Source organism: Hemitrygon akajei, unplaced genomic scaffold (genome assembly GCF_048418815.1).
Source record: "Hemitrygon akajei unplaced genomic scaffold, sHemAka1.3 Scf000138, whole genome shotgun sequence".
Classification (NCBI taxonomy): domain Eukaryota; kingdom Metazoa; phylum Chordata; class Chondrichthyes; order Myliobatiformes; family Dasyatidae; genus Hemitrygon; species Hemitrygon akajei.
In genome coordinates, this window is record NW_027332024.1 from 909,666 (window position 1) to 981,754 (window position 72,089).

A 72,089-nucleotide genomic window follows, 5' to 3' on the forward strand; every position below is an offset into this window, starting at 1 on the left:
CCTGCACTTGTTGCGACTGGAGTCACTGGTAAGATACTGGAGATGGTCACCCTGTGTATGGTGCAGGCGTCTTGCTTCTGTTCCGCTGCACTCTTCGTACTTTTACAAGCACAAATGCTACCGTCGCCTGCATCTTTTCTTCCCCGATGGAGGGTTCAAGCATGTGATTGTTTAGGTTTTTTTCCATATTTTTTTTCGATGTAATGCTTTTTTTTCATGTCATCTATGTTGCCGCCGACATTGCCACAGTTTAATAGTTTCACACTGCTCGGATTTCTGAAGCGATACTGGTCTATGCTTTTCTCGGTTGCAGTTTCTGTCAGTACCTTCGACCTTCCAAACACAACACAGCAGCTTTTGCAAATGACCGGCCAGTCGATAGACACGCAGGTCTGTTCTCCCATATGTCAGGTAAACAGAACTTGTGCTTTATATCTCATTGATTAAACTTTGTTCCCACAACATATAATCCCTTCAGCTATTTTAGCTCCCATAAATGAAATGCTGTTGTTTACTGGAGCAAACGACAGCTCACCAGTACGTGAGTTACGGAAATCGAAAGCCCAAATCTAAACTGTCAGAAGGTCGCCAACCCACTGCTGCTCCAGTCCATTATTCTCCACCAGCAAGTGTGCATGGACCGAGTCTTCGCACAGTGGAGTTCTGCTTTTCATCTTAAAAAAAACATGCTCTGCATGGGAAGAATGACATTTGCAGCTAACGATGATTCTGTTTACATTTTCTCCGCTCATTTCTTGTAGTTAATTTAACGGCCATTGTGATCCTATCTCGGGGAAAGTGCGGACTCTCCAAATGCATCACCCGTTACCTGGTTGGAATGGCAACAGCGGATCTGATGGTGGTTATCGTTGTTGCTTTAGTGGAACAGACCAACTATATCTATATTTATTCCAAATCCCTGCTCATCACTCCTGTATGCGCACTGACACTTATATTTGTGTTGGTAACGATCGACTGCTCTGTTTGGTTTACGGTCAGTTTTACCTTCGATCGTTTCATCGCAATATGTTGTCGAAAGCTGCGGGAACGATACTGCACTGAGAGAACAGCAACGGTGGTTATGGTGACCGTGGTTATTGTGAGCTGCGGGAGATGTGCCCCGGTTTACTTTGCCGTTGAACCTTACGCCATTATTGACAACATACCGTGGCGTTGCGCCTTCACAAATGAATATGCTACTTCACCCGTGTGGAGAGGATACGAATTACTGGACAGCATTTTAACACCGTTGCTACCAATCGGCTTAATTCTGGTGTTCAATGGGTTAACGGTAAGATATATCATTGCGGCAAATAGAGTCCGCAGAGGACTAAGGACGAGCAGTGATAATCAGAAGGACACCGAGGTTGAAAACCGCAGGAAATCGATGATTTTGTTGTTTGCTATATCAGCTAATTTCATATTGTTGTGGTTACCAAATGTAGCTCGTTCCCTGAAATGGCAACCGCAAAACTATTTTTATCAGGACAGATATTTGAGTTCACCGGTATATATACTACAGCAATTTGGGTTCATGTTGCAAATGCTCAGTACGTGCACCAATACTTGTATCTATACACTGACACAGAGAAAATTCAGAAAAGAGCTGAAGAGTGGAATGAAGTATGTGTGTACATTAAATGGCAATCTGTGTAGATAACGCCCACTGCATTTGCAATTCAGCGCAGTTTTCGAGTACAACAGTGTAAAAATTATTTGATTTGTCATGAATTCAAACATTCATTCATCTGTTCATCCAGAAATTACAAAATCCACTGAGGATTGCACACGTTATACAGTTAAGTAGGGAACTGGGCAAACTTTGAATGAGCTGGCGTGAATGTTACATTAGTTGAAGTACACTCCAAAGTATTGCAGAGACTTGACAAGCACAGGGTCAGGAATGGCATTTGGACATTCCGGGGTTCAGATGTTTCAAAATGGACAGAATCGATTAAAAGAGAGTAAAGTGGGTGCCATTGAAACACAGGGAGTGTAGCATAGTAACACAGCTGAAGAAAGCGAAAATACAGTGAAAAGAATGACTACTGATAAATTGAGAGTAGAACTGAGAAGCAGACAGGCAGCCATCAGTTTTTTGGGGATATTCTGCACACCACATAACCTATCACCAAAAAAAAAAACATAGAATCAGTGAATAATTGTTCTAGAGATATATTTTAGACAGATGCTATATCAGCACGGTTGTCGACACAGGCAACTTAATCTTCATTAAAATTCATTGTCACTTCCTCGCGTTAAAAGGTTTAGGAATGACGGAATTTCTCAGTTGCGTCCAGAAAGGAGATCTGGACCAATAAACAGTCAGGCGACCTGGAGAACAGTCCATCCTGGATATAATCCCAGAAATGTAAACGGATCAGGTGTCAGATCTCTTCACGGGTCAAGGATTCGATATTTATCGTAACGTTACACCGGGATAGAGACAGCCAGTATAGAATGTGTTTGATTGGCGCTGTTAGCTGGGAACTTGGAAGCCAAATTTGTGAAATAGCGTGCGCCTTAAAATGAGCAACGAGCGATTCTTGATGGAGCACTTGAGTATAGACTTGACTCAATGAGACGGGGAAAGGAAGGTAGTGTAGAGTAAACCTAGTTGACAAGAGATATGGAAAACCTCGTCACGAAGAAGAAAGAAAGATATTTAAGGTTCAGGAAGAAAGGATCAGTCAGGTCTTTTGAATGTCACAAGGTAGCCAGGAAGGAAATTAACAATTAATTTAGAAGGGGACATGAGAAGGCCTTGGAGAAGAACAGAACAGTGAAGGGGGAGAAGGAGAGTGGGCCGATCAGAATTAAAATAGTAAGAATGGGTCTGCAGTGCAAGGGGGCTGTGAAGGCCCTTAATTATACTTTGCTTCGGTCTTCACCGCAGAGTGGGACCTTGATGAATGTGGATTAAGTGTAAAGAAAAGATGCTCTGACGATAATAATTATGCGCTGGAAACGTGTAAAACATTAAAATAATCATTCCTTGGTGCTAGAAAGGATATACTTTGGATAAAGCGGGTGAAGATATTGCTGCTATTTTGGATATGATATGATATTTGCGTTATCACTGGCCACAGAAGTAGTACCAGAGGATTGGAGGATGGCAAATGTATTTTTCTTTGTTCAAATAATTCAGTGAGGATAGTCCAGAGATTTACAGGCCAGTGTATCTTCCGTCAGTTATTGGCATGCTATTGGAGAGTATTCTTAGGGAGGGAACTTCTGAGTATCAGGAGAAACGTATTCTGGTTGGTGATAGCCGGCATGGTTTTGAGAGGGTAGGTCATCCCTTATGACCCTGACTGATTTCATTGAAAAGTGGAAAAAATATATACCGATGAAGTCAGAGCATTAATTGTGTAAGGTGTTTGACCGGGCAATGCATGGTAGGCTCATTCAAAAAGTCAGAGAGCATTGCATGTAGGGAAACCTGGTTGCGTGGACTCCGAATTGGTTTATTAACAGAAGAAAGACGAGCAGATGAGGCAGTAGATGAAGGAAAGTCTGCCTGGAGGACAGTGGCCAGCGATGCTCCGCACGGAAAGAATAACCTTTAGTTGTATTTACGATTATATCTCGACTCTGTTGTTGCAATGTTCTGAGAGGAAGACTTTGATCGGACCATCTAGCAGCACTTAGATAATTCATTGAATGAGGGCTGACGATGTAAACAACATGCTGAATTTCAGAATGGAAATGCAGGCTACATAATCTGAACTCCCGTTTGTATATCACAGAGCAGATTCTACAATGGAATTGTTCCAATGGAATTCTCAAAGGCAACATTTCAAAGCCTTCAGCAGCATCTTTTCGTGCTTTACAAATGAACTAGCCTTCCACAATTCAAGTTCAAATTAATTTGTCCTAATGCCAACTTACCTTTGACCAGTGGATTTATCGTACCTAGAATAGATACATACATATCTCGATCCCGTTTACCATGATTCCAGCTGGCTGGTGTGAAATCATCGTCTCTCTCTCACGTATTTACAAAAGCAGACAAATAACACGATCTAAATTTGCACGTAAGGCAGAACAAACATCCAAGTTTGCAATGTTCTACCTTCAAATCCGTTGGCAGCAAGAATACACAGTTAATTGCCAAAGTGAAATCCCTTATCAAATATTCTAAAGAGCAGGGAAATGTCAGTTTTCTCAGTGAGAGAGCATTTTGGAGATAGTGATCACAATTCTATCTCCATTGCCATAGCATTGGTAGTATAGGGACAGAGACGTTAGGGAAACGTTTAATTGTATGGGGGATAATGAGGCTATGTTCTGGAGACATTTGCCTGGAGTTCTGAGTGGTGCATTCCAATGAGACAGGGGAAGGATGGTAGGGTACAGGAACAGTGGTGTATAAAGGCTGCTGTAAATCTAGTCAAGAAGAAAAGAAGAGCTTACGAAAGATTCAAAAACTGGTAATGATACGAATCCGGATGATTATAATGGTAGCAGGAAGGAGCTTAAGATTGGAATTAGGAGCGCCAGAAGGGGCCATGAAAACACCTTGGCGGACAGGATTCAGGAAAACCCCTAGGCCTTCTTCACGTATTTGCCGAGCAAGAGGATAAGACGTGAGAGAATAGGACCAATCAAGTGTGACAGTAGAAAAGTGTGTATGGAACCGGAGGAGATGGCAGAGGTACTTAATGAATACTTTGCTTCAGTATTCCCAAGGGAAAAAGATCTTGGCGATTATAGGGATGACTTGCAGCAGAATTAAAAGCTCGACCATGCAGATACTAAGAAAGAGGATGTGCTTGAGCCTTTGGAAAGCATCACGTTGTATAAGTCACCTGGACCGGACGGGATGTACACCAGGGTACTGTAGAAAGAGAGGGAGGAGATTGAAGAGCCTCTGGCGATGATCTTTGCATCATCAATGAGGACGGGAGAAGTTCCGGATAACTGGAGGGTTGCGGATGTTGTCCGCTTGTTCAAGAAAGGGAGTAGGGATAGCCCAGGAATTTATAGACCAGTGAGTCTTTCTTCTGTGGTTGGTATGTTGATGGAGAAGATACTGAAAGGCAGGATTTATGAACATTTGTAGAGTCATGATATGATTATGAATTGTCAGTATGACTTTGACAAAGGTAGATCGTGCTTTACGAGCCGGATTGAAATTTTTGAGGATGTAATTATGTACACTGAGGAAGGTAGAGCTATAGGTGTAGTCCGTATGGATTTTTAGCAAGGCATTTGGTAAGGTAAACCAAGCAAGACTTACTGAGAAAGTAAGGAAGCATGGGATCCAAGCGGATATTGCTTTGTGGATCCAGAAATGGCTTGCCCACAGAAGGCAAAGTGTGGTTGTAGACGGGTAATATTTTTCATGGAGGCCGGTGATCATTGCTGGGCCTCAAGGATCTGTTCTGTGATACATACTTGTTGTGATTAAAAGAAAAATATGAGGATATGGAGGGATGTGTTAGTAAATTTGCTGATGGCACGAAGATTGGGGGTGTTGCCAAAGTGTATAGGGCTCTCAGAAGTTACAACGGGACGTTGATAAAGCGTAAAAATGGGCGGAGAAGTGGCAGATGGAGTTCAACTGACGTATGTTTGCAGTGGTTCATTTTGGTAGCTTTAATATGATACAGAATATGGCATTAAAGGGAAGATTCTTGTCCGTGTGGAAAACAGTGCGGTCTAGGGGTCCGAGACCAAAGCATATTCAAAGCTGCTACGCAGTTTGACTCTGTGGTTAAAAGGTATACGGTTCATTGGCCCTAATCAATCGTGCGATTGTGTTTAAGAGCCGAGAGATAATGTTGCAGCTATATAAGACCCTGGTCAGATCCCACTTGGAGTACTGTGCACATCTCTGGTCGCCTCACTACAGGAAGGGCTTGGAAACCATAGAAAAGGTGCCGAGCAGATTTACAAGGATGTTGCCTGGATTGGAGCATGCCTTATGAGAATAGGTTGAGTGAACTCGGCCTTTTCTCTTTGGAGCAACGAAGGATGAGAGGAGACCTAATAGAGGTGTACAGGAGACCTAATGGAGAACTAATGGATCAATGAGAGGCATTAATCGTGTGGATAGTCAGTCTTTTTCCTAGTGCTGAAATGGCTAGCACAATAGGGCACATTTTAAGGTGTTTGGAAGTAGGTACAGAGGAGATATCTTGTTGCACAGTTACTCATTGGCAGTTATGATATTGTGGCCATCACTGAGACGTGCCTAAAGGATGCATGTCTCTGGGAACTGAACGTCCAAGGATTCATGGCCTATCGGAAGGATAGGCAGGTAGGTAGAGGGGGTGACGTGGTTTAATGATAAGAAATGATGTTAAAACTTTAGAAAGAGTTAATATAGGAGGATCGGAAGGTACAGAATCTTTATGGTTTGAGCTAAGAAATCGCAGGGGTAAAAGGACCCTGATGGTGGCTATCTACTGGCCTCCAAACAGCTGCAGTGATCTGGACTACAAATTACAACAGGAAATAGAAAAGCCTTTCCAGAAGGGCAGTGTTATGATAATTGTAGGGGATCTTAACTTGCGAGTGGATTGCGAAAATCAGGTCGGCACTGGATCTCGAGAGAATTTGTACACTGTCTACGAGACGGCTTTCTAGAACAGCTTGTTGTTGAGCCCCCTAGGGGATCGGCTGTACTGGATTGGGTATTGTGTAATAAACCATAGGTGATTAGACAGATGGAAGTGAAGGAACGCTTAGGAGACGTATTCAGCGGTGGGGAAGGCTTTACCTGCTTCGGGCTGGCTGCATCTACAATTCTTCATTGGCAATTATATTCAAGGTTGTTGAGTTACTGTACCGGACGGTGATGCAAAACGTCAATATATTCCCTACCATATATCTATAGTAGTCTCTCGATGTTTAAGATGACATGATAAATTTGCACAAACTTCCCTAGCAGGTTGTAAAACCTAGGAAACCTTTTCACCAAACTGTGCTCCTCCAACTCCAAGGCTCTACACTGAGAATGCCAGTCAATATTGAAGGAACCAGTCACACAATCACCTGCTAGTTAACAAAATCTTCCATAACCTGCCTACAGCTCTGCTCCTCTTTCTGCTGATGGCATTTCAAAGACCATTGGAATCTGAAGCACACAACATCTCCAGGTTTTCCTTTATCAACAGCGTGAAAGATGCCCAATGGGGAAAGGTGACTGCTGGTGTGAATTGTAATCCGTGGTCAGGTTTTACAGGTCTCTGTCTTTGAAGACTGCAGAGAGCTGAGAGTTTTATAGGTCCGTGATGGTCTAGATATTGTAAGATTCATTGTCCCTGGGGTCAACGGATGACTGTTCTTCTTCGATTTCATACCTGTTTACAGCAGAGATTCCCCATCCCACAGATCATCCATGATGATTTGTAATACTTTGTGTCCCTGTGCTACCACATGTCTTATTCTTGCTCTCTACTGGCATTACCCCTGTGACTTTCTGCCTAATCAGCAGTGCATATCCCCCACCTCTTTGATCTCCCTTTGGACTGTCTGAATCATCTGAATCGTGTAATGATTAGCTACCGGTCCTCCCCTTCTCTCAATCAGATGCCTGCATTGGCTCAATCACTGAGTCATATATTTAAGTGCATCTGTATTAAATGTTATATACACGCTACTGAAATAAACTTACTTCCGCCCCTCGGTGCCACCGAGCGCATTAACGTGGCCGCATCTGGACATCTTCTGGTGTTCCTTGACCTCGTCTCTACCTTTTACTCAATGTTACTTGCTGACCTGTAGCCCTAGTTTTTATCGCTTCATCCTCACCCCCAACAGCCCCCGGCCTCCAGATGCCACATGTTAATTCTCTGCCAAGTTAGCTACAGTAAACTCCCCTGTTAGAATATTAATTCCTTTTCAATACAGGTGCACAGTCCCTTACACACGTTCCATCTATCCTGGAAGAGAGCCTAATAATCTGAGTGCATGTTGCCTTCCTCTTGCACAGATAGATAACATCACGTTTACTGTACCTGACCTCTTAAATTTGTAACATCCGAAGTAATCCTGAGATTACTAACCCAAGATTGCTACTTCGTAAGCCAGAAGTCTTCTTAATCACCCAATTAATTTGTTTGGAAATTTGAGGGATCTATAGACTTACATATCACGACTCTCCTGTCCGCCAAGACAGCGATAAAATATGCCATTTGTACTCTGTATTCCAGGTTGATTTTTCATGGTCTATCTGCACATACTCTTCCTGATGGAACTCAATCTGCCATATCCCAGCGCAGTCCCGAATATTCTATACCATTCCAGTTCCTGTTTTTTTAGAGTGACCTTCCAAATGCCCTGTTTCAAAAATCACTATAATTTATTTAAATATTTTTATTAATTGTAACTATAATTTCAATAATTATCATGTCTCTGCCTCTGTATTTGTAATCTATCAAACCGCCCTTTTCATCCATTCTTCGCTTCTTCTTTGTCGAGTGTTCAGTCTGTGTTGGTACAGTCAAATATAACTTCGATACAGACCTGGATTAGACCAGTCGCAATCAAGAGAAAATCTGCAGATGCCGGGAATCCAAATAGCACACACAATTGCTGCAGAAGTTCCGCAGTCCAGGAAAGGAGCAAACAGTAGCTGAAACCTCTCAGCAGGGTTGGATTTATTTATTTCTCCAATCCCGCTGAAGGGGCTCGGCCCGAAACATCGACTGTACATGTTTGTATAGATACCGCCTGGTCTGATGCGTTCCTCCAGCATGTTGCGTATGGTTAGCCTATATCAGAGCATGTATAGAACATTTCCCTCTTTCTCTCTCCCTCACTCTACATTCCTCCGTCTCACTCTCAATCTCTTTTACAGCTACATTAAAAGAATAAAGGTAACAGCATTTTGACGTCGTTGTAAAACTTTTAAAATTCTGTTACCTGAATTTGGTTCATGGTGGCAGAGAGAGGGCGAAGCTGCGCGCAAAGAAAGAAAGCGAAATCTGATTGATAGAAACCACGGGGTATACTGGGAGCAGAGGTAGTCGATACAGCCTAAAATATACTCCAACATCAAGCAGTTTAGTTAGAACCCGGAAGCCGGGTTAACAGGTTCGCTTCAAGCTTCAACTTAATCCGGGAGGGAGGTGAGGCGCAAGGAGGAATTTTTTTCTGGGACGCAGACACCAGTGATACCGTCGGGATAACGATAAACAGCTGTTTTTCGCTCTAAGGCAACACACGCAATATACTGCGGGATGTTAACAGACCTGGCAGTAACTCTGTTCATCGCATGGTATCCACTTACGCTGAAGTAGGGGTACAGAATAGGAGCATGAAGTGTTGAGATGTCAGACTTTACTGCCTTTGTTGTTAACGTTTAATGAGTTTCAAAATCTGGTTCAGTGGGTATTGAACCGCATTCCTGAGTTCCTTTCGGAACTTACTCTGAGTCAGGGTGTAAATGCACGCGTTGGTGCTGGAACCGAGAATCCGGAGCATTCCCAATGTCTCTTCTGTGATGTAACTGGGATCCGTGACAGAATAAAAAACAAAACGCATCGAAATAGGCTGATAAATATAAAATACGATCTGCGTTACCCTCAACAGTATGAAAATACCGGTTATGCCGAAGAGCAAAACCATGGATTTGCGTCGGTTCTCCATCTCCCGGTCCTTGTCATTCTCTGCATTCTTTTGTCCCAAGAGCCCCCTGCGGGCTCGACTGGCCGCTAGAATCCGCCTGTCAATCAGAGGGAGAGACAGACAGACAGACAGACATACAGACAGACAGACAGACAGACAGACAGACAGACAGACAGAGACAGAGACAGAGACAGAGACAGAGACGATGACAGAGAGAGAAGATGACACAGATGAACCGATTGCCAGTTAGCCAGCGAACGCATCTGCAAAATGATGAACGGCCGAGTCAGTGATTAGCCGTTGGTTATGAAAGGACAGGATGGTTTAAATATTGTGGGCAGTCAACAGGCTCCTGACGGATTTCCTTGTCCTTTCAGGAACTGAGGAGGGAAAGGTGCCTTCTTGGCCGCAGCTCAGCTGGACTTTGCTGTATTTTTGGAGTGTTTTTATTTGTTCTTTGAACCGGGGACTTCATTGAGGATTGGGAATGCTTAATCCAGGTTCAGCAGCAGTCGTGGCCTCGCAAACATCAGGTTCTTGAACTAGACGGGTCCGCTTCACTCACCCCAACACTGATAAAACCTGAACCAAACCTGCTCGTTTCTCAATGACTCGGAACTTTCGGAGTGTTCAAGAGATGCTTACTGTTGTGGCGTTCTGGGGAATTACACAAATATTTTGTCTGTACGGGTAGTTTTTTTTTTAATGTTGTTCTGTAATGACTGGGAGGATACTCGTTGTAAATATTACTTTTGGGACAATATTAACCCTGTTCATGCGCCATCGTCTTTCACGTTCCTTTTTAATTCAAAATATGGTGGTGTAGTTCAAGCTTGGATTTCTGTATGTCATCTGAGTTCACAATGGCTTTACCTGTTGAATAAATTGATGTTCTTCGTCTATCCTGTGTCATTTTATCCGGACGGGTATGATAGATTGTTCTGTCTGTAATCACTGATCTGTAAGTTATTGTGTCTTTTCTGTTTCTCAGCAGCTGGAGAAACCTCATGTCCGGACACAGCCAATCACGCTCATTTCTCATTTGCTCGGAACTTACAGACTATCCTAGGGGTGCTTCATATTGTAGCGCTCTGGAGATGTCCATAAACAGTACTGAGTAGGTCCTGTGATCAGTGGAGTTCTACAGCACTCGGTGTTGAGACCGCTTCTTATCCCGTTGTGTGTCGATGATTTGAATGAAGTATTTGATTGCTTTGTGGCAGGGTTTGCCGATCCTCGGAAGATAGATGTAAGGGCAGGTAGAGTTGAAGAAGCAGGGCGCTTGCAGAAGGATTTATACAGACTGGAGAAATAGGCAAAGACTTTGCAAAATGAATATAATGTAGTGAAGTGCCCAGTCTTACTCTTGGACTGACGAAGTAAAGGCATGAACTGTTTTAACAATGGGGTGAACATTGAAACAGGCAGAGGTGCGGAGCCGCTTGGGAGGATTCCACACAGGAAAAATGCAGAAAGGTGAGGAAGCCAAATGCAATGTTAGCATCCATCTGCCAAGGACTGGAATATAAAAGAAGCTCTTTTGCAACCTACTAATCCCCATACTCTCCATGGGTCCGGTCCACAAGCACGTGGCACGGGTAGCAATCCTGAGATCACTACCCTGCAGGCCCTGCCCTTTATCTATACTCTTAACTCCCTGAAATGCCTGTGCAGAACATCGTCATTCATCGTGCCCATGCCATTTTAACCAAGATATACTAAGACTTCCAGCTGTTCACGTTCCTACTTAGGAATGCTGTAGACTGGATCCAGGACGTCCCTGATGTTGTCTCCGAGAGAACCTCCTGCCCACGCAGAGAGCATTCCTCCTCCCTCCATACACACCTCACTCTTCCCTTCTTAGTCACAGCGGCAAACTGATTGGCAGAGACACGGGAACTGTGAATGAACTCTGTTAGGGCGCAGGAGCAGAGATCCAATCGCAGACCCTACACTGTGCACACTGTGATATTTATTGAGTAACAAACCCCGAGGTGCAAACAAAGCCGGAGTCAAAGTTCAGGCAGAGATCAAAGCCAGGCAGAGAAATCCAAAAATCAGAATCGGGAAACAGGCAGAGTCGACATTCAGACGGACAGATACGAATGCTGGAAAGGCTCACGGGAAATTCACTGGGAAAATCTCGCAACCAACAGGAGAAAACACAGTCCTGAAATATACTGAACAATAAAGGGAGAGGCAGATGATCGGTGGAATACAATGAGATAGAAGTGGCAGAAAAACAGGTCATAATGTGAAATAGGTGAGAGACGGAGTTCTCAGTAATAGAGGGGCCGGAGTAGAGTAGGATCGGGGACAGAAGCACATGGGGCATGAAAACAAACAAGAGCCCATGGCAATACAGAGTCAGAGACGACGGCTTTTGGGAGAACACACCGAAAAAATACACAAAGTTCAGTTGGAGTTATTGACCCGCGTTCAGCCGTTTCACCTTCCTGACTGTCACGCTGTCACCTGTGCCTTGCACCTTGGGTTTCACTGCCTCTCTAAGTGTCCTGTCTATCGGTACTTCAGCTTCCCGAATGATCTGGAGCTCATCCATTTGCAGCTCCCCCTCCTGAACGCGGATTTGTAGAAGCTGCAGCTGACCGCACCTCTCGCAGCTGTAATCGCCAGGGACACCGGAGGTCCCCATGCCTTCCCGCAATCCCGCAAAGGAGCATACAACTACCCAGCCTGGCAACTCTGTTATCCTATCGGAGAAGATATAAAGAAGAGAATGGCCCTCGTACTAACCGTTTCAATGGTACGTACATGGGCCACGACGTATGGCTCCTCAGGAGCGCCGCAGGGAACCGTACTCTCTCCGGTCCTGTTCACCCTGTACACATAAGACTTCCAATATAACTCGGAGTCCTGCCATGTGCAGAAGTTCGCTGATGACACGGCCATAGTGGGGTGTGTCAGGAATGGACAGGAGGAGGTGTATAGGAAACTGATACAGGACTTTGTGATATGGTGCAACTCAAACTACCTGCGTCTCAATATCACCAAGACCAAGGAGATGGTGGTGGACTTTAGGAGATCTAGGCCTCATATGGAGCCAGTGATCATTAATGGAGAATGTGTGGAGCAGGTTAAGACCTACAAGTATCTGGGAGTACAGTTAGACGAGAAGCTAGACTGGACTGCCAACACAGATGCCTTGTGCAGGAAGGCACAGAGTCGACTGTACTTCCTAAGAAGGTTGGCGTCATTCAATGTCTGTAGTGAGATGCTGACCCGCGTTCTATAGGTCAGTTGTGGAGAGCGCCCTTTTCTTTGCGGTGGCGTGTTGGGGAGGAAGCATTAAGAAGAGGGACGCCTCACGTCTTAATAAGCTGGTAAGGAAGGCGGGCTCTGTCGTGGGCAAAGTACTGCAGAGTTTAACATCGGTAGCTGAGCGAAGGGCGCTGAGTAGGCTACGGTCAATTATGGATAACTCTGAACATCCTCTACATAGCACCATCCAGAGACAGAGAAGCAGTTTCAGTGACAGGTTACTATCGATGCAATGCTCCTCAGACAGAATGAAGAGGTCAATACTCCCCAATGCCATTAGGCTTTACAATTCTACCGCCAGGACTTAAGAACTTTTTAAAAGCTATTATTAATGCTTTTTGAGATGGTGATTTAGATGCATATCATATTTTTTACTGAGTTAAGTATTGTATGTAATTAGTTTTGCTACAACAAGTGTATGGGACATTGGAAAAAAAGTTGAATTTCCCCATGGGGATGAATAAAGTATCTATCTATCTATCACCCTTCCACTTAAGAATACCTAGTTCGTTCAAAGATATCCTGGTCGTTGTCGCCCAGGTACCCTACAGCCGCTCCCATTAATAAAGAATCCCCTCTCACCAGTGTGTGCTTTACACCTCCCCCTACTCCCATGCCAACTTCCCTTCTTTGAGCTATGAGCTTTCAATGTCATAAACACGCAAGCTCCGTTATCAGTGACTCACAATTGTCTACAGCTACCTGCATATATATTTCAGTAAGTTTATCCATGTTGTGTCGCCTTACAGGCACGACACGCATCCGTGGACAGCTAACTGCTGGGATTACTAGATACACTTCCAACCTGCATTTGTATTGCTTAACTGACGGCCTGCAGATAAAGGGTTGATTGCACCTGTCATTCCATAGAATTTAATGAAGGGAGTGTCCATCGGAATTGTCGACGTCACCGCGGAGGTGTGGCTGCTGGCTGCCTGGTCTATTAATATGAAACCCTCACAACGACAGCTACAGTGAGAGCCGACAGTCTACGCTATCAGAGACGAGCCGGCTCCAGATAGAAATCGCGAACGGTAATCTGGACTATCCCGGCAATGGATCATAATCTACGAAATGCAACGCGGAATGCTGCGGGAATCTCGAAGAATATTTTCTGGGCGTTTCAATATCTTGTTGAAAATCATGAAAGGTTGCAGTTGGATATTCGAGTCATGATTGTTCTTCAGACCATCCAACTGATTTACTACCCTGTACTCGCCATTTTAGCTGTTCCTGGTTAGTGTCTCTTCACGTCTTTTTCTCCTAATTAACGCTGAAAAATATGTCAGCTTCTCTTTCGTACCTGTCCTCTAACGGCGCGCTAATTGCACAGCGGCTTTCTCAACCCGGTATCGCTTCCGCAAACTTCCTCTGAGTATATTTTATTAGGTAACCCATTCAAGGCTTACTGTGAAGTAGGGAGGAATGCGATCCAAGGGGATATTGGCTTGTAAATCCAGAAATCGTTGCCTATGTGTGGTTGTAGACGGGTCTTATTCTGCATGGATGCCTGTGACCAGTGGTGTGACTAAGGGATCTGTTCTAGGACCACTGCTCTTCTTGATTTTGTGTTATTGTCCTTGATGAATAAGTGGAGGGGTGGATTAGTAGATTTCCTGATGTCGCAAATTTTCGGGGTGTTGTGGATAGTATGGAGGTCTGTCAGAGTTTACAGCGGGACATTGGTAGGACGCAAAACTGCGGTGAAAAGTGGCAGATTGATTCCAACACAGATAAATGTAAGACTCTTGGCGTTGTTGGAGGTTAAGAGGGATGTTGGGGTCCGTGTGCATAAGACACTCAAAGCTGCTGCTCAGGCTGACGCTGTGGTTAAGAATGCCATACGGTGCACTTGCTTTCAATCATGGGATTGAGTTTAAGAGCCAAGATGTAATATTACAGCTACATAGGTTCCAGTACAGACCCGCCCTGGAGTACTGAGCTCTGTTCTGGTGGCCTCCCAACAGGAAGAATGTGGAAACCATAGAAAGTGTGCAGAGGAGCTTCACAAAGGTGTCGCCTGGATTGGAAATGAGAATAGGTTGAGTGAACCCAGCTTTTTCTCCTTGGAACAGCGGAGGATGAGAGGTGACCTGATAGAGGTCTATAAAATGACGAGAGGTTCTCATCGAGTGGATAGTCAAAGATTTGTTTTCCCCTAAGGCTGAAATAGCTGGCACGAGAGGGCACAGTTTTAACGTGCTTGGAAGTAGGTCTGGAGGAGTTGTCAGTGATTACGCAGTGATTACGCAGAACGGACTGTCGGCACTGTGGGGGAGTGGGATACGATAGGGTTTACTGGATTGCCCCATAGAGCTTAGTGCAATAGTATGCTATGTGTATCCCTAAGAATGGACATGTTCGGTACAGCATTGCGGGCCGAAAGGCCGGTATTGTACTGTAAGTTTTCTATGTTTCGATTAATTGCAGAATTTCTCTTTCCATCGTTGGTGCCCTCAGTGTCACGATTAATTCTCTGACAGGCAAACATTATCTCTGCCTCTTCTCCTTTTAAACTCTTCCACCAAGTGACCTCTGAAGCACCTTCACTCGAAGAGAAACAAGTCTGAGCACACATAAACTCTCCACACAGGGAATCGCAGCAATCCAGTCAGCTTTCTGATGTATTTCATATGCACACCCGTGAAACTTACTCATCCTTCCTGTAGTGAGGGGACCAAGACGTCTGCTCTTTATGATCACCGTAGTGATGAGTGCAGTTGGGTTAGGGCAGGATTAGTCGGCTTTGCACAAGTTTGTTGGAGTGGGCTGCATTGCTGAAAAGAATAAATAAATAATTAATAAATAAATAGCTCCATCGTCTCCCCTGTTGAAGAGCATGAGGTCACCTGGGCATCATCACTGTCCTCTGTCACCCGGATCCTGTGCGAGTGCTCTTGGAATAAACCCACATCAAACTCGGCAACAGAAAAAGCACATCTTCCCTCTTCAACATTTTCTCTATCAAACTTTTCTACCAACATCCAAGTACCGGGGAGTCCCCAAAGTTGAATGACTCGGCAGTCAACTTTCACTTTTTCCGAGACAGTTTCTCCCCTGCTTGTCTCACAGGGACACGTGTCACCTGCTCTGTGATCGGGTTAAAGAACCAGCAGAAACGGAAAACACTTTGGAACCTGGTATTGCTATAAACTAATAGTGTTTATTATTAACTAAGCAATACTGTACTATAGAATGCAAATATATCGAAACAGGTTAGCAATAATATATAGCTATATATACAGAAGTGTGAAAATAGGAAACAAATCCAGGCTCTTTCAAACCCAGAGGTAAGTGGATGCAGTCTTACATCTGGATATAAATCCTTATGCCGATTAATTAGCTTTGTCAGCTGCGTTCTTTGTGTAGGCTCCAAGTGACAGACCTTATCAGTAAAGTTGGTCAAAATAACGGAATTCTCCTGTCTGGCAGACACTATATTTAACTTACCAAAATGCTCTTGCCCCTCATTATTAGATTCCACAGCCTCATTTGTGTTCATGACAGCACTGTTTGGTACTATCTCAGAATCATGATAGGGTTTGAGCATATTTAAGTGAACTAATTGATTAGCCTTGTGTCTACCAGGCGTTTTGATAACATAGTTCAAAGACTCAATCTTCTTAATTACCTTGTATGGACCCTGGAATCTCGCTTGGAAAAGGTTAGTCAATAAAGGAATCAAAACCAGGACCTTACAACAAATTCAAACACCTGTTCGGTGTTCTTATATCATGCCAATGCTTCATTTTGACTTGGAGTCTTGTAATTTTTTCCTTGGAAGGTCGCATATCTTACTAAGCCTTTCGCGGAATTTCAGAACATAGTCTATCACACTGACATGCACTGTCGGGTTACACCACTGCTCTCAGAGTAAGGTCAGAGGTCCGTTGGGCGTATGACCGAAAACGAGCTCAAATGCGCTGAACCCCAGCGATTCCTAAATAGTGTCCCTCACAGCGAAAAGCAATAGCGGCAATCCGTCATCCCAGTCCCTGTCATTCTCCTGACAGTAGGTTTTAATCATGGTTTTCAAAGTCGAGTGAAACCGCTCCAAAGCCCCTTGCGACTCCGGGTGGTATGCGAAGGACACAATTTGTTTAGCTCCCAGCTCAGAAACTATCTGCTGGAATGTGCGGGACGTGAAGTTACTCCGCTGATCCGACTGAATCTCCCTAGGTAACCCTACCAGGGTGAAAAACTTGACAAGTGCCTTTACCATAATGCTTGCTTTTATGCTCCCAAGAGGCACAGCCTCCGGGAACCTACAGGCAGCAAAAATAATCGTCACCACATACTGACGACCAGCTGCGGTCTTTGGCAATGGTCCTACACAGTCCACTATGACTCGGGAAAATGGTCCACCGAAAGCAGGTATCGGTCGAAGGGGTGCCCTTGGGTTGGCCTAATTCGGCTTTCCTACCACCTGGCAAGTGTGACACCTTCTACAATAATTGACAATAAGTCCTCATGTTAGGCCAATAAAATTCCCTCATAATCCGATGTACTTTTTTCTTTATGACAAAATGTCCACCTAAAGTCCCTTTTCCAATACCTTTTATCACATTCACTTCACCAGTCTCCGTCTCAGCACTGAATTCCAACACATTCCTTAGGATCAATGATTGACAATCCCCAGTATCTCTCCAGATTCTCATTGGAACCGCGGTTGACCCCTCCTTTACAGATACCAACCCGTTCGAAATAAACATTTCGCGTCCTTTTTGAACTCTGTCTGACACCTCCTTCCTTAGCGGTATTTTAACCGGCTCAATGCAGGCAGTCAGGGTTGTCGCCTTTCCTTTTCCTTTATATCTTCTTGGACCGAAACACCTAGATGATATGTGACCGGCTTTCTCACAGTGAAAACACGTTAAACTGGGGAATTTCCCTCCAGACTGCTTCTCGTCCTTACCTTTCCCGCTAGTCCCCGGTTTACGTTCTGACTTAGCCGGTGGACTCCTTCCATTATCCGTACTATCCCTGTGGTAGCTCTGGCTCAGGGAAAAGTTTACCTTGTGGGTTAAGGCATACACGTCTGCTAACTTGGCAGAAGCGGACAGGGTTTCTGCCGCTTTTTCATCTAAGTACGTCCTCATACACTCAGGGACGCAACTTTTAAACTGCTCAATCAGTATCAACAGTTTCAGTTTGTCAATATCCTCACTTGTCCCTTTTGAGGTGCACCAGCGTTCAAAGTACATCTGCATCTCACGAGCAAATTCTAGATACGTGCGGTCCCACGGCTTCCTCAAATTTTGGAACCTTTGTCTGTATGCCTCCGGAACAAACTCTTAAGTCCTACGTATAGGCCCTTTTACTTCATCGTTAGCCCTTGCGTCTTCCGCAGACAACGTTGAATAAGCTTGCTGAGCCTTCCCCTTAAGTACACTTTGTAAGAAAACAGCCCACTTCTCCTTCGCCCAGTTCTGATTCACAGCGACTTTCCCAAAATGTAGAAAATACCTGTCGGCATCCGTTTCCTCAAATGGGGGCACCAACTTAATCTCCTGACTAACCTTGAACACCACGACTGGGTTTATCACTCGTCCCCCTGCCTGCAATACTCTTTTCCTTTCCAGCTCAAACACCCTCTATGTTTCACTTTCCTCCCTCTGCCTTGCTGGTTCTTCTCTCTGCCTTTCGTCAGACTTCAGCTTTTTTACTCGGAGCTCACCCTCCGTTTTCTGCTCCTCAGCCTCTGTTCTTAATTTCACCATTCAAAACTGGATGCGAAACTAGGTTTACTTCACCTTCGAAAGATTCAACTTTCCTGCAATAGTCAAAAGCTCCAACTTCCTGGCGTCCTCTAATGCCTTTGAGGTTGGCTCACCCAAAAATTGATCAACGTACATTTCTGCTGTTTTTTTCCACACACGGCGCAAAACGATTAGATGAATTTACCCCAATCAATTCAAACAAGCCCCCACAGATTTCTTTTTCAAAACCCGGACGCAGGCCCCAATTTTGTCACGTACCCCGTGACATGGTTAAAGAACCAGCAGAAATGGAAAGCACACTGGAGTCTGGTATTTCTATAACTAATAGTTTTTATTAATAACTACGCAATACGCTCCTCTAGAATGCAAATATATGAAAACAGAAGTGTGGAAATAGAAACCAAAACCAGGCTCTTTCAAACCTAGGGGTAAATGGATACAGTCTTACGATGGTGAAGAGTTCAGTTCAGGTCGAGGTAGTTATTTGAATAACGTTGGAGAGAAAGAGAGAGAGAGAGAGAGAGAGAGAGAGAGAGAGAGAGAGAGAGAGAGAGAGAGAGAGAGAGAGAGAGAGAGAGAGAGAGAGAGAGAGAGAGAGGGGTGATGAGACGCGATTCCGTTGCCGTCGATCTTCCCATTGTCTGCAGAAGTCCTGTTGTGGTCACCGACTATGAGCCTAATACATACGACCGTTTTACAGTGGTGGAATTATCACGCAGGCAAGGGAGGACACACAAATAGTTCCCCACCTGTCGCACCTTCTCAGACTGTGAGCCACTGATCGATTTCCCCGAATCGATCCTCCAAAAACCCCACCTGCTTGTGGATGCAACAAAGCTCATTCAGGGTCCGCACTGCATGTCTCGTGGTGTGTCTGCCTGTGTACCAGCGGACCTGCTTTTTAATCACTATATGCTAGACTCCGGCTGCCAATCAATCGGCTGCGCCCTACTCTTGCTGCAGGAATGTTAACAAGCAGGTAAAGTGTCCTTGGGGAAAAGGTAAACAGGCTGCTAGAAGCCATAACATCAATCTTCTCTCTCTCTCTCTCTCTCTCTCTCTCTCTCTCTCTCTCTCTCTCTCTCTCTCTCTCTCTCTCTCTCTCTCTCTCTCTCTCTCTCTCTCTCTCTCTCTCTCTCTCTCTCGTTAATTTCGTGGTGATTGCGGGGTAAATGCGGACTCACTACTTGCACCACTCGCTATCTGGTGGCCATGGCGGCGCCGGATCTATTGACTGTTGTCACCGAGGTCATTCTGTCTCGAATCAAATGGCACTAGCTCCCGTGGAATTTTCTGAGCATCACCCATGTGTGCCGTGTTATCGTTGTACAGGCGTACACCGTCACCGACTGTTCGGTCTGGTTCACCGTCACTTTCACCTTTGACCGGTTTGTCGCCATTTGTTGCCAGAAGCTAAAAACAAAATATTGCACCGGGAAAACTGCCCGGAAAAACTGTGGAAAACAACCACAAAACTGCGGCTGTGGTTCTAACAACAACGGGCGTACTGTCCTCTCTGAAAAACGTTCTCCGTTACTGCATACGGGAACCCAGAGTGATCATCGGCAATGTACAATGGTTCTGTACATGCATTGACAGCTATTTCACGGATACCGGGTGAGTGGGATATGATTTGCTCGATACAGTTTTAACGGCGTTCTTCCCTTCCGCTGCGATCCTGCTGTTCAACGCTCTCATAGTCAGGCAGATTTTAGTGGCCAGTCGAGTCCGTAAGGAATTGAAGGGTCAGAGCAATGACTAGGAGATGGAACCCAGGAAGAGGTCTGTTGTTTTACTCTTCACACTCTCCAGCAACTTCATCCTCCTGTGGATAACGGCGGTTGTAAATTTCATCTATTATCAGGCCTCAGGAAAAGAATTATATTTCAATGATTCGGAGTGGATCTTTATCAACGTCGGTGTTTTGCTGAGGAATTTCAGTTGCTGCACGAACACATTTATTTACGCTGTAACTCAGTCGAAATTCAGGCAGAAGGTGATCAGCGCGGTGAAGTATCCTGTCACATCAGTGCTTCAGTTCATTAATAAGGCCCTGTGCCTACGCTAGACACGGTAGCAGTATCTGCAGTCCGGGATCCAGTTCAATACAGTCACAACCTGATTTCCCGGGTGTTATTCTTGGGCGGATTTTCGCTGCGACGGGAAGTCCCAGGACATGCAGATTCTGTCCATATGGCGCTGTGGCAAAGCACCGTCCTGGCGACTCAGTACCTCTTTGACTCCGCCATCGATCAGTCAAAGAACTGCACCGGGATGCTCTCATCGATTGGTCCGTAAACATATCCAACAACTTCCATTCATAGAACATAGAACATGGAATAGTACAGCACATTACATGCCCTTCGGCCCACAATGTTGTGCCGACCCTCAAACCCTGCCTCCCATATAACTTCCTACTGTAAATTCCTCCATATACCTGTCCAGTAGTCTCTTAAACTTCACTAGTGTATCTGCCTTCACCACTGACTCAGGCAGTGCATTCCACGCACCAACCGCTCTCTGAGTAAAACAACTTCCTCTAATATCCCCATTGAACTTCCCTCCCCTTAAATCCCGCTCAGTTAAATCACATCCGACGTTCCCTGCAGAGGACGGCGTGTTACTCCGATGCTAGTTGGCAGATTCAATGTCAATCACTCCAATCTTTGCCTTCGCATTGATCGGCAATTATTGGCACACGTGAAACAAAAATAGCAAGGCATTTTGATTAATGACGCTTGGCACTACAACTTAAAGGCGAACTCCCGCCACCAATGGAACTCGAGAGTGGTGTACAGAAATGGGGAATAAAACCATTTCTGATTCCTTTTTTTTTTTTCAAGAAAGGAGAATTGCCTGGATAGCCCTGTAGATTGTAAATAATGAAACACAATATTGGGAATTAAATTAAAAAATATACCCCATTACTTCATGAGATTTTTACATGAAAACTATCAACACACAAATACCGTCATGACGCCTGCATTTGATTTATTTTTACCTGATACACATCATATATTAGTTTTTCAATTGTTTCGTAATGACAAAATCTAGATGACTTAACATAGTGTTGCTCCTACGAGATATAAGAAATATTTTGCATGCCCAATTTTGAATCGTGTCAATATAATTGCTTCCCACCTTGTTTTGTCCCCTTCTCTCATAAACATAACGTTTTATACATTCTGTAATTGTATCTCGCCTTTGACCCAGTATCCAACAAAACTTAGCATAAGCCCTTAATTACTACCGTTTAAGAATACCATAACTTTCGATATGCTGATCTGAAGGCCAATATCTGCATTTGAACTTTCAACAACTTTTGTAGCTAAACAGTCGACTCTCTCATTCCCCTCAAAACCTCTATGTGCAACGACCGTGAAGAAGAGGACATTAAAGCAATGCTATGAATATGAAATAATATAGGATGAGTTTCCGACAGTATATCTGACTTTTTGCGAGAGTAATCTGATTTAAGTCTCATCAAAAGAGAACAGGGATCTGAATAACTTTTAACTTTGCATGGATAGATTTCTGCCAGCCAATGCAATAAAATAATGGCAACCAATTGTGTTCTATATCCTGATAAATGGTTGGCTAGTTGCTTCTTTATCATTACCTGTAATACTGGCACAATACAACAACACCAACATTCCTAGTTAAATTACCTTTTGATCCATCTGTAAAAATGGTTAACAGATTATCATAATCTTCCTTAATATACTGATAAAACAACAGTTTCTCAGACATAACGAAATATTTAGGTGATATTAAACCCAATAAATTAAAAGCAACTGAAGTCATCGGGAGAAAACAAGGTGGGGTTACCGAGAATGCGACAGTGGGAATATTGCATAATCGAACACACACATATTCTTAACGTGACAAGAACCCAGCTAAACAAAACTAAAAATACTCTACTTGCAATATTCACCATAAACGTCCAACACACTTTTAATAGCATGAGCATTTACTTTCCCTCATTACTTCGTAAATAAATCCCGTATGTTAGCATCGCATCCACCTTCCGCATTTGTAAGAGTAAATCATTAAAGATTTAAAGATTTAAAGACTTAAAGATCGTGCTTGTATCACTTCGAAACATTTTGACGTTGAAGTTGATGCTGATCCATGATCCACGTGGCAATTATCAAGAACAGATGTAATTAAACAAATGTAAATGCTCAACAAAAAATTTAATCTGCACCCCAAGTATACCCACATACCGAACTGAGGATATTTAATGCTCCTTCACATTTATCATTTACTTTGTTTATATGTTGCTTCAGTGTCAACATATTATTCAACGACATGCCTGGAAATCATACCACTGACACGACTTCAATAATTTGACCATAAAATTTCAAATCAGGTGCCGGACTATATATTCTATTTACATTCTATTCTATGTATATATTATATTAGACCATAACACATCGGAGCCGAATCTGGCCCATCGAGTCTGCTCCGCCATTCAATTATGGCTGGTCCTTTGTTGTAACTCCTCCTCAACACTACTGCAGTTCTCCCCTTAACATTTGATGCCATGTCGAATCAAGAACCTTTCATTCTCTGCCTTAAATCCATCGAACGACCTGGCCTCCACAGCTGCACGTAGCAACAAATTCCACTAATTCACCACCCTTTGGCTCAAGTAATTTATCTGCGTCTTTTTTTTGAAAGGGTGCCCTTTTATCCGGAGGCTATGCTCTCTTGTTCTAAACCATCTCATCATGGGAAACATCCTTTCTACATCTACTCTGTCTCGGCCTTTCAACATTCAAAAGGTTTCAAGGAGATACCAAGTTATCCTACTCCAGGGGGTAAAGAGCCAGACCTATCAAACGTTTGTCGTATGATGAACCTTTCATTCCGGGAATCATCCTTGTGAACCTCATCTGGACCCTCTTCAAGGCCAGCAGATCTTTTCTAAGATGAGTGGCCCAAAACTGTTCAGAATACTCAAGGTGAGGCCTTAGCAATTCCTTTTAAATCCTCGGCCTCACACCCTTGCTCTTGTATTCTATACCTCTGTAAATGAAGGCTAAAATGGTTTCTGCCTTGCTCATCACCGTGTCAACCTACAAGTTATCCTTCAGGGTGTTTTGTACAAGGACTCCCAGGTCCTTCTGGATCTCAGATTCCCGGATTTTCTCGCCGGTCAGAAAATAGTCAGCACAATTATTTCTACAACCAAAGGGCATGACCATATTAAATAACAAAGGGCTACAAATACTATTTTGTGGTGTCCCATTCTCTGTCACATAGGAACCTAAATATACCTTGTCCGCACGTACCTGCACAGGACGTCCAAATAAAAAGAACTCAAACAAAATACATTATCTCCCTTTCACTGCTAAACTCCATCATTGAATCAGATGCTCTTCTATCTGCAACATGCCATATATCTGTTCATTTCAAACAAAAAAGGAAAACTGCTACTACATCTTTGTCGAGGAATCTGTGGAGGAAAGGGGTTAAGCTTGAGGCCGGCGGAGTCACGCACCGATTAACAACAGTTACCGTGCATACTATGAATGTTTCGAACCAAAATAGAAAAAATCACATTCTTTGATTGTATTTGTTAATTGAATGGTACAACGAAATACAGTATAACAATGAAAATCTTCCACATTTCGGAAAGTTTTTTCTAGCTGCGTTCAATTCCAGCTGGTCAGGAACAGAGGTTACGTGCGCAGGAGTATTTCAGTTATAGACCCATGCGGCTTACAGGGAACAGTGTAACTTATGGTACAGATTATTGTACTGGATGCGCGAAGATTGCATAGTTTGCGTCTCGTTACGATTTAGTTGGGGAAGTAACACAGGGATTAATGATATTGCTGGGTGATTCCTTCTATAATCATTTGTCTACTAATGGCGATGCTGTTAACTCAGATAACAAGTGAAAATGTTCATGTCCTGTAAAGGATCGCTGGATGCAGTTCGCTGATACCGTTGGTACCATTGATTGATTCCACCAGATGTATGATGAATATCAAATGAGCGGTAATGAATCAACAAAGTCAATGTCATTGGTGTGTTGCATTTGGTATTACATTGTCATTGTGGTAAACAGTGGCACTGTCTTCTCTGCTGACAGACGGTTCTAGTGTTCTTGATAAGATAACATAGAGTTGTTACTGAAGTATTTAGAAAACCGCAGGCTGTCAGTTTACTGAAATGATAAATGTATTTTAGATGAGAAAGCTATGCCTGTGACGGCTTTCACCTTCCAGCTTTGTATGTGCATTATAAATAATATAAATACAATAAAAAGATCAGACGGCAGAGGTGTTGGTTTGTACGTTGTGTTGTTAGTACAAATTCTCAATCGTGCTCCAAATAGTTAACAAGTTACACCAGATAGGTACACGTTGATTGGATACACTTGTTTCATACCTTCGATATGCTGTGACTCCTGGGTGATCATGTTGTTTAGGTACATACAACAAAAACTATGTAAAATCCCGCTTAATTATTAAGATAGTAATGGAATTAATTATGAATGTCTTGGGAATATAGTTGAATGGTTATCTATGGTACACAGTGACGTCATCACAGTGGTCAGTAATGAATCTATAGAAGCAGAAATATTATCAGTGCGTTCAGTGTTGGGACTGAATTAGCAATGACTTGCTCAGCATGGTCAATAATGTTAATATCATCTCATTTCCGCGATTGTTCTGGAAAAACAGCGATACGGTCACAGTGGCCGCCGATGTTTTTGAAGAGGCATAGACTAATCTATGTATTGATTTGATGTATACATAGAAAATATGCCTGTGAGGTCTCCGACATTGTCTTTCTTGCTGTGTGTACGCCTGTTATCTTTCTCAAGAACGGTAATAACAGTCTATGACGACACACAGATGAGGGTCAGTCTTCCGACTGGAGAGTTTGTGCAGATCCAGCCGGCAGTGATTCACATACTTTTCATGCGGCAAACCTGCCTTGGTAGGTACTATCGTTCACGATGTTTTTATAACTAAAGGTTTCGGAGCCATATGTTACTCGTACAATTTGGATTCTTTTGCACAACGGTTGTTCGGTAGGCTATTATGTTTTTCAGCAATTTTTAATTATATATTTTCCCTTGTTTTCTCGGTAGTTCCTACAGGATAATGGAACCCAAGGCAGTAAATAGCAAAATATTGATACTTCCCCAATGAACTTACTGTCAGCGTTTGTAATTTCTTCTGGCTGTTTGAGCCTGTTCGAGAAAAAATATTTAAAAGACGGCATTTGTATTCGTAGCATTCATCAGAGCGAGTTCAATATATCACAATCAGCGATTCGGCAGCGCAGTAGCTACGGAAATTGAGCTTGTTAATGTGCAGGTGTCAGCTAATCATTGTGATCATATTTAACTCCATTCATTCCGTCGTAGAATTTCTCCAGGCTTGAACACAGCGGTACTCGCTGCTGGCTTGCATTCGGCATCGCCTGAGAAACTGGACTATCTGGTCAAATGACCGTCATGACCAACGGTACACTTTTTATAATCAGTTGTTTTGTTTTTCATCAGTCTTAGTGTAAGCTTCGTTTGAGAGTTTTAGTTAACGGACCTGTTTCACCTATTGTTTATTTTTTTCTTTCCACTTTAACACTATTCGCAGTAATATCTCTGAAATATCGTCCCACGTCAGTGTCTCTCACTCGGCACTTGGGCCATGTCCGATCCCGGTGACAGCAAGTCTCGACCACACAAAGATGGTTCCGGCGGAGAGAGCAGTTGCCCTCGGCCGTGAGATCCATTGCTCAGAGTGATTCGTTGGGGTAACTATATTCCATTGGGATTCCTCTGTATGAACTCATCTTTCCAGCTCCAGCGTGACAGAAGGATCTTGCCAAGTAACGGACCCAGGAAAGTGTGACATTGACGTTCTGACATTTGTGGTTTGAGGAAAGGGTGCCTCTAATGTAAGCGCATGTTCTAACTCTATATTCCAAGAGCCCCGAGTCTACAAACCGAGCCACTCTAGTCTACATTGAGTTTCTCCGTTATCAAGAGACAAGTACCCAATTTTCCAGAATTGGGTTCCCGGTACTCAGAGCTGTATAACAAATGAACGCTACAAACACTTATCAATTAGTACAACAAATCATTACTGAGGTCAATAGAGTATCTTCTGTAAAATCCCTACTCCAAAAACTGATCTCTGACTGGAGTCTGGACGTGCACGGGCGTTTCAAGAGTGTTTATAGCCTTTTGATGAACGTCATGGTGCAGGCTGAGGAAATTTAACTTTCATATAGGAAATTGAACAGATCTGCAGAGAACCAGCTAGTTTAGTGATGGAAGACACCTGTCTAAGCTGTCTTCATCTGTAAAATTGAGAGTACACTCAAAGCTGCTGCGCAGGTTCACTCTGTGAAGAAACGTACAGCGCATTGGCTTTCATCAATCTTGGGTTTGATTTCAGGAGCCAGGAGGTAATGTTGCAGCTTTATAGGACCATGGTCAGACCACACCTGGAGTACTGTGCTGAGGTCTGCTCGCATCACTACAGGAAGCATGTGGAAAACATAGAAAGTGTGCAGAGGGGATTTACAAGGATGATGCCTGGATTAGGGAGCATCCCTTATGCGAGAAGGTTGAGTGAACTCAGCCTTTTCTCCTTGGAGCGACGGAGGATGAGAGGTGATCTGATAGATGTCTATCAGATGGTATGAGCCTTTGATCGTGTAGCTAGGCAGAGGTTTTATTTTTCCCCCAGGGCTGAACTGGGTGACACAAGAAGTCACAGATTTAAGGAGCATTAAAGTAGGGGTATGTGTTTTTATACAGAGAGTGGTGAGTGCGTGGAAAGCGCTGCCGGTGCCGGTGCTGGGGTCGGATACGATAGGGTCTTTAAGAAACTGCTGAATAGGTACATGGAGCTTAGAAAAATAGAGGACTGTGGGTAACCCACGGCAATTTCTGAGATAAGGACGTGTTCGACGCAGCTTTGTGGGTCGAAGCGCATGCATTGTGCTGTAGCATTTCTATATATATACACATTTTTTTAAATGTTTCTATATCCTAAATCCATCTGGGGAAAAAAATGGGAAAGATAAAGCACGGAGTAAAATTTTAAATAGTTCCTAGGATTCAATTGTCATGGTTTCAAGATTCCCAAGGACTTTTCTCTGTTCCAAGGAGTTTTCTCTCGATCGTTTCCAAGGCTTATTTAATGAGTTTCAATGTCCTTCCCAACTCGAGGAATCCCAGGCCTCCCTTTCTGCCCAACCCGAGTTTTCTTGATCTCACTCGAGGTTACGTGGTCTGCTATTCTGTTCGGGTTCCCAAGATTCCCCGGTTTCTCGGTCTGTTGACCTTTCCAGGATTCCACAGTCTACTGGGGTCCCAAGTCTCTCAAGTTCTCTGAACCCAAATTCTCCCTGCCTCTCCAGGTCCAGTTACCTCCATTTCCAGTTTCTTTGATTTCTCGTCATTCCTGTATGTCGATCTTTCACGTCATCCTGGGCCATCAGGTGCCAGCTAAATGGCGAGGGGTCCTGTAGCAACCTCCTCAGACCGGTGCAGCTCATCAGAGAACATTCTTCTCTGAGATTTTAGAGCACCTACACTGAATAATTATTGCTTAATAAGTTATTGATAATTTAAGATATCCTTCTGTTTTTTTCTCGACTGACTCCCTCTTTGTAATGCTGTTTCCTGGTGCTTTCTGATTTAATTGGCTAAGTTTAATTTGATTGGCTCACGGATTCAGTGTTATTTTTGTTGTTGAAATAGTTGCCCGATTAGTAGCAATCGGAGGATCTCATTTTGAGATTAATTCTTCTCAAGGAGTCAGGTTGTCGAGATACCTCTGTATAAGCTATTGTTTCTGTCCCTACATGCACATCGATATTGGCAGTGCACCGTATCGTAGTTTCAGTGCCATGCAAAGGTTTGGGCACCGCTGGTCAAAACTTCTGTTGCAGTGAATAGTTAAGTGAGTAGAAGATGAACGGATCACCAAAAGTCATAAAATTAAAGATGAAATATTATTTTCAAAATGTTAAGTTTTAGTGTGTTATTTGAGTTTTGTACAGTTTTAGAGTGAAATAAAGGAAAGGAGCACCTTGCAATAGTTTGGGCAGACCAAGACGCTTTACCAAGTTCTCAGACCTTAATTAGCTTGTTAGGGCTATGGCCTGTTCACAGTCATTGTTAGGAAAGGCCAGCTGATGCAAATTTCAAAGCTTTATAAATAGTCTGACACCTCAAACCTTGTCCCAACCATCAGCAGCCATGGGCTCCTCTAAGCATCTGCCTGTAACTCTGAAAATTAAATTAAATGATGCCCACAAAGCAGGAGAGGGCAATATGAAGATAGCAAAGCGTTTTCAGGTAGCTGTTTCCTCAGTTCCTAATATTTTTTTTTTAAATGGCAGTTAACAGGAACGGTGGAGGTCAAGTTTCTGCTTGTAAGACCAAGAAACCTTGCCGAGAGAAATGCTCGTAGGATTGCCAGAAACGGAAATCAGAAACCCCATTTGACGGCAAAAGACCTTCAGGAAGATTTAGCTGACTCTGGAGTGGGGGTTCACCAGGTTGATTCCAGAGATTAGAGGGTTAGACTATGAGGAGAGATTGAAATAATTATTGAAAGAATAATTGAAAGACTTTTAGTTGGCTACAGAAAGCGTTTATAAACTGTGATACGTCTCGAAGGGGGTGTTACTAGATACTGAACATGTCGTGTGTCCAAACTTTTGCTTGTGGTCCTCTTCCGTTTTTCTTATTTTGAAACTGTACGTGAAAGAAATCTGAAAAATAAAATGCTTAAAATGCTGAATAAATGTGTCATCTTTAACTTTCTGCCTTTTGGAAATCAGTTCATCATTTACTCGCTTAGCTATTCACAGTGACAGAAATTTTGACCAGTGTTGCCCAAACTTTTGATGCATTTTGAAAACAAGTCATGTGGACTCACGAAGTTAAAATATAACAGTTTGGTAGCAATGAGCAAAGGTATGCTTGGAGAGAAAAACTGCAGAATTTCATGAAAAAACACCTCTCCAAATGATAAGCACGGGAGAAGTTTGATCATGCTTTGGGCATGTGTTGCGGCCAATGGCACGGGGAACATTTCACTGGTTGAGCGATGAATGAGTTCAATTAAATACCAGCAAATTCTGAAAGGAAACATCACACCCTCAGTAAAAAAAAAGTGAAGATTATAAGAGGATGGCATCTACAGCAGGATAATGATCACAAACGTATCTCAAAATCCAGAATTGACTACGGCAACAGCGCAAGTTGAAGGTTTTGTCATGGCTCTCCCAGTACTCCGAGGTAAACATAATCGGAAATCTGCGGATAGATCTCAGAAGAGCAGTGCATGAAAGACGGCCCAAGAATCTCTCAGAACTAGAAACCTTTTGCAAGGAAGAATGGGAGAAAAACCTCCAAACAAGAATAATTGAAAGACACTTAGTTGGCTACAGAAAGCGTTCATGAACTGTGATACGTCTCGAAGGGGGTGTTACTAGATACTGAACATGTCGTGTGTCCAAACTTTTGCTTGTGGTCCTCTTCCGTTTTTCTTATTTTGAAACTGTAAGTGAAAAAAATCTGAAAATAAAATGCTTAAAATGCTGAATAAATGTGTCATCTTTAACTTTATGCCTTTTGGAAATCAGTTCATCATTTACTCGCTTAGCTATTCACAGTAACAGAAATTTTGACCTGGGGTGCCCAAACCTTTGCATGCCACTGTATGAGCTCCTGCTGCTGAACAGCTGATCCAGCGCTAACAGCGAACAAGGAGGCGAGGCAGTACTTCTCTGGTGCGCGGCCAGAAACAACAGGCTGTTGGTTTCCACCGATATAAAGCCATCAAGCCAGGAGAGGAGGATTTTTTAGCAGCAAAGAATCGTCTCATGAGAGTTGAGTAGCACTGCGCTAGGTAAACAGTTAGTAGTTAAAAAGTCTATTAACAGCGTGACGTAGAGGCTGGTCAGGGATTACATTTGCAGCTTCCTAGCACCCAAACAGAACACCGCCCCCCCCCCAATTTCTCAATTCGCCTACCCACTCAGCCGATTGACAGATGACGCAATGGTCACTGCTCTACATGCCGTTCTTATTCATCCGGAGAAGAAGAATTTCTATGTGTGAATGTTGTTCTTCGACTACAGTTTAGCTTTCAACACCATAATTCCATCCAGGCTCGACAGGAATCTCAGAGACCTCTGCCTTGACCCTGCCTTGTGCATGTGGATCCTGTACTTCGTGTCGTATCGCCAGCAGTTTGTAAGAGTGTGCTCCCTGGAGGCTGCTTACTGAGTCCTCTATTCTATTCCCTGCATAACCATGACTCTATCGCTACCCACAGCTCCAATCTGCTAATTAAATTTGCCGCAGATACTGCATTGTTTGGCCTTATCTCAACAATAACTAGGTGGCCTACAGGGAAGAAGTCATCACCCCGACACAGTGGTGTTAGGAAAACAATTTCTCCCTCAATATTGCAAAAACGGAGGAGATGATTGTAGATTACAGGAGAAATGGAGACGGACGCCTCTTTCACTTCAGACGGTTGATGGGCCCCTATGGGCCCCTAATTTCAAAGCACTTTCTACAGAGGCACAATTGAGAGCATCTTAACCGGCTGGATCACAGCCATGTATGGGTACTGTACCTCCCGTAATAGCAGGACTCGTCAAAGAGTGCAGCGGATAGCCCAGCGCATCTGTAGTTGTGAACTTCCCATGATTCAGGACGTTTACAAGGACAGGTGTGTAAAAAGTACCGGTAGGATCAGTGGGGGACCCAAGCCATCTAAATCTCAATCTATTCCACCTGCCACCATCCGGGACACGGTACCGCAGCATGAAAGCCAGGACCAATAGGCTCCGGGACATCGTCATCCTTCGGGCCAACAGGCTTTTAAAACTCATGCTTATTTGAGTGTACTGGATATTGCATTGACTGTTCTATTTACTATAATGATTATAAATTACTATGATTGCATATTCCACATTTAAATGGAGACGTAATGTAAAGATTCCTACTCCTCATGAATGTGAAGGATGTAAGAAATAAAGTCAATTCAATATCGTTTGCGTCTGCTAGCATCACTGAAGGTCGTCTCATCATTCCTTGTTCCCCAGCTCACGCCAGTTACTATCTCTCCCCTGGCCCCACACACCTCACCTCCCCTACTACTCTCTATGGTTCCCTGCATATACGGTGCAGCGCCACCTGGCATCTCGCCGGGTACATGTTACGCTTCTGTACCTTGTGTACTGGGAAGGGTTTGGCTTTGTGCAAGTATACATAGCAGACAGAGATCTGTGACGGCTTAGGGACTGCATCTAGGGAGGGGGCTCTGTTACAGGCACGGATTCAACAGCGCAGGGAAGACGGCAATTGCGATCGTGAATATGCACTTGTTAGCTAATTATAATATGATTGTGATGGTAGTTAACGGCATTCCTTTCGTCGTAGAACTGTCGAGACTTGAGCAAAACACAGTAACGTGATGCTGTCTGCTTGCGTTCCGGTTTGCCTGAGAAACTGGAATGTCGAATCAACTGACTCTGAAGACGAGCTTCATCAGTTTTATATTTAGTTACTTCTTTCTGCTGCAGTGTTGGTTTCGTTTTCCATTTGAGAATAATAGTTATAATAGTTAACGTCCCTGTTTGTTACTGGAAGAGAGTTCCAGGTGGCAGAGAGAAAGAGAATCGACATGCAGAAAATGAAGAAACAAAGAAAACGGAGGGCAAGAAGAGGACGGGTTCTGTTCGGCGAAGGAGTGCTTGATACAAACGAAAATATGCTGCTAGATCAGACAGCTTTGTCAGAATCGGGGAGTAGGTGAAACAGGTTCGACTTAGGCTTTGAGTTGATCCGAGCCGCAGATCAGGTGCACACGGGATGCCGAGGCCAATAGTGCCGTCGGGGTCAGCTGTGAACAGCTGCTTAAGGCAACACACACACAGAACTGCCCAAGCAGCGACAATGGAAAAGAATAAACAGTCCACATTTCGGGCAGGCACCCTTAATTAGGACACTGTCTTAATTCACTGTGTGTGTGTTCTTTTGCATTTCAGCATCTGCAGATTATTTTCGTATTTGTATTGTAACTCTGTTCGTCACATTGTTTCCATGTATCCACGAGTGGGCGCACAGAGCAGGGAGCAGGAAGGCAGCCAATTGCAATAATACCAGACAGCATCTATTTCTAACGTTTCATGAGTTTCACAATCCGAATCAATGGGTATTGCAGCGCATTCTTTAGTTCATCTCGGAATTTGCTCTGAGTCAGGACGTAAATACACGTGTTGGTGCAGGAACTGAGAACCTGCAGCATTGCCGATGTCTCTTCTGTGATGTAAAGGGGGTCGGTGACAGAATAAGTAAAACTCATGGAAATCCGTTGATAGATATAAAATACCACCTGTGTTATCCATAACAATATGAAACTACCGGTTATGCTGAAGAGCAAAACGATGGATTTGTGTCGATTCTCCATCTCCCGGTCCTTGTCATTCTCTCCACTCTTTTGTCCCCGGAGCCCCCTGCGGGCTCGACTGGCCGCTAGAATCCGCCTGACAGTCAGAATATTGAGCAGCAAAATCAGAAGGAATGGGACACAAGGGGTTAAAATGCGGTGAAATATCGCAAATGCCGCCCATGAAGGAGAGTTTTTGTAGCTCCGTGTATAAACACAATACCAGGGAACACCTTCAATTATTAACGAAGGCTTGAATATAAATCCCTAGGGGACACTCTCCAAACAGGCCAGCACACTCACTGTCCCGATAACCACAGCCGCCGTTCTCTCGGTGCAATATTTTGTTTTCAGCTTCTCACAGCAAATAGCTAGAAATCGATCGATGGTGAAAGCGACAGTCAGCCAGACAGAAGTCGCAGTGCTCGCAAAAACCAACCAGGAATGGAGTCTGCAGACAGGAGTGAGGAACAGGAATGATGGGGGGAAATAATACCAAGCCGTCCACATCAGCAGCGGATCCGAGATAACGACCAGGAGATCGGCAGCGGCCATTCCCACCATGTAGCGAGTGACACATTTGGAGAGACTGCACCTTCCCCGGGACAGAATCACAATCGCCACCAAGTTCACTGGAAGAGAGACAGGAACAGCAAGAGTAAATATTCCGGATCCTGCTATTCGAGAGGATCCTCTAGTATTTCCACAATATTGCTGCATTTAGCAGTGGAAGGGTCGAGAGGCGGTGCACAGGCGGCGTAGAAAAAAGAGTTTGCACAGTAAATTAAAGTTAATAATCTGAATACGGATTCCTTTCTGATGATCAAAATGTGAAGTGACTGTGGCAAGATATAACTGGGTAACTACCTCCTCGGAGTCAATAGTGAATGAAAAATATTATACCGGAGCCTTCCTCGCCTCATCTCGATGCGGGATTCTTCCATTAGACAATCGTAAACGTCCATGGTGCTCCCTGTCAGCGACACAACACCGGAAGACGGGACAAAGACAGGAAATGCTTATCGAAATGCTTATAAACACTTATCGACAAAAAGCAGATTATGTAGAAAAAGAGTTAAAGTGTCTCTTCTCTGCGATTTACATGACAAGAGTGTCAACTGGTTTCTCTTTCCATAACAGCTGTTTGTGGCTTAGTTCTTCTAGCGTTACTGGTGTTTGGTTTCTAATCCAGCATGTGCCACTTGAGTGAATTCACAACAGAATATTGACGATTTCACCACACACAGTGCAGTCCGACAAAACCTCTCATTCAAGCATGACACCTCCCACTGAATTCATTTCAGGGAAGCAGAGGAGAGGATTTCTACGGCCAGCAGCAAGCTCGGTACCGTAATCAGATGTCTATAACGATGTCAGAGTTAGATGTGATAAAATACATTGTACTGAATTAATAAATATGAAGCAACATGTCGATTGTGATAATTGGCTCAGTAAACGACTTCATTGTGCTGTCCATCAACTGCTTCACATTCAGCCACAGCGCACACATTTATTAAACTCCACAACCTTCACGGTACAACATGGAACTCCTCACATTTGCTAAATTGATACTACAAATTGATACAACTTACTCAGACAATCGCTTAAATTCAAATGCAGGCAATCAATTAGTAATATCTCTGCGGGCTGTTGTAACACAATATTGAACATACAGTGCAGCTGCTACAAAACCAATAGCATAGTGACCTGAACATCACATTATTGAAGTCAAACAGCTGGAGGAACGCTACCTAACCCTTTGAATTCCACTGATGTCAGCCGATTCTCTAAATTCCTACAACAGTTTGTTTTCCATACTAATCCCTGAATCCAGAGACCCGGTGTTTCCATCCCATTCCTGAAATGCGGAACATTCGGACTGGAGAGGTGTCAGTGGAACACAGCGACAGAAACAATCACAACATGGGAATTAAACTTCCGTTCTCACCAGCGGTAGTTGACACTGTGGCTTACCGAGAATTCCAAAGGCTGAAATAAAAGGATAGTAAACTTCTCGCATTCGCAAGATGACCGGATACACCATTTCAGTGAGAATCTGTAGCTCTGTTACTCCCGAATTCACGGATCTGGCAGACACTCTGAGCTGATACATTCAAAGCGGACCTGATTTATACACAGGCTCGGTCTCCAGAGATAAGGATTCACCCCTGATGAAATTTAATCGTGACAGTTATTTGAACAAGCACTTTAATTCATCACCATTGTCTCTGATCTAAATATTGGGCTGATTGCAGAGAAATAAATCAACATTCTTAGGCATTACCTCAGCGTTGCACATGATGCCGGAGCTCTAGTGACAAAGACTGTGTTTTGTCACGGAGTAGCCATATTCATAGACTTCATGTTTTGTTGACTAAATATACACCTGTAAACGAAATTCGCCGACACTGACCAACCGACGCCCAAATTCTATCCCTGCGGTTTCACATTTTGAACTGTCCTTCAGTGTTTCAACGCCTTCTTGGTCTCTCTCTCTCTCTCTCTCTCTCTCTCTCTCTCTCTCTCTTTCTCGCACACACACACTCACACACACACACACACACACACACACACACACACACACACACACACACACACACACACACACACACACACACACACACACACACACACACACACACACACACACACACACACACACGCACACCTATCTCAAAACTACAAAAGAGAGTCGTGTTAGAAACGGCCAAATGATTAGGTTAATGATGTACAATCATGAAAAAAATCTGCAGATCCTGGAAATCCAAGGCAACACATACAATGTGCTGGGAAATCACTACTCATTTCCTCCAGCATTTTGTGATGACTGATGCAAAAGAACTTTATTATCATTTCAAATCTGTCGGCTTTAAAACGAAATTTGAGAAGAAATGTTTCAATCTGTAACGGAAAAGGAAGACCAGTTTAAAAAACAAACAGTACTCCAAAACTGGGAGATTAATAGATGCTGAAAGTGAATGTGAGATGTGTGTGTGTGTGTGTGTGTGTGTGTGTGTGTGTGTGTGTGTGTGTGTGTGTGTGTGTGTGTGTGTGTGTGTGTGTGTGTGTGTGTGTGTGTGTGTGTGTGTGTGTGAGAGAGAGAGAGAGAGAGAGAGAGAGAGAGAGAGAGAGAGAGAGAGAGATAAGGAGATAGGAAGATACAGACAGATAGAGACAGCTAGATTTGCACTGGCACTGGCTTTCCGTTACCCTCGCTTACTTCACCTTAAAAAACGCTGTTGCGATATATCTGTTATAGGATTCATGGAGGGCACTAAATAGGCTAAATAACAGCAGTCCGTCCAGTTTCCTCAGGACACAGTCCCAGTTTCGCCGCGTGTTCAAGGGTAAGCTCTTTCCCCACATATCCAGTAAGTCCCATTATGACTACAAGGAGGAGGACCCGCCCTCTGTTCAGTACAAGAGCTATTACCCAAAAATAAATGTCCCATTTCCTCCCGCCGTCTTACAGTAACAAATTCCATTAACAGTTTATGTGTTTTTTCTAACTCAAAGGAGGGCATCCTTCTTCCCTCCGCCGGGGTTTGGAGGTACCATTCTTTGAAACAGGAGCATCCATAATTCCATTTGCAGAGATTGTTGTCCTTTATCATCTTCTGCCCACCTCTTGTTCTAAAGTTGTTTAAGAATTGATTGTTTTGGTTCATAATGTACGTGGAGAGTCATTCAGCGGGACCCCCTCCATGGACATACCCTGGGCGGCATGCTGAGGTATCTATACACACACCCAACAAGAGTCTAACTCTTCCCTTTGTTGTTTGGCATAAGTGCGACACAAAGTCATGAAGGCATTTTTGGACAAGTCCATACAAGGTCCCTCCAGCATCAGTTCCCATAGAAGCATCTGGCTTGTCAGCTTCATGCTTTCTTATCTTCCAACTCCTGGTCCATTTTCGTTTTCCTTCAAACTTCACCGCGGTTCGGATTGTTAGCAGTAGTGTGTAAGGGCTCTTCCACCTGGGAGAAAGAGAGAGCTTTTTATCTAGCTCCTTTACAGATACCCTATCACCGGGTTGGAAAGAATGCATGTTCTCGCTTTCCACAGGGGTATTCGCCTCTCTCACTCTCTCATGCTGCTCCGCGGCCGTATTGCACAATGCTTGTGTATACTCTAAGGTCTGTTCATCATTCAGGATCAAGGCCAGTCTCTCAGTGGTGACAGGAAGTCGACTCCCAGTAGCTGCGGGGAGACCCATAAGGATTTAATGAGGGGTCAGACCAGTGACCCTATTTTTCGTGTTTCACATAGAATATAGCACTATAGAAACAACCGCTGACCAGGATAGCTTATTGTCCTGGCATACCTTAGATAGGGCTACTTTCAATTCCCCATTCGTCCTTTCTACTCTTCCTGATAAAGGATATGTAATTTCCTTTGCAAGCTCATGGCCTGCACTAAATCTTTCACGGTTCGACCCGTGAAGTGTGTTCCCCAATGACTGTTTATTCCCATGGTTATCCCGTAGCGGGGCATTATTGCACTCCATAATATTTTACCACTCTTCGAGCACCATATTTTCTGTGGGATAGGCTTCCACCCGTCGAGTAAACATGTAAACTATTTACTAGCATGTATTTATACCCCGATACTGACGACATATGTACGAGAATAATTCGCAAATTTTCAAATGTTATTTTAGGCACCGGGAGATGTTCGAATTTCGCCGGTGATTTGCCCTGATTATTTCTCTGGCAAATTATGCACGCAAGCGCAATGTTCTGTATTGTAGGTGATAACGCGGGTGAGTACCCTTGCTGATCGATTGCATGCTGCATCCCTCCTTTGCCCTTGCTGGCCTGTGCATGCGCAAGGCGACAGTGGGGCAAAGACAAGCTTCGATGACACACCACCCTCCCGTCCGGGTGGAACCAAAAACCATACTTATAGTGACATTGGGCCTTTTCCCATGCCCGCCTTTCCTGAGGACTGGTATTTTGCTGTGCTACCTGAAGCTTAGAGGGCTCTGAGACAGGCAGAGGCGTGGTTTGAAATTCGAGAAGGCCTTGTAAAATAGGCTATTGAGTTAAAGCAGCTTTCTTTGCGGCTTGGTCCGCTCGGGTATTTCCCTGTGATATTTGATCGGCTGCATTGTTGTGTGCCTCACGTCTGATAATTGCTAGCTGCTTAGGCAGTTGAATGGCTTCGGGAAGTTTTAATACTACTGGTGTATTTTAATGGACCTTCCCGCTGAGGTAATGAAACCCCAAATTTTCCATATTTGGACAAAATCATGCACTACCCCAAAGGCGTAACGAGAGTACGTATATATATTGGCCACCTGATTCCTTACGGCATCATGGTAATCGTGGATAAACTGACGACGGTAGCCGACCATTCCCAGGAAGGAAAGGGCTTCATTCTTCGTCTTAGGCGGCGGTAATCGAAAAATGGCCTGTACTCGGTCCAGCCCTACCGCTCGAAATCCAGTCTTCAAGCGGAAACCAAGGTATTTCACGTGTGACTGGCAGAATTGTAGCTTCGATCTTGACACGCGAAGTCCGCGAGAGCCTAGAAATTGGAGCAAAGTTGTTGAGTCTTTTAGTAGAAGACGCTACTAAGAGATCCTCAGCATATTGTAGCAAAGTATATTCTCCTCCTAGTTGACACTCGTCCAAATTGTGCTTAACCACTGCTGCATACACGACTGGGGCTTTCGGTGTACCTCTGGGATAATCGAGTCCAAGTATATTGCTGTCATTTATAAGTAAAGGCAAACAAATATTGGACATCTGGATGGAAGGGGTTGGAGAAAAAGGCGGAACACAGTATACACTTATATTGTCTGATATATGGTAAGACTGCATTCATCTTCAGTGTGACACAATGATCTCTTACAGCTAATACCATGCCCACATGCGTCTTGTTTAGAACCGATAGTTTTGCGTATATTGCTTCTAATACCAGAGGGGCTGTTGGACTTGGTGTTTCGGATAGCTGCTGTCTGAGGAGGAAGGTAGGAAATGCCGGACATATATATTCGTCCCTCTTCAGGCCCAAACCACTCTAATTCCTTTGTTCGGTCTATGCTTGTTGCTGATTGAAATCGTTTCATCATTGGACCTATTTGTTTTGTGTGGTGAGGGGAGCGTATAGCAATGGTTAAATGAGGTACTGAATCTGTCTCCTGACGAGACAGGGCCCGCTGCTCCTCAGTTAGTATACCGGAATACCCAACCCTTCCTTTCCGAAGTAGAGATAATGTTGCGGGTATATTCCTCTGTCTGTACTCCGGGTCATCATCTCCAGCATACCAGGCGTACAGTGCAGTTTGGGGCTGTACTGCACTATCTGCAGCTAGCAACACAAGGCTTCAATGCATTCCGTGGGCATCCTCTTCTTCAGGCCTGGCCTATTCGAGTTAGCGCTTCGAGGAAGGGTTACTTTCCAGCTCCCAGCAGTATTGCACACAATTTTTGAGGCAATTTTAGGTTCAATAAGCAAAGAGGATAACTGGTGTATACTGGGGGAAGACACTTCATATACATGCCCTGAGGGGCACAGTAAATTGTAGCTCCTAACTTACAAAGAGCTTGGCGTCCCTAATAGAGGCAAGGGAGTGGTGTCGGAGACTATTTGGGTCCATTCTATGAAGAAGAGGAAGAAGAAGAAGAAGAAGAAAGAAGAAGAAGAAGAAGAAGAGAAGAAGAAGAAGAAGAAGAAGAAGAAGAAGAAGAAGAAGAAGAAGAAGAAGAAGAAGAAGAAGAAGAAGAAGAAGAAGAAGAAGAAGAAGAAGAAGAATGCTCTTAACTCGAGTGGAATCATTGGACGCAGTCGTGACTGCGTTTTTTTGGCACGCTTCCTTATTTTTATCAGGCCGAGTTGCTTGCGCCACGGATGGAAAGCGTGCAAGGGCGGCGGCAGCATTGAACTCGGGAGCCTTCGCCCCGAATTGCGGCTCTGATGTCACCACGTAACCATTCTGCGGATTATCACCCAGAGTCAGGGCAATCTTTCCCGATAGGTTAAGTTAATGAAGTCCATGAGCTCAGCATGCGTGCAGGTGGCAGCGCCAATGCAGTCGTCGATGTAGCGAAGGAAAAGAGGTTTCCCTACTCCTCTTTTCTGTTTTTTCTCTCTATCTGCCCATCACTCTGCCCTGTTCTCCTCTCTCTCTGGTGCTCTCCTCCCCCTTTCTTCTGTCTAAGCCTTCCATCCCATTATCCTTTCCCTTCCCCAGCTCTGTATCCCTTTCGTCAATCAGTTATCCAGCTATCAGCTTCACCCACCCCCGCCGGTCTTCTCCTATCTTTTCGCATTCTTCCCCCCCCCCCCAACCCCCACCCCCCACTATTTTCAAATTTCTTACTATCTCTTCTTTCGGTTAGTCCTGACGAAGGGTCTCGGCCCGAACCGTCGACAGTGCTTCTCCCTACCGATGCACCCTAGCCTGCTGTGTTCCACCAGCACTTTCTGTGTGTTGCTCTCTCCCCTCTCAATTTGTTCTGCTGGCCTTGCGTGTTCCCTGCAGGGGTTGCTGCGACTTTCCGTAGCCCGATGCCCCCTTTCCCCCACGTTTCCTGCATATGTCCTGGGAATCCCTTCTTTGACCTTGAGTCTGCTTCTTTTTTCAATTCCCCCTTCCCCTGCTCTTGCTGGTAAATCGTGTCGTGTGGGGCCAATCCCGGGGGCCAACAAATAGTCCTTTCCGATCCATATTCACCCGCGTGGTGAGTATTTCCGGCCAAGGCTTAAGCCTGCCAATTCAAAGCCATTATTAAAAAAAAAAATCAGCGCTTGATGGGGCAGCATGCAATTAAGCAAAGTTTGTAATGCCAGTGGTCCGTTGTCCCCCAAGGGCACACCTGCATATTCTTCCCACGTATTCCGAAATCGGGCTATAAAATCAGGTTTGGCCTCATCCTTCTTGTACTGGCATCGAAATCACCTCCAATGAATCCTCATGTCTTTGTGCTGCCCTCATGATGGCGATCTTACCCCTATTCTGTAACCACTGCTCTAGTGATTCATTTCCTTGAGGTACCTGCATATCATCTGTCCGCTAATCCACATTCGCTCCAGATGTGACCGGTAAGGTATATCTTAGTGCCACCCAAGAGCTGCCATAAGCACATCTCAACAGAATTCGTACGTCACCTGGCAAGAGGTGCCACAGGGAGCAGTGCTGGGTCCATTGTTATTTGCCATTTATATCATTGATCTGGATGATCATGTGGTAAACTGTATCAGCAAATTTGCTGATGATAAAAAAGATTGGAGGTATAGTGGACAGTGAGGTAGGGTTTCAAAGCTTGCAGAGGGATCTGCACCAGCTGGAAAAATGGGCTGAAAATGGCATATGGAGTTTAATACAGACAAGTGTGAGGTATAGTACATGTGTGAGGTATTGCACTTTGCAAGGAAAAAGCAAGGTAGAACATACAAGGTAAATGGTAGGAAACTGAGGAGTGCAGTGGAACAGAAGGATCTGGGAATGTAGATTAAAAAAACGTGGCGTCACAGGTAGATAGGGTCGTAATGACAGCTTTTGGCACATTGGATTTTATACATTATGTATTGAGTATAAGAGTTGGAATAGTATGTTGAGGTTGTGTAAGACATTGGTGAGGCCGAATTTGGAGTATTGTGCGCAGTTTTGGTCACCTAACTATAGGAAGGCTATTAATAAGGTTGAAAGAGTGAAGAGAAGGTTTACAAGGGTGTTGCCAGGACTTAAGAAACTGAGTTACAGAGAAAAGTTGAATAGGTTAGGACATTATGCCCTGGAGCGTAGAAGAGTGAGAGGAGATTTGATAAAGGTTTAAACTGGACGGGATCGATACTTATAACGCAGCACGATCAGAGCGTCTGAGATGCCTATAAAAGATAGTTCCATGTCCATTGGGGCATGTCACTCGAAGTCTTCCTTATCCATGCCCAGGAATTCCGTTAAACATGGCAGCCAAGGAAAATAGAACTGGAATATGAAAGCAAACGTGCGAAACATAAGCCGGTGATCGGAAAGAAACACATAACAGTAAAACACAAACGTTTGAAGAGCTGACGAGGTGGCCGCGAAGTTAAGGCAATGGACTGCTAATCCATTGTGCTTTACATGCGAGGGTTCGAATCCCATCCTAGTCGTGACAGTTTTATCTGGGGGATGATGTATTGAAGTTATCACTTATTAGAATTCCGAGCCTCCACCTTTTGTTATACAGAGTGCTTGGCTGGAAATCATGAAAATCAACGTTTTTTCTATTAAAGCTTGCTAGTAAATTTGGCAATAATACCAGAAGATATAGATGACGAATTCAGCCATTCCGTCCAGTCCATCATGGCTGATATATTATCAGGCCGTTCTCCTGCCTTCTCGCCGTCACCTTCTCGCCGTCACCTTTGACACGCTTCATAATCAAGAAAATGTCAATCTCCACTTAAAATGGGATTGTATTTAAGAGGCGAGAGGTAATGTTACAGCCTTAAAGGACCCTGGTCTGACCCAACTTGGAATACTGTACTCAGTTTTGGTCACCTCACTACAGGAAGGATGTTGAAACTGTAGAAAGGATGCAGAGGAGATTTAGAAGGGTGTAGCCTGGATTGGCTAGCATGCCTTATGAGAATAGTTTGAGTGAACTCGGCCTTTTCTCCTTGGAGCGACGGAGGATGACAGGTGACCCGATAGATGTGTACAAGATGATGAGAGGCATTGATCATGTGGCTAGTCAGAGGCTGAAATGGCTAGCACAACAGGGCACAGTTTTAAGGTGCTTGGAAGTATGTACAGAGGAGATGTCAGGTTTAGGGTTTTTTTTTCGCAGAGAGTGGTGAGTGCATGGAATGGGCTGCCGGCGACGGTGGTGGAGGCGGATATAAAAATGTATTTTAAGAGCCTCCTGGAAAGGTACATGAAGCTTAGAAAAATATTGGGCTATATGTAGCCCCAGGTAATTTCTAAATTATAGACATGTTCGGCACAGGCATGTGGGTCGAAAGGATGCATTGTACTGTAGGTATTCTATGTTTCTATAAAAATAACCATTGAGTTGGCTCCACAGATATCCCCCCAATGAACTTCACATATCCATAATCTTCGGGTGACAAAACTTCATTCTCATGCCTGTTCTAAAGGGAGTCCTAATATTCTGAGGTTGTGCTCCGTTGACCTTAAACTCACGCACAATTGGAAAATCCTTTCCATGTCCAGTCTACCTAGGCTTTTCAATATTTGATAGGTTTCAATGAAAACCCTAACTCCTTCGTCTAAACTCCAAGGAGTACAGGGGGCAGAGTCATAAAACGATCCTCATACATTAAAGCTGTCATTCCGGATCATTCTCGTCACCGTCCTCTGGACCCTTTCCAGTGCCAGGGGCATCAGTTTTTAGATAAGGGACACAGACTGTTCATCTTGTTCCAGGCGCGGTCTGACCAATGCATTATAAAGACTCAACATTACAGCCTCACTCTTGTACTCTGGTTCTCTCCAAATGAATGTTGGCATTGCATTTGTCGTCCTTACTACCAGCTCAGCCTGCGTTTACCCTTTCGGCAATCCTGCACAGGGTCTCCCAATTGTCTTTGCACCTTCCATATTTGAATTTATTTCCCGTTTAGAACTTAGTCTACGCCTTCAACAAAGTGTATATCCATTCAAATCCCGGCACGATATTACATCTGAAAATCCGTTGCCGAGTATGTTGTCAGGCGATACAGTGGCATGCAAATGCTTGGGCACCCTGTTCAAAATTTTTCTTACTGTGATTAGCTAAGCGAGTGAAAGATGACCTGAAATAAAAAAGGCATAAAGTTAAAGATGACACATTTCTTTAATATTTTAAGCAATATTATTTAAAAAAAATCCTACTTTTACGGTTTCAAAATAACAAAAAATGAAAAGGGCCCGAAGCAAAAGTTTGGGCACCCTGCATGGTCAGTACTTACTAACACCCCCCTTGGCAAGTATCACAGCTTGTAAATGCTTTCAGTAGCCAGCTAAGAGTCTTTCAATTATTGTTTGGGGGATTTTCGCCCATTCTTCCTTGCAAAAGATTTCTAGTTCTGTGCGATTCTTAGACGGTCTTCCATGCACTGCTATTTGAGGTCCATCCGCAGATTTCCGATGACGTTTAGGTCGGGTGACTGTGAGGGCCTATGTAAATCCTTCAGCTTGCGCCTCCTGAAGTAGTCCATTGTGGATTTTGAGGTGTGTTTAAGACGCCGGCTGTTGGCGTAGTGGCATCAGCGCTGGACTACGGGGCGAATGGTCCAGAGTTCGAATCTGCCATTTCTTAATTACACTAGGAACTGAGAAATCAGCTATCTGAAAACGCTTTGCTATCTTCATATAGCCTTCTTCTGCTTTGTGGAAATCATTTATTTTAATTTTCCGAGTGCTATACAGCTGCTTAGACAAGTATATGGCTGCTGATTGTTGGGACACGATTTGAGGAAACAGGGTATTTATAAAGCTTTGAAATTTGCATCACTTGGCTTTTCCTAACGATAATTATAAACAAGCGATAGCCCTGACGAGCTGATTAAGGTCTGAGACCTTTGTAAAACGTTATCTGAGAGCTCAAATCTTTGGGGTGCCCAAACATATGCATGGTGCTCTTTTCCTTTTTTCACTCTAAATTTGTACAAAACAAAAAGTAATACACTAATCTTGCTTAAAATGTTGAAAAGAATGTTTCATCTTTAACTTTATGACTACTCACTGAACTATTCAGAGTGACGCAATCTTTGACCGGCGCTGCCCGAACATTTGCATGCCTCTGCACATGAGGCACAATATCCGGACCGAAAAATCACAAAACCTCCAATGTTGCCATGGAGTTTTGCATGCAAACTCGTGACTGTTGAGCAGGACAAGTTACCACTGTCAATATACCATCCATCTGTTCGTTGACGTCCAATGGCGAGGTGTTATTTTTCTCCTGGACTCCACCGATATTCCAGGATACATTTTCACTGATCATTTTTCAGTGGCATAAATTTCAAACTTTACAAATCCACTGTGGGGATCCTGGAGTAAAGCATCACTGGTAATTATGTTGCCGAAATGTTAAACAATATAATTGTGCCGGTTTGATCAGAATGACAGACCGTAAGGTTTTAATAAGGTGATAGAGTTAAGTGTGTAGCCGGGGAAAGATCGGGAGTTATTTCGGAGTAACTCTACACGGGTTGCTCGTTCAGTCAGGGCGGAGCGTATTCCGAGATAAATATTTATTCTTGACGTTCACGTTTGCGGAAGAACCTCCACGGCCAGTTGCTGACCTTTATGCAGGCGTGGGATATTTCGCCCATGTTTTAAGTTTACATGAAATCACAACAACTTCGATATATTGAAAAGGGCCGTGATCCCCACTCTGTACCGATATGCGATCTCCCACCGACCCCGGATGCTGTCTAGAACGTCGATCTCTTGGGGACTGACACTTCTTGGGTCTGCTGATGGTACAGAAAGTGGCTACTCACCAAAGGATGGGGTTGATAGAATACGTGGTTAGGATGGTCTTGCAGAGAATTTATCTGGAGCGTCAGGGAGGAAAGCGTCACTGTTACCGTTGTGGCTTGTTTTCTTGTGTATTCAGTTATGCACACATTCTGATGTCCGCTATCGGACAGGTCTCCCTGAAGTTTTTGTCAGAATGCACAGTTTATGCGGTTTCTTCTGTCAGCTTTGCTATCTGTCTGCAACGTGATTTGTAGTTAGCTCTCAGGGCTTTCAGTTTAGAGCGCGCCCTCTTTTTCAGCCAGGGCTTCGGGTTGGGATGTGTGATGATTGTTCATGAAGCACCAACACTTCACACTTAGTTGTTTGCACACGTGCTGATATAGCGGGCGACAGATGAGGCATATCCTTCGACGTCTGTGCCTTCCCAGTTTGTGCTATCCGCTTGAAAATATGCCCGGTATTCCGTTCAAGGTTGTCGTGCAGCAAGAGTCGCCTCATCAACTAAAACAGTGATCGTCTTATTGAATGGCTCCTCCATTCTCATCAGGGTTTGATATGTGAGAATTAACACTGTGAAGTTGTGGTCAGAAAGGTCAGGATCAGAGACTGCAATGGCTTGTAAGCATAGGTCCGTTTGTATAATCATATTCGACTACGTCTGTTCCTATTGTTTCCGTTTGAAGTATTTTATTTGGAATTTATTCAGTGTAAGAAACTAAATTCTAAATGTAAAAAAAATTGTTTGCAATATCTGAATGTCATTGCACAGTGACACAATATGCAAAAATAGTCAAGGGTATTTGTGTAGATAATGTTGTTCATGACGTTCTATCACTAACGAGCTCAGCAACATTCTTCTTGCTGCATAAAAGCTCATTAAACGATTCAACAGTACAAAGAGTTACTTGGCAAATTCTGTAGCACTGATCACTGCTTCACATGGAAAATGGGATATCCGGCGATTTACCACATAGTGAGCATTTACTTTCCCGTATTTGCAGCGTTTGGCATTCTTGGTAAGTTACGAGAGCTCCCTTCTATGTGTGCGTTTTTCAATATCATTCTGTACCTGCTCAACTGTTCAATTGTCACTATAATCCCTAACATATACTCTACTTGCACTGCTTGGTGTTTACAGATTTTAGGGATTCGGGCTTTTTTTTTTTTTGCAAACTCGTGAAAAGCGGAAAAATCCCTCTGCAGCTGGGGAGCTCTGACTGACTGAGTTTCCACGCCAGATTCAAAACTGGCGTGATTCCAGCATTGGGGGAGCAGAACTCGTAACATACGGTAACATATCGCGGAATACTGTATAGAGAATTAATAAACAACTTTCCAGTGAGGGATTGTTTTTCTTCTTACAGTTAATATAATGGCAATTGCGATCCTTTCCCGAGGAAAGTGTGGACTCTCGAAATGCATCACACGTTACTTGGTGGGAATGGCGGCAGCGGATCTGATGGGAGTTTTGTTTACTGATATCATGATACAGTGCAATGTAATTCATAACTATGCTGATTTCTTGTTTATTCATCCCGTTTGCGCTCTGATACTTGTATTCAGTGTTGCCATCACGGACTGTTCCGTTTGGATGACAGTCGGATTCACTTTCGATCGTTTTGTTGCAATTTGTTGTCCAAAGCTCGGTGAAAGATACTGCACGGAGAAAACAGCGACTGCGGTTTTAGCGACAATAGTTGTAGTGAGCTGTGCGAGGTGTGTCCCGTTTTACTTTACATTGGAGCCAGAGGTCATAATAGATAGCGTTCCATGGCGCTGCGTCTTCACGTCTGAATATTTAACGTCACCAGCGTGGAAAGACTACGAGTTATTTGACAGCATCTTAACACCGTTATTGCCGATATGTTTAATTGTATTTTTTAACGTTTTAACAGTCAGGCATATTGTTTTGGCAAATAGAGTCCGTCGGGGTCTGCGGAACAATAGCAGGAATAAGAAGGATCCAGAATTGAAGAACCGTAGAACGTCCATATTTCTGTTGTTTGCTCTATCAGCGAATTTCATATTACTGTGGATTCCCTATGTCGTGCACTCCATGAACTGGCAAGTGCAGAATTATTCTTACACAGACAAATATTTGAATACCCCAGTATTTATCCTGCAGCAAGTTGGATTCATGATGAAATTCCTCAGTACCTGCACCAACACGTGCATCTACACACTTACACAGAGAAAATTCAGAGAGGAGCTCAGAAACGGGGTGAGATATTTCTTTACATTAAATGGGCGGTGCTAGAGGGAACACGCACCTAAAATCTGGAACTAGACTGCAGTTTACTATGACTGGTGTATATTACTCATTCATTTAGTCAGACATTCAACAATTACGATCCTGTCATTTCCACCGAAAGGAGCAAAACAAATTTGTTCATATAGGAAAGTCTGGTCACAGAACGAAGTGCTGGTCGTGGTATATTTGTGTTTTTTGCTGCGATAATGTAGAATTATATTACAAATCATTTGTTAACTGCAACTCCATTCTACATGAAATGTTAAGGGGATGGACATGTTAATTTTCACACGGAAAGCGAAGACAGTCGAAGGAAGCCTGAAAGCTTATGTTCCATGGATGTCTTAAATGAAAACCTTCTGTCCATTGCTTGGACGACGGAATATGGTGGCTCCACGACCCTTAACAGAAGGGAATTATAAAGCATAACGTTAAGTAACGAAATTCCAGATCCAAATCTGGAATTCCAAATTCCAGATTTTTGTAAAAAAAAATTGTGGGAGAGAAGAGCAAGATCCAAGCGTTAGAAAAGCCAGCACATCCTGAGAAGCAATGTCTCCCTTACACAAAAGCGTCGCCGCGCACGTTTACGTTTGTTAGGAAGGGGCACTAATTTCATCGTCCCGGTTTCTTCTGAGAATTCCCTACAGTCAGAGAACTGGTATTTGTCTCAGATTTCCCTCAGAAGGCACGGTCCAACTCTCTCACAACTGTTCACTTCATGAATCAATTTCCATTTGTCACCCTTAGTACATCAGATGTTTTATGTAAATTTAATTAAAAATAAATACTTCTCTTCAATTATCATGATATGTGTCACAAATATTGATATACAGAGGGGAAAGGTTGAACCTTGAATTTTATTCTGATGTAGCCACAGAGCTCGGCTATATTTGCAAAAATGCATCTGATGCATAGGCATCAGACTATAGCTGAAATATTACATCGATTTGTCCACTAGTTGTCCTGACCTCCGCTGTATGTTTCAGTTTCACTCTTCTAAAAATCTTCAGTTTTATGTTCTCCATTCCTATGTCTCCGCTGCTTCTAACACCAATACAACTGTCACAGGATTTCCACAATGTCATGGTGAGATGAAATAAAACATCGGTCATAATTTCCAGTATGGAAAGACGCTGTTTTAAGATATAAACCAAAGTAATAATCCAGTACTTGTCCTCCAAGCTGTTATTTCAAATGTATTTTCTGTAATAACGATCACTCTTATCACAACTCTCACACTTTTTAAGCTACACCGCTGCGACTTAAACTTACTGCATGTTCTGCTGGTTTGACGCCTTACTGAGACGTCGTACAACGCTTTCACCGTACAGGTAAATGACATTACCAGCAGGATATGCAATGTAGAAACTAATAAATTTCATGGGACTGGTGGGCTATGTGTTATGAAGGGGGAGGATGATGAACGTGGACAATGGATCAATGCATGCAACCTGATACGTTATTCATTATGGAGACAGGTTTGACAGTGGGAAAGAACAAGTTGCTTAATATTCCAAGTTCGTGATATTTCATTAAAGAGAAAGAGATAGGTAAAATAAAGGTGGATTTGTAATAATAACCATGGACTATCACATCTGATGGGATTTGCCTCAGGTTAGAATGGCCGAGATGAAATTTTTGGATCTTAACCAAAGTATCCAAGCCCTGACTATCCATGGATATTAGCGGAGAGCAGGGGGAGGTGGGGAGGAGGACAGGCTACAGAGCGGTGAATTTCTCGTCAGAGATACACAAGTTATGGGAACTTGTAAACGATCCAACAAAGCCATCAATTCCGTCATCCAAATCATTGACATATATCATAAAAAGAATCGATCCAAATACAGACCCCTGTGGAACTCTGCTAGTCACCGCAGCCAGTCAGAAAAGGCTCCCTTTATTTCTAATCTTTGCCGTCTCCGAATCAGTCACTGCTTTATCCACGCTGTAGCCTTTCCTGTAAGATCATGCGCGCGCAGCTAGTCAGGCAAGCACATAGATGGCACCTGGTCCAATGCCTTCTTGGAATGAAAGTACACAACATTAAAGGATTCTCCTTTGCCCATCCGGCTTGTAAACCCCTCAGAGAATTCCAGCAGATTTTTCATGCAAGACTTAGCATGAAAATTAATAATTCCATAAAAATTCCTATCTTTTGATTATTTATACCCCTTTCAGTCTTTTACAGTTTTTCAATAGCAGACAATATTCTATATTTCTTATTGATGGTTTTTGGCTTTTTCATTATTTTACCATTTTGACATTTTGGTTTTTTTTTCTCCCTTGAATGCCTTAGTCATGTAGGAAGCTATCGAAACCGCTTCCCTTAGTAATTATTTTCTATTTCTTTCTTTACTCTTATTTTTGCACCCGCAAGTATATGTTGTTGTACTTATTGATTTTCCTTATTTGTCTTTCGTTTTTACCGAGACTAATACTTATATTTTCCCATGGTTTTTCTTCGTAAATAGCGAATTTATTTACTTTGATATTTTGGTTATATATATATATATATATATATACTTATTTATTTATAAAACCAAAATATGAAAGTAAATGTATATATTTATATTTACAATCGTTTATTCAGCACTTCATGCCTCCTGGCACCTGCAACTTCCAACAAATTCCACAGCGAAGACTGGTGCACAATAAATATTTAGTTTCTCCGGTTTTTCATGGTCCCGCATTGCTACATTCCCAGGGTCGGATTCCAGTGGTTCAATAGCCACACTCGCCTCTTTATTACAGTTTATGTATCTGAAGAAGGTTTTGGTATCCTTGTTAATATTATTAGTCAGTTTACTTCTGTATTCTATCTTCACCTTAGTAACGACTATTTAATAGTCTCTAGTTGCTTGCTAAAAGCTTCCTCATCCTCCAACATCCCATTAATCTTGCTCAATAATACGCCCTTTGTAATATATATATATATAGGTCTCGACAGCTCTTATTAGCCATGGTTGTGTCATCCTTTCATAGAACTGATCTTCCTCTTTGGAATGTATACATCCCGTACCTCCATAAATTACAGCCATTGCAGATCAGCTGTCATTCCTGGCTGTTTGCTTTTCAAATTAATTCTGGCCAACTCCTCATTCCAGGGGGAATTGGATTACCTTATCAGGTCTGGTTCGTTGCGCATCGCCCAGTCCAGAATAGCCGATATTCTAGTGGGCTCAAAGAGTACCTGCTCCCAAAAGCATCTAGACTGTACACAACCTTGTTTCCCCCATCTACTGTTATTGAAATCTTTCATGACAATTTTAACATTGCCCTTCTGGCATGCGTTTTCTGTCACCCGTTGCACTGTGTAGGCCACATCCATTCTACTGTGTCCCATTAGTGTGTTGTTACCCTTGCAGTTCCTTAGCCTTATCTAGAATAGTTCAACACCTCTAACCCTATGTCAGCTCTTTCTAACTGTTCTGGCACTCTGGTTCCCATTCCTCTGCAACTCTCGTAATCATTCTTGCAGCACTAACAAACCTTTCGTAGATCAGGTGAAAACACGCCTTTCAACACTGATCGCACTTGCCCTGGAAGAGTGACTAGTGATCTAGAAATCGCGTGCACCCGGACCTACACCAACTCCACTGTCACATATTAAAGTTTATAATCTTCACTAGCCACACTAGCATCTGAAGCGGGTTGTAATCTTGATATTGCACTTCTGGATGTCCGGACCTTTAACGTAGCATCTAACTCTCTGTAATCACAATGCAATACCTCGGCAATCGCCATACCCATGTCATTGGCACCTACATAGTCGACGTATTCTAGCTGTTCACCCGCCCATTTCAGAATGCTGATGACGAGATCGAAAAGATCCCAGACACTGGCAGCCAGTAAGCAACATGCCATGCAGGAATCACGTTCTTGTCCACAAACCCTGCTTCCTATTTCCCTAGCTAACGATTCCACTATCACTCTAGCATTCCTTTTCCCACTTTTCTTCTGAGTCATTGATGCAGACTCAGTTCCAGGGACCAGACCGCTGTGACTTTCCTCTATTAGGTCATACCATCCGAAAGTATCAAAAGGGATATTTTTTGTTGTTGAGGGGGGTGGCTGCTGGGGTGCTCCGCACTGGTTCCTTAAAAGCGTTCCCCTTCCGAACTATCATATAGTTTTCTGTGCGTTGTACCTTTGGTGTAACTACTTCTCTATATGTCCTATCTATCGCCGTTCAGGTTCCTGATTATTACGGATTTCATTCAGTACAGTCTCTGACTCCTTCGTGCGATTTGTTAGAAGCTGCAGCCGGTTCCACTTTTGGCTCTGTCGTGGTTAGCGATACTGGAGGTTTTCCACATCCACAAGAGGAACATTGCACTATGCCGCTTGTCATCTTTACCAAGCTGGGAAGGTATAAAGAAGAGCTTTTCTTTCCTTTGCTTTCTCTGAGTTAAGCTTCTCTTCGATGATTTCTCCAAGAGCTAAAGCCTTAAGACCACCACTCTGACTATCGCACCTCAGATGATGTCCTCTCCACTTGCCCGCGTCTTCCTTTAAATTGTTCTTATTAATTAATCTCAATCGCCGATTGACCGCTGTTTTTAAAATCTCTCACCCAGCTGCGAACCGCTTGCTCTGGCGATGGATCTGATTGAAGTTCTACCTTTTCCAAAGTTCCGATGTCTAATTGGCCGCTGGACAAAGAGTCGTTGATTATATTAATTATAGTGAGGTTTTGACAAGGAACCTCATGGGATGCTCATGTGAACCTTTGAGATGGGGTATGTATTTGTGCAGGTTAACACGGTGGTAAAGAAGCAATATAACATGTTTGCCTTTATTCGTCCGGTCCCTGACTTCAATTGTGGTAAAGCTGAAAGATTTCTAAAACACGGCTTTGGGGTATTACATGCAGAAATTGCTGACTCATTGTAGGAGATCATTGAAAGATTTGGAAAGGTTGAAGAGACGATTTATCAGACCAGAGGGTTCGTGTCATGAGGAGATGTTGGACAGGCATATTCTGTTTTCCCCCGAGCGGCCGATGCTGACTGAGGGTATACTGGAGTTTTATCACAAAGAAAAACAAACATCCATTTTGTTCACTGTGTCCTGCAATACTTGTCCTCATGGCAACAAGTTTCGTGCGTGTCAGGTACTGTGGTTACAAGCACAGAGGTACCTCAGCGAACTGCCGCGTCCCTCTTCCTCTCCCTGTTCACCGTCTACCTCGGACTTCCCGATGCTATGTACAGATCAGTGTGGACAACGTTGTTGACTGGTGTGGGCTGAATCACCTGCGGCCACATCTTTCAGATAAAGGAGCTGGTGTTAGACTTCAGAAGAGTGAAAACACTTGCAGTCCCATCTCCATCAAGGGAACACGTAGAGGTCGTCCGGTGCTACAAATTATGGGAACTTCTATCCCCTGCGGTCTTTCTCTCCCCCGCTCGCGCTCTGTCTGTCTGTCTGTCTGTCCGTCTCTCTCTCTCTCTCTCTCTCTCTCTCTCTCTCTCTCTCTCTCTCTCTCTCTCTCTCTCTCTCTCTCTCTCTCTCTCTCTCTCTCTCTCTCTCTCTCTCTCTCTCTCATATTAAGATATGCATACTTTAATATATCCGACCCAAAATATCTGCTATTCGATTCTACCGCTCAATATCTTTTGTTTCGATACCTCCCTCACATATCTAGAGCTCCGTCTGCCAGTCCCTACAACATTGATTGAAACCCTCCCGAGTAGCGTCAGCAAATATCCCGGACAAGATCTTGTTTCCCCTCCATCTCAGGCTGACTTAGACAAGGAAGAAAGAACAAGGTTGTTGCTAATAAACAGGGGGAAGACATTTAATATAATCGGCAATCAAAACAGGCTCAACCTGCTGCGCCGAATGTCCTACTTACTGCTGCAGTCTTGAATGTTCTGTGTTCCATTAAAATTTGATGACAGGAACGGTCAGATGTCATCTGGTAGTAGGGAATAGTACAAATATAGCCGGGGAAGTGGAGTTGTAGCATAGCAGAGAAATATGCGTCCTATTATTGTAACAACAACAGGCAATGAACGTCTATAACAACCGACTCAAGCCACAGACTGTTGGCGAAAATCAACTCTGGTGAACTCATGCCTGGAAATTAACGTGGCAGCAGCTTCACGGAAATCCAGAACGGAAACTCGCCGCTGTGCATAAAAGGTAAATGCAGAACTGCACGAGGTTCGCATGAAACTTAGCTGCTGAATTTTGACACTGCAAGAGACTTAGGCGATCTGTGGCAGGGAGTGTAGGGAAAAGTAGGTAAAAAATTGTATAAGAATAATGTAAATTTCCCATCGGAGTGCATTCACTCGATAACACAGCACTCACTTGTTGACAGCAGCTTGTATAAAAATAAAGTTTTTCTTTGTCTGTGTTAAGGTACATCCCGGACTCCATGAACTTTTTTCCTTCTGTAGTTGACCGCGCAGCCCTCCTCGTTGTGTCCTTGCACTTTATTATCTACAGTACCTGCATTGCGTTCGTCCAGGGCTAAGGTGCAAATCACCGTGCGAAAACTCATAGACACACATGACGTTTTACAGCACCTGTAAGCTAGCAGTAAGTCTCAGAAAAATAACCCATAATGAAGCCCAAGTCCATTCATGTCTGTAAATTTATGTCTCTAAGAACAAGGGTCAGCAGTCCGAGCGTCGTCCGCTTGTGCAACACCAGACGAACGCATTCACATTTGTTTCCAATAGAATGAACACTGGGGTCACGGAAGTAAAGAGCCAGATTCCAACCCAGCCCTCAGCCTCTGCGTTCTCCCACACCACCTTTGATTGCTGTTACCTGGGCAGCTGCAACTGGCGACAACTAGGCTGCTTTACTCAAAAAGGAAGATACGGTCTTCTGATTGCATCTTTTTTCAGGAACCGGTGCGATTAATAAAGTAGTTAATAGCTGTTTTATAATTTTCTCTTCAGCAAGTCGTCGTTATACTTCCACTCACAGCATCTTGAACTGGAAGACCACGCACGATGGGTTGACCAGAGTAACGGCGGATAAAAAGTGTCTATTCGATTGGTTGTGAAGTACCAGACTCCAACTCAGCAGCAACTGCATCGCGCCATCAGTCTCTTTGCTTTCTCCCACACCGCCTTCGACTTACAGTAGATGCTTAGTTACGTTTTTTACTACTTGTCTACAAAACAAAAAAAAAGCCTTTAACGCGCATGCTCGCAATCAGTTTTCTCTCTCCAACTTCTGGAACTGGCGAATCTGCTTCCCGGAAATAATGCCTGGATTTCAATTCTCACAAGTCCAGCCAGATACCCACCACTCGCTGTGAAATCCAGTCTCAAAGATCTCCTCTAAATGTATTTACTTCCACATTTAATGCATGCATCTAGTATCGTGTTCCGACACAGTGAACAAAATGGATGTTTGTTTTTCTTTGTGATAAAACTCTACTATACCCTCAGTCAGCATCGGCCGCTCGGGGGAAAACAGAATATGCCTGTCCAACATCTCCTTATGACACGAGCCCTCTGGTCTGATAAATCGTCTCTTCAACCTTGGATCAATTGGGTGCTTCTGATGACTCCATAAACCTGACCCATGTTTACTGTAACCTGACCGCTCCGAAGACAAGTATGCTGCCCTAATTGATCTTTAGGGAAGAGGCAACTGCTCAGCCAGATGATCCGGGCATTGGAACTATTTGACATTGGCACTATAAGACGAAACACACTTCGGTGTCTCCATTACTGAAAGAATGGCCTCAGTTGGAGTTGAAGAACCAGATCTTATACCTGGTCAGATCACTCCCGGACCAACCTTTTCGTTGCCAGCTGGTTTTCCCGAGACGTGTTGGAGGATTGCGTTGAAGTCACTTGGTGATGATTTTGGACATCTTGGCGGTTAACAAGACCTCTCGATTGATTGCTCAAGATAGGTTTGACTGGCCTCGCATGAAGTCGGAGGTTGAAGAATACTGCAAGACCTGCATTCACTGCATACGGCGGAAGACATTGCCTGTGCCGGCAGCTCCTGTGTCCCACCTGCGGAGAGCAGGGCCGCTGGACCTGGTGTGTGTGGATTTCAGTCAATAGAACCCGATACCAGCAACAGCGCGAATGTCTTATTCGTCACGGACCACTACACAAGCTCAGGCTTTTCCTACGAAGGACCAGAGGGCGACCACAGTGGCAAAAGTGTTATGGGAGAAGTATTTCGTTTATTATGGCTTTCCCAGACCGATACATAGTGACCAGGGACGAGACTTCGAGAGCAGACTCACCCATGAGTTACCGGGCATGCTTAGAGACGAGAAGTCGAGGACCACGCCCTATCACCCGCGTGCGATCACTAGCCAGAGGGGTTTAATCGGACCTTGCTAGACATGCTCGGGACCCTGGAGATCAGCGAGAAGAGCGGGTGGAGTCAACATACAGGGCATCTGGTCCACTGTTACAACTGTACAGGAAATGAAGATACTGGGTACTAGCCATATTATCTGTTGTTTGGGTACTAGGCGAGGTAGCCCATTGACTTTTGTTTTGGGACTGACGAGGGTGACTTACCATCGAAGACTTATGTGAAGTATGTGTCTGATTTGAGGCTAGGGTCGCGGCCGCCAAGCAGAATCGACGAAAGAAGATGTATGATCAAAAAGTGAAACAGCAAAACAGCCTATGTGGTGGAGAGTCAGATGCCAAACCTGCCAGTTTTCCGGATGGAGTCAGATGCCAAACCTGCCAGTTTTCCGGATGAAACCAAAGGATGGGGATGGGCCTGTCAAGAATCTCCATCGGAACAACCTGCTAGCCCTGAGACGAGGTACCAGAGGCCGACTCCGACATACACCTTTGTAAGATGTCTCTGCGAAAACGTGGGGTGACTGCAGGGCCCACAGCAGGAGAGGTTAGGATGGCTCCCACCCCTGAGACCGACACTGATTCGGAGGATGAAGACCTGGATGTGTGGTATATGCTGCCTTTCGCTGACTCCCCAGTGACTGAGGAAGAGACTCCGGAACCTTCTCCCGTTGAGTCAGGTGAAGTGGGGGGGGGGGGGGATTGGGCTATCTGTGGGCAGCCTGGGTTACAGCGGGTCCTTGAAGGAGAGGAAACGGGGCCAGGACATGAGTGAGAGGGCTCTGAGTTGCGGGGGGGGGGGGGCGGGGGCGGTGTGGTGGCACGACTCACTGGTTGGGGGAGGACTCGTCAGGTAGACCAGAAGTATTCCCAGTATCGTCTGAGCCTGAAAAGTTAGGTGAGGAAGTACAGAGGTCTCAGAGAATTAGGAGACCACCGGATAGGTTGGTCTATATTTAATCTCATACTGTGTACTTTTTGTTATTTGTAAAAGGGGACACATCGCACAGCATTCACCTAAACGAGATTTCTTCAGTTTTGCCGGGCCGGGCGTTATCACCCCCTATATTCAGCGAAGCGAGGGTTACATAGGGAAGGCGAGAGAACAGTATGCTTCACCCAGTCAAGGCTCCTGGTATGGATGGCATGAGCCCAAGAGCACACGATGTGCGTGCTACTAATCTGTGCGCTGTCTTTTATCTAAGTCTCAGTCTGGAAAGGGTCCCATGCTATCTGAAACATCCTGCCAATTTCCAGTACCCAAGAAAACATGTCTCACCACGCCCAGTAAATGCTGACCAGAGGCACTGAGCTCTCATTTTATGAAATAACTAGAAAGACAGCTCCGGACACACCACGGGACCACCATAAATCAATCGGTGGACTCCCGGTAGTCGAGTACGCCAATGCCCGGATCATCTGGCTGAGCAGTTGTCATTTCCCTAAAGATCAATTGGGGCAACATACTTGTCTTCGGAGCGGTCAGGTTACAGTAAGCATGGGTCAGGTGTGTGGAGTCATCAGAAGCACCCAATTGTTCCACCTCTCGATCCTGCCTTTCCTTTTCCTCTGCCCAGACTATATGGCTAGTAATGAAAATAAATAAAAGAAAAACAGGTCCCAATCTAATTAAACAGTCTGTGCACAAAGTTGGAGCTCACTCGTAGGCAGATCGTCACCATCGATCTCCACCGATCGTCGCTGCCCTTCGGACCCTCTCTCTGAGTCCATCCCATCCGGTGATCTACCAAATCTCTCCATTCGCGTCTTCTCTCTTTATCTTTCTCTTTCTCTCTCTCAACATTACAGGGAAGCCATTAAAGTACGTTTAGCTGTGACAGTCCATGTGTCTGTGGCTGTTGGTTCTATGATGTCCTTGGAGAGAGACGGAGGGCGAGGGATGAGCTAGGGATCCGGATACATCTGAGGGAGTGAACATAAGCCTCTTCATCAAACCTGTTGAAAAAACAATTTAATTCGTTGGCCCTGTCCCGATCCCCCTTCAATTAAACTGATTTCTGGTCTTTTTGTACGTAGTGATCGTTTTCGTACCAATCCACGCATCCCTGGTGTTGTTCAATTGTCTTAATTGTCTGGAAAACATTTGGTAACTGTCAAGTTTCTTGACGATTATTGTTGTGTACCTGTCAAGAAACATCCCGTGAAAATAGGAAAACAATGCATAATGATATCTGTACTACGTGGTACACAGTTCGTGATTTAAGGGAAGGATTTTAGTAAGAAACCAGTCGGGAACTGCAGTGACACCAGAGGAGTAACTGCTACAATGTCAATGCAGATACATTTTGTAAATTACAAATGCAAGCTAATATATCAAACATCAACAATAGTCTCCGACGTGCTGTCATTTCAGTATTAGATCTCAGATTGTTGTGATGGAATGATTTATTTGTGTGCGCTGATATAATGTATTTCATCTTATTATAAAGTGTAATTTGCTCCACGTGTGTGCCGTTGTGCCAGAGGCGATAGGTAGGTTCTGGAGAAAAGTTTCTACATTACACAATATCCGTGCCGATGACAATCAGGAGTAAATTAGCCCTTAAAGAGAGTCCGTGGCGTGAATCGGACAGAATATATATTAAAGTCATTCCCCCAGTTCACAAGTCCACTCGCTGCTCTGCTATAATGATTATGGACTCATGGGGCGATTTCCAAGCACCATTGATAAACAAGGTCTCTTTATTGAAGCAACAAAAACCTCATGGCGAGGTTAAACCTTGCAACCCGACATTGAAGAAGTTGCACAATGAAGTATGCATTCTAATCGAGGACTGAAATGTATTTCATAACGGTACAACGAGCAAGAACAAAGTTAATTGTGTTTGTTCAGTGGGTTGTGTCTGACTGGAGTGACAAGTCGCTCCCGGACTGTCCCAGTGGATCTCCCTTATATTATATAAAAGCTGGATGAGCACTTTGGCAGTACATGGAGCTTTTCGAACGACTTTGAACAACTTCTTGTAGAATCTTCCTGAAATGTCATATGTAACTATTTACAACGTAGCTCGCATCTATTATCCGATCCTTGCAGCGGTCGGCATTCCAGGTAGGGCACTACATCTGGTTATTGTTTGCGTGGTTGCTGCCCAGTATTCAGTTTTACAATTTTAGTTTCAGTTAACGCTGATATATTTTTCGGACAACTAACCAGACCTGAAAATCGGAGGAATTGTTCAGATGAACATCCTTTGTCTTGGTCCGAATTAAGATCGAAACGTTTCTTCGTTTAGGGACAAATCATTAATTTGCAGTCACAGCAGAACTTACAAAATGATTTACCGTTAGTTGCGGAAGCGTGGATATATCTGCATTAATCAACGAATTAACGCCGTCCGGTAACCTCACAAGACTCAACTAAATTGCTACGAGGTTGGAACTTTTCTTCCAAACTACTTCCAAAACAGGATTGTTCCTCTTCCCCGAAGAGCTGTAGTAAGACATTGGATGGACCTGCACAAAGTAGCAGTCTGCCACAAGTTAAAGATGGCCAAAGCGACCAATCAACCTTTTTTCACATTTTGGGTGATCGGAGTGATCACATTGGAGGGTCAAACACAGTCCATCAACTTTATAAATGGAAATCAAAATAGCACAATTGTAAACAATAATGAGAAACAATTGACGAAATAAATGACTTATGAAAGAGAATAGAGAGTGCAATACTCTAGTGAGAAGTAACACGACGAAGCGCCAAACTCTTTATCGGCACTGGTCAAGCGAGAAAATTGTTTCTTGACCGGTAGGAAAGTAGAGATAAATCAGATTATATATTTGCATTAGGAAACACCAGCACGACTGTAAATGAAGCTATTTGATGATTTTGCTCACCGTGAAAGTGGGTAGCTTTCATGTTACTGCATTATGTTAAGTATTTAGCACAGTTAGAGAGCGAGAACACTGTCAGACGAATGCAGCGATTGCAAATGCCGAGCTGCAGGGTGTACCTTTGTCAGACAGTACCAGTGGAGAAGAGATATCTGAGAGAGTGTCACAGATAGATAAATGTTCATTACGATGAAATGGAGATTGAGAGAACTCGCTACAGAGTCGTAAAATCCTTCCCAGTGTTACATTCTGTCTCTTTACATTCCTGTAAATCTCTGTCTGTGCTGCCATACCTCGTTTGAACGAGGCTCAGCAGAAGCTCCTCCGCACTAGGCACAAACACGGCATTTTCCGCAACAGGAACAACCACCGCACGTCCTCCACACCAGGGACCACCACGATATGTCCTCCGCACCAGGAACAACCACCACACGTCCTCCACACCAGGGACCACCACGATATGTCCTCCACACCAGGGACAACCACCACACGTCCTCCACACCAAGGACCACCACGATATGTCCTCCACACCAGGGACCACCACGATATGTCCTCCACACCAGGGACAACCACCACACGTCCTCCACACCAGGGACCACCACGATATGTCCTCCACACCAGGGACAACCACCACACGTCCTCCACACCAGGGACCACCACGATATGTCCTCCGCACCAAGAACACTACAGACTTCATGAAAAAATGTCTCAAATTCTATTCATCTTGGTCTCCGTCCTCTTCCGTACCATCAGGTTATGCTGCAGTCCAGTCGACTGTAATATTTTACCGGGTTTTCCTTTCTTTCTCTGTGAGCACAAACTGAAAATCAGGTGAGTTGGCAGCTCTGTGACCTGAAACTCTTTGTTTTTTTTAATGGTGTTTTCACAGCATTTTAACTCTTTGAGTACAAAGGAACCTGTTCTGAGGACAAATTGACAGTTCTATTGAATCCACAAGGCAGAACTGTTTATTGCTTCTGCATGGTAGGTTTCACGTAAACTACAAAAATTCTAATTTTGCTAAAGGTGATATCTACGGGAAACATAAAACATTAGTTTCCACATCTTTCGTATGACCATTTGAACCTTTTGAGTCAATTTTCTTCTTTTCTGATCGGACGTATGTAATAATTCTGGAGGCTGACCCACCACTGCATATTAGGTTTACGGCTGCACAGGTGGAAGGTCAACTGAGGAAGATCTGTACCAGCAAGGCGGCTGGACCGGATGGAGTTTCCCCACGATTACTAAGGGCCTGTGCGACTGAACTGGGAGAACCACTACAGCGCATCTTCAACATGAGTCTAGATCAGAGAAGAGTACCCAGACAGTGGAAAACATCTTGTATTGTCCCGGTACCGAAGAAACCACAACCAAAGGAGTTGAATGACTTCAGACCTGTTGCCTTGACGTCGCACGTGATGAAGACCATGGAGCGGCTGATAATACAGAATCTGAGGCCACAAACCAGGCACGCCCGGGATCCGCTTCAGTTTGCGTATAAGGAGAAGGTGGGAGTGGAGGATGCTATCACGTATTTGCTGCACAAATCACTCTCTCACCTAGATGGGGTCAGTTGTGCTGTGAGGATTACATTCCTTGACTTCTCTAGTGCCTTTAACACCATCCAGCCCAAGATCTTAAAGCACAAACTAACGGAGATGGGAGTAGACTCTTACATGGTGGATTGGATAGTGGACTACTTGACAGATAGACCTCAGTATGTGCGGTTGGGAGACTGTAGGTCTGACACAGTGGTCAGCAGCACAGGAGCGCCACAGGGAACCGTACTCTCTCCGGTCCTGTTCACCCTGTACACATCTGACTTCCAATATAACTCGGAGTCCTGCCATGTGCAGAAGTTCGCTGATGACACGGCCATAGTGGGGTGTGTCAGGAATGGACAGGAGGAGGAGTATAGGAAACTGATACAGGACTTTGTGATATGGTGCAACTCAAACTACCTGCGTCTCAATGTCACCAAGACCAAGGAGATGGTGGTGGACTTTAGGAGATCTAGGACTCATATGGAGCCAGTGATCATTAATGGAGAGTGTGTGGAGCAGGTTAAGACCTACAAGTATCTGGGAGTACAGTTGGACGAGAAGCTAGACTGGACTGCCAACACAGATGCCTTGTGCAGGAAGGCACAGAGTCGACTGTACTTCCTTAGAAGGTTGGCGTCATTCAATGTCTGCAGTGAGATGCTGAAGATGTTCTATAGGTCAGTTGTTGAGAGCGCCCTCTTCTTTGTGGTGGCGTGTTGGGGAGGAAGCATTAAGAAGAAGGACGCCTCACGTCTTAATAAGCTGATAAGGAAGGCGGGCTCTGTCGTGGGCAAAGTACTGGAGAGTTTAACATCGGTAGCTGAGCGAAGGGCGCTGAGTAGGCTACGGTCAATTATGGAAAACCCTGAACATCCTCTACATAGCACCATCCAGAGACAGAGAAGCAGTTTCAGCGACAGGTTACTGTCGATGCAATGCTCCTCAGACAGGATGAAGAGGTCAATACTCCCCAATGCCATTAGGCTTTACAATTCAACTGCCAGGACTTAAGAACTTTTTAAAGCTATTATTAATGCTTTTTGAGCTAGTGATTTAGATGCATATCATATTATTACTGAGTTAAGTATTGTATTGTATGTAATGAGTTTTTGCTACAACAAGTGTATGGGACATTGGAAAAAAATGTTGAATTTCCCCATGGGGATGAATAAAGTATCTATCTATCATCTATCTATCTATCTATCTAATCCCCGTGCATTACATCTCCACATTAGGCGGCACTAGTCAAGTCTGATATTTACATCCCGACGTCTTAAGCACAAGTACGTCGGTAAAGCAAGTGACGATACCGGTACGAGCGTGTGCTCAGTGCAATCAGCATCTTTCTCATTTGTCAAATGGGGTGAATGATTCGATTGAACTTCTCGGCAGCTAACCTATAGTTTCTCTTTAAATTGCAGTGAATTTAACAGCGATTGTGATCCTGTCTCGTGGAAAATGTGGACTCTCCAAATGTATAACTCGTTACCTGTTGGGAATGACTGCGGCAGATCTCATTGTGGTTGACATTGGAGTTATTGTGCAGGATATCAATAATCTGTACTTGTACGCCAGATTCCTGCACTTTACCCCGGTTTGCACTCTGACCTTTCTGCTTAAATGTGCAAGCATGGACTGCTCAGTTTGGCTCACAGTTGCTTTCACATTCGATCGCTCCGTTGCAATTTGCTGTCAGAAAATTCGGAAACGGTACTGTACAGAGAGAGTAGCGACCGTAGTCATAGTGGGGGTTGTCGGCTTTGTGAGGTGCATCCCGTTTTACTTTATAGTGGAGCCTCAAGTAATAATTAACAAAGTACCATGGGGCTGCGTACTCATATCTGAAAACTTCAGTTCATCAGTGTGGAAGGTCTATGAGTATGTTGACAGCATCACCACACCGTTATTACCAATTTGTTTAATCTTTCTGTGTAACAGTTTAACAGCGAGACACATTATAACGGCAAATAGAGTCCGTAAAGGACTCCGGGGCAACACTGAAAATAAGAAAGACCCTGAAGTGGAAAGCCGAAGAAAGTCTATTATTTTGCTGTTCGCTCTATCAGGAAATTTCATTATACTGTGGATGCCCTATATAATACACTCTATGAACTGGCGAGCTGTGAATCATTCCTACGCAGACAAACATTTGAGTACTTTGATATACACCTTGAAACAATGTAGTATTATGCTTACGTCTCTGAGTACCTGTACCAATACTTGCATCTATGGCCTGACGCAAAGGAAGTTCAGACAGGAGCTGAAAAATGGGATGAGATTTGTGTTGACAATAAATGGGTTGTTATGTAAATAACAGAAATAATATCCGACTCGAACTTGGCTGAAGTTGCAAATCAACTTTCCAAAGGCTTTATTATTTTAGCATTCCTAGAACCCAGGAATATAGCTTGAGGGAATTCGCAGTTTTGAAAAAGAAAAAACTCTAAGAAAGTTCAATAAATTTGTGCATATTTGTAGTGGGTCATTGATAGCGTAAGCACATCATGACATTCTTCACGGGGAATGGGTTATGTATAAGGTAAATTTCCATCCTGGTAACATTAACGCCCGCAAAAACGACATCGCCCGTTTTTTTTTTCAATTCTACAGTGTATTGACTGTTGAAATCAAATTGCGCTCTTTAATAATCAATTTTATAATAACGAGAATAGAAAAATTGGTAGTCCGGACTCTGCCCTGCACTGCACTGCTCCATATATTTCTAAATAAACTCCGTCTTTTAAGGCAAATGATTTAGACTGATAGTCCTCGCAAAGAAAATCTCCTATTACTGACTTAGAAATGAAGCAATTTGTGTTGTTTTCATAGACTCAGGAACTTGTTTATATTTCGGGTTATTTTGTTTAGTCATCAAAATATTTGTTGGGTTCGTCGTCTGATATTTCGTACACAAATAGCCGCAACACCTGTCCTATCAATTCTTAACTTCTCATTATCCATGGACATTACAATCAATCAGGCATTGGTTACACCTCACCGAGCCTTAGTGGTAATTCTCTTTGGCCGTAACAAACGTGATGACGAATCGGCAGAGCGGAGAGAGATTGGTAATCTGACTGAGTGTTGCCCAGCAAATCCTCTCACTCAATGTCAGCAAGAACAAGGGGATGTTTTTGGAGTTCCGGAGAAGCATCCTTGAGTTCCTTGAGCCAATTCTCATCCTCGGATCAGACACGGAGAGGGTGATCAATTTGACTTTCCTCATCAAGTATTGACATTTGGTTTATTTTTGTATAATCTGGTTTATTCTGCACGATGTTAATTGAGCACCATGTTACTGCAGGCAGCAAATGATCTGAGCCAACAAAAGATTCTGTTCAAAAACTGAAGCCCTATGCTACAGAACTGCCCACGCCCTTGGGTTTGTTGTTTGCTGTACATGGAGCCGCAGAAATGGCATCTACCCGTCAGAGTCGAAAATTGGCGATGTGCATGCTGTTAGTTCCCGCCCACTGACTTATTGATCAGCAGTAAAACAATGGATTGGAAACAACCTGCCCACAGTATCGATGTTTGTACTCCCCCAATGCCACACAGTTCCTCTCGGCATTGCAGTCACAGGCCAAACGATAAACCTTGACATTGGACATCAAAGTGAATATGTTCCAGAAATCGGCCATTCATGGTATAAGCGATTATATCAGTGGATTGTAATAGCAGTCATCCCAAACCATTAAACACCATTGCAAACTCAAAGTCTTGGAGGAACTCAGCAGTTGAGTAGTATGAAAATTAACGGTTCGGGGCGAATACGTTCGCTCGGACACACCATTATGTACATAGTATAAACTGACACCGGAATGTACTGTTTTAAATTCTACGGTGCAATTTTATAAGTTCATACATTTCATGTAATTTTTCATAACTTTCTGTCCATCTTCTCCGAAATCCATTTACTGCGGTATATATATATAAGCGCAAATATATAATCAGTCTAATAATGACTAAGTATTAGAAATACTGCACGATCCGTCCGAAAACTGAAGGGAAAACAAAACAGTTGATTGGAGAATAAAGCGAGAAGATTCAGGGAAACAGTCGACGGATCTGCTGTTCATTGTGTAAGACCTCCCCTGGCTAGTCCTACCGAACGGTATTTTTTTACACAAAAACATATATCTGAGCATATTTCGGAATTCTGTAATTGCCGAACTATGACGGTTTAACTACATGTCACTTTGACTGTAATTAATTTGGTTACTGATCTGCAATAATTTCCCCTTGTTGTTATTGCACATCCCTATTGAAAAAAACAAAAACATACACATTTATTCGAAGCATTCAGCACATTTTTTCTTTAATTGTTACGTATCTTAAAGGTATGGATACACGTACACTTGACATCTAACAGATATGTTCACTGTTTTATTCTTGGTCTCAGATATCAGAGAAAAAACTCATCGGTTTTTTAAAGGTGTGAGTGATGAAGGCACGGCTTTCTTATGTTTCCCGGTGGTTTCCATTATCTGAACCTACTGATTATAAGCTGTACCTATGTTTGTTATTGAGGTTCTTTATCCGTGAACCCACTGAATAATGCTTGGATTTATTTTCGAGTGAGTGCATAAATAAAATAGGGGTAACATGACTTGAAAATAAAATCTCCGAATTTCATTTAGACAAAAGAAAATAAAAATATGCCTTGCTTTCAAATTTAAACGCAGCCCAATGTGTTGTGTGGAAGTTCTGTTCTGATATCCAATGGCAGTGTGTTCAGTGATCACTGCACATCATCGCTATCAGTGTCATTTTGCTGAGGAGAATTTTCATAAATAGGGATATCTCATGGTTTTATGGTTTTATAACCTTATATCCTGTGTCCATCATGAGGCTGGACCGGTATTCTTAGAGATGGTTCTGACAAAGCAGTGATATTCTCACTGTGAGAGATCATGGGACCGAAAGACTGTGATAATAACCTTAAAGTATCGACGAACTGATCAAGCAATGACATTATCTATATTGTCGTCACAGGTCAGAGTAAACACTGATAACACCAGTGTGGTCGGTGATGGGCCTATAGGGCATCGCGGTAATGGATCCCCTGGAATGACGGAAATACCAGAGGTTTCTTCACAGACCAGAAAGGGAATCAAATGAACTGTCTCGTAAATGTAATCCTTTTCAATCTGCCTCTCTGTATATCCGTTGACTTGGATGCGCACACTGCGATAAACTGAAAACCTCTTTATTTGAAATAGTAATTTCTTTGGAATGTTAACAGAATCATAACTGGAAACAAGTTTATACTTGCAATGATTGCAAAAGTCGTGCAATTTAAAATTCCGGAAGAATATGACCGTGCTAGGCCCTACCTGGGTTGCTTTGTTGCTTTATTTCTAAATCCTTTTTAATTATTGTTTGTTGAATTTCATTGACTCTCGTTTCCGACGATGACACAAAGCTATACTGGAAAAATTTCACTGTGAAAAATCAGTTGCTCTGGCATAGTTCCTCTCCATCAGTCTTAACAATTTAGGTCCAACGGCAGGAAAAAATCGACAATATTGGAGTCGTCTTCGGCTGCGCTGGATAGCCATGACGCATCCAATGCTTTGTCTTGCCCTTCGCTCTCCATGAAACTTTGCAGCACCGCATTCTTATGCTTTTGATTTTGTAGTTGTCCTCTTTCGCCAAGAGCGGGAACTGCTTTCCCGCGCTGCGGTCAGCAAAACAGTATTTCACCCGATTTATATTCTCCCTGCAAACCTCACCTGTTTTATCCCGCCTCACGGGGCGGTGTACAAGGGTGTTGCAACAGTCGCATGCGAACTGTTACTTGGAACCAGCACTGATAGCTGGGTGGTGGGTGGTGAACAAAGATGGACGAGCAGACCCTGAATAGAGCACAACTGGCCTGTACCAAATTTTGAAGCACAGATCTATTTAGAATGTGTAATTAACCTATCTGACATTAATAAATGGGCGATTAATCCTTAATTAATGCTTCGGAGATCTAAAATCTATTGCAATAGATACGGGTCCAATTTGACGCAGAACAGCCTCAATGTACATTAATCCTTAATTAATGTTTCAGAGATCTAAAACCCATTTCAATAGATACAGGTCAAATGTGACCCGGAACAGCCTCAATGTACAAAATTTGTAGCACCTGTACAAACGTATTTTTTTTTTAACATATTTTCATTTTTGCGCATTTCGGGGCACTTTAGGCAAAGTAATCACATGTCGGCTAAAAAATGGCATTTAGAGTTTTTTTTTACTGCTGTCAAATGTCAAAACGGGTCAAATTTGACCCGAACAGTATGTTAGGTTTAAAATGAAGGAAATGTAAATGTGGTGTTGAAAGTGGAAGGCCCACCTTTCCGTGATCTGTTAGTAATTCAGTGCCAGCTGTGGTTAATGATATTTAGCATAATTAATATTCATGATATTTTTTGTTGACCAGCACGAGATGAATATATTCACGCCACAATGACATTAATTGTATTCAACAACGATACACCACCCTAAAACTTTGCAGAGTTAGCAGAACAACTCATTCTAGCAATAAATTGACCGGTCGGCCCGAAGCCGCTGGACATCTCCCATTGAAGGATCAACGAACCGTCCTCACACGTCAGAAGTTTGGCGGAGTTTCCTGTACTTTTATTTACCTCAGATAGCAATCACCATTATTTTTCAGGCTTCAGTGTTTCCCTGACCTTTACTTGACTGAATGACATTATCACCCAGAAACTGGTGACTATTTCGCAGTAGGTATATATCACCTTCTGGAGAAATTACGCTCATAACTTCATCCCGCTTCACAGCTGGGAAAATGATCTTAAATATCTTTATCTAACGCACCACGAGCATCTCGTCCTCTGTAACCTCCTCTGTTTACCTCCCAGGTTTACGGCTGCACAGGTGGAAGGTCAACTGAGGAAGATCTGTACCAGCAAGGCGGCTGGACCGGATGGAGTTTCCCCACGATTACTGAGGGCCTGTGCAACTGAACTGGGAGAACCACTACAGCGCATCTTCAACATGAGTCTAGATCAGAGAAGAGTACCCAGACAGTGGAAAACATCTTGTATTGTCCCGGTACCGAAGAAACCACAACCAAAGGAGTTGAATGACTTCAGACCTGTTGCCTTGACGTCGCACGTGATGAAGACCATGGAGCGGCTGATAATACAGAATCTGAGGCCACAAACCAGGCACGCCCGGGATCCGCTTCAGTTTGCGTATAAGGAGAAGGTGGGAGTGGAGGATGCTATAACGTATTTGCTGCACAAATCACTCTCTCACCTAGATGGGGTCAGTTGTGCTGTGAGGATTACATTCCTTGACTTCTCTAGTGCCTTTAACACCATCCAGCCCAAGATCTTAAAGCACAAACTAACGGAGATGGGAGTAGACTCTCACATGGTGGATTGGATAGTGGACTACTTGACAGATAGACCTCAGTATGTGCGGTTGGGAGACTGTAGGTCTGACACAGTGGTCAGCAGCACAGGAGCGCCACAGGGAACCGTACTCTCTCCGGTCCTGTTCACCCTGTACACATCTGACTTCCAATATAACTCGGAGTCCTGCCATGTGCAGAAGTTCGCTGATGACACGGCCATAGTGGGGTGTGTCAGGAATGGACAGGAGGAGTAGTATAGGAAACTGATACAGGACTTTGTGATATGGTGCAACTCAAACTACCTGCGTCTCAATGTCACCAAGACCAAGGAGATGGTGGTGGACTTTAGGAGATCTAGGCCTCATATGGAGCCAGTGATCATTAATGGAGAATGTGTGGAGCAGGTTAAGACCTACAAGTATCTGGGAGTACAGTTGGACGAGAAGCTAGACTGGACTGCCAACACAGATGCCTTGTGCAGGAAGGCACAGAGTCGACTGTACTTCCTTAGAAGGTTGGCGTCATTCAATGTCTGCAGTGAGATGCTGATGATGTTCTATAGGTCAGTTGTTGAGAGCGCCCTCTTCTTTGTGGTGGCGTGTTGGGGAGGAAGCATTAAGAAGAAGGACGCCTCACGTCTTAATAAGCTGATAAGGAAGGCGGGCTCTGTCGTGGGCAAAGTACTGGAGAGTTTAACATCGGTAGCTGAGCGAAGGGCGCTGAGTAGGCTACGGTCAATTATGGAAAACCCTGAACATCCTCTACATAGCACCATCCAGAGACAGAGAAGCAGTTTCAGCGACAGGTTACTGTCGATGCAATGCTCCTCAGACAGGATGAAGAGGTCAATACTCCCCAATGCCATTAGGCTTTACAATTCAACTGCCAGGACTTAAGAACTTTTTTTTTTAAAGCTATTATTAATGCTTTTTGAATTAGTGATTTAGATGCATATCATATTATTACTCAGTTAAGTATTGTATGTAATGAGTTTTTGCTACAACAAGTGTATGGGAAAAAATGTTGAATTTCCCCATGGGGATGAATAAAGTATCTATCTATCTATCTATCTATCTATCTATCTATCTATCTATCTATCTATCTATCTATCTATCTATCTGTCTCCAACAGGATCTTAGGAACCACCCTCTGACTCTGATGCGTTTTCGGCAGGTATCAATTTCTACATCAGTCCGTGTCCACTATCCCTCACTGCTGACATCCTTTATGGCACTTATCCCTGCAAGCGTTACAAGTGCCCTACCTGCATCTGCACCTCCTGCTTCACCAATCACGGTCTACGACAACCTGTCGTTCAAGATCTGACGGCGAAATCGGGTACCGCCGGTGTGGTAGCCCTCATTTGGGTGAGACAATGTGGATTCGGTACCGCATTGTGAAACACCGTCGCTTCGCAGATACCCTCTAAAGTCCATGTCATTTGCATCAACGAATGAATGTGTAAACAATTCCCAGTACTCCCATCCAAATGGATCTATGGCCAGTCGATAAAAATGAGCCCAGTGAATTGCAGGTAGACTGGGAATACAGTTTCAAACTGCCTTGCAACAGGGGGCAGAAATTCACGGTAGAGTCTTGCTCTGTGGCTCGCATCATAAAACATCCTATTTCCTGCCTACACATGGCGTGGAACAAAAATACTTTGGAATATTCACCACTTCCGGTAAAATATATCCTCAGGAAGTCAATAAGGATTTTGATATCATCCAGAAAACGTACACCGCTTCATCATATTTCACTCGGCAGTATCTACCGAGTGCAGTGATCATCCAGGCAGAATCTCCAGCGTCTGGAGCAATGAGCACAATTGCAGTGAAACCGCGCGACTTCAGAGTTCCCGTATGAGACAGAAAACTGTTTTGCCGAGAAATCTGTCTCTGGCCGCCTCTGTTCTTCTCCACCTCTTTTCATTCGCTACTTGAAAGACTGCAATCCTACTAAAAAAAGAAATTAATCATTGCCGTCTGAGTAGCAATTGCATAGAGATAATAAATGGTTCCTTGGTAACAACGCAAATGTCGCAGAAATAAACAGAAAACAGTGCGAGCGTTGATGTAACAATCAACACATCGGATGTATTCATTAATGGCGCTGTTAAAAATAAAAATGCGAGAGTAGGAATTGAGAAGTTCCACTGTAGCAACAAAGGGTGTTGCTATTCCTAGGTCTCATTTTCATGTACTGCACACTAAAGTATACATATTCAATACCTGCGTTTTAACCTGTTGTTGCTTTCCTCACAAAGCAGACCAGCTCACACTTGTCTGTATTAATTTCCACCTGTAATATTTCCAGCAATTTCCCAGCCAGTCAATATCAATCTACAAGCTTGTATAGAGGTCCCGGCTGTAACAACGCTCCCAACCTAGGACTGTCTGCAATTTTTCTGATTCAGTTTCCTACATCGATATCTCAGTCATTAACATACAGGATAAATAACAACGGACCTAACACCAATTCCTGCAGAACACTTGTCAAGTCAAAGAATCAACCATCCACTCTCTACTAATCCAGAAAAGAACGCTCATCAATCCGTCTACAAACCGAAGCAAAAGTCATCGAGGCGTGTACATTTTATTATCCAAGGTCCTGGAATATTCCTTTCCATTTCATTTCTATGCTTAGAAGAACATACGTACATCATGTTTTATTGTGATACATGCCATCAGTTGGGACTGTGACTTTCGATATTCAAATGTTTCCAAATGACTAGGACGAGCGAAAAATGATCCTATCTCCCCTTTCAATAGTGTACTCCATTTCACCTGCCGAGCTAATGCCCCGCCCTCAATATCAGATCCGAATATGACAAAATAAGTTAGTTTGCAGTTGATTGTTCAAGATCGTTCCCTGTGTTAGTAAGAACACTCATCACAAATTGTCCCATTTCAGCAGATGAACTCAGGTGTGTTGGAAAGTACATTGGCAACGTTCCTATTATCTTTTGTTTAAAAGTTAATAGCTTGTAACATCCCTTGAGCAGACAAATTTACGGCACGGTGACGGAGTGATAAAAACACTTCAATGTCAGTGTTTGTGAAGCTGGTTGCCCCTGATGTGCCTGACGTGATAAACTCACTAATTGCCTCAGAGGAATTGCCCTCACTTGCATATAACTCTGTAAAACAGATCACCAGTCCGTATGAGCAGTCAGAACATCCCGCACAACTGAACCCTGCCTCTGACAGATTATGAGATATCCAGCGATATACTACATCGCGGGCGTTTTCTATCCTGCACTCGTAGCGATCGGTGTTCCTGGTAAGATGTTGGAG